The 72,089-nt window shown below is 38.9% G+C and overlaps 1 protein-coding gene across 1 annotated transcript; it reads right to left on the reverse strand.

The window, feature by feature from the left end:
* Positions 1 to 14,348: 14,348 nt before the first annotated feature.
* On the reverse strand, positions 14,349 to 50,928 carry UGCG (UDP-glucose ceramide glucosyltransferase). The gene is made up of 9 exons (XM_032635513.1): positions 50,388 to 50,928; positions 31,834 to 31,975; positions 24,998 to 25,100; positions 23,952 to 24,053; positions 21,978 to 22,090; positions 20,340 to 20,518; positions 18,157 to 18,243; positions 17,466 to 17,655; positions 14,349 to 16,986 (listed from the first exon to the last, which is right to left on the reverse strand). Exons 1-9 carry the CDS (start codon positions 50,483 to 50,485, stop codon positions 16,816 to 16,818), a joined length of 1,185 nt encoding a protein of 394 aa, XP_032491404.1. The 5' UTR covers positions 50,486 to 50,928; the 3' UTR covers positions 14,349 to 16,815.
* Between the last annotated feature and the right edge of the window lie 21,161 nt (positions 50,929 to 72,089).

The following is a 72,089-nucleotide window of genomic DNA, read 5'->3' on the forward strand; positions in this document are numbered from 1 at the left end:
GTAGTTGTGGCACACAGGCTTAGTTTCTCTGAGGCATGTGGGATCTTCCTGGACCAGGGATCAAACCTGTGTCCCCTGCATTGGCAGGCGGATTCTTAACCACTGGACCACCAGAGAAGCGCCTAGGCACAAATGTATCTTACCCAAAGTATCTAAAGCATCTGCTACATCCTGGCCTCCAAGCCTTATTTAGTTTGATGTCATCAACAGAATGAGCCGACATCACGTCCTGTGAAATAGGGAGAAAGTCAAGCATGGACTAAATCACGGCACAGATGCAGAGTTGACATAATCCCAAGGCAAAACAGTGGAGGTGGACGGCTCTGCCTGCCAGGTGAAAGCAAATTGCAACTAATGCTTTCTTCTTATTTGAATGAACAGAACAGGTACTGCATCCATAGTTGCATACCAGGTGTTAGGAACTGTGCTGATTTACTCCAGCAAAGAGACCACATCTGAAACAGCACACACAATCTGAGTCACTACCTAATTAAGCCTTTAAAAATCCTCTGCAACCAGCAAGGGAACTATACTCAATATTTTGTAATAACCTATAAGGGAAAAGAATCCGAAAAAACCAGATGTATATGTATGTATCACTGAATCACTTTGCTGTGCACCTAAAACTAACACAACTTTGTAAATCAACTATACTTCAATTTTTAAAAAATCACAATAAAAAAATAATCCTCTGTATTTCTTCGAGATCTATCTGACAACTGCATAGACAACAGATATGTTAAAAAGGGATATGAAAGGAACCATAACCCCTGCAAGTCTCAGCTCCTTTCTAGTTTGACTGCACATGCATTTCTGAGAATCTTCCAGGAATGAGACTTTTTTTGGGCTTGTTCTCACGGTGGGGAGGGGAAGCTCTAAAGCTGTGCTGTCCAATACCATAGCTACTAACCACATGAGCACTTGAAATGTGGTGAGTCTGTAATGAAATGTTCCGTAAGTGCAAAATATGCACCCTGTTTTGAAGACTTAGTACAAAAATAAGTACATTAATAAGTTATATATGGATTATATGTTGAAATGATAGTATTTTGGATGTATCAGGTGAAATAAAATGTCCTATTAAACTTAATTTTACCTGTTTCTTCTTCTCTTTTAAAAATATGGCCACTAGAAAATTTAAAATTAGATTTGTGGCTCACATTATATTTCTATGGGGCAGTACTGCTTGAAGGCTTCATTTGCTTTTCTTACTGTAATAGCCCTCTTGACAGAGGTTAGGAAACAAATCTGGAAACTATGCCAATGGCTGAATTTATTTATTCCAGCTATATGGTCACCATAAGATGAGTTTGGGGTCTCAAAGGGCCCATTGTGAGGCAGATTAAAATTAAAGCATTTATAATCTGATCGCCGTAAGGCTGCCACTGACTGGTAATCCATAGTGGCATTCTAGTTTCCCATTATTTCAAAGCCAAAGGTTGGGATATTTTCTTTCCCTAAGTGTACATTTACCCTGATCAATAGTTGTCTTTTGGAGAAGAGGAGGAGGAAGAGGCACATACAAACCTGTTAAGTTATCAGAGTCCTTTGTCAGGGGTATGCAACCTTCCTTTCATTTAAGGGGCTCAGAGTTTCTGAAATAAGTCAGGCCTGGGAATTGAATGAGGAAGTGGGATTCTCTATTGCAGCAGCCCAAGTAAGGTCTCTTTCCACCAGACTGGTTTGTTTTTGGTGGAGGGGTGGCGGGTGGAGGAGTGGTTCCTAAATCAAGTAAAACCTTGTGGTTGGCTGCCTATGTTTCACTTCTGGATCTTCTGTTTAGTTAATTGGCTACAGTCAAAGAGTCAGACCAATCAGATTACCACAGTAGCACCTTTGCCAATTACGATAATTACACACACCATGCCTCGGAGTGTTAAGTCTGATGTTTGGCCTTGCTTAAGTGTCCTGCCCTCATCCTATTACCATTGTCGGAATCAAGGAGACAATTTCAGCACAGCTAGTTCCTCCCATCTGCATCCTTGGCCTACATGTGCTTTTCAAAGTTTCTAGGTCTTCTGAACCAAAGTATTTTTCAATGGTTTGGTGATATGAGTACAGGGGGCTTGCATCCACGGATATAGAGGGCCGATTGTACTATGCCATTTTATATAAGGGATTTGAGCATCTGCAGATTTTGGTACCCACAGGGCCTGGGGAGGTGGGGGTGGGGGCGTCTTGGAAGCCATCCCCCCTTGGATACTGAGGGATGACTGTATATTCTTTTTTTTTTTTTTTTTTTTTTTTGCGGTACGCCGGCCTCTCACTGTTGTGTCCTCTCCCGTTGCAGAGCACAGGCTCCAGACGCGCAGGCCCAGCGGCCACGGCTCACGGGCCCAGCCGCTCCGCGGCATGTGGGATCCTCCCGGACCGGGGCACGTCCCCTGCATCGGCAGGCGGACTCTCAACCATTGCGCCACCAGGGAAACCCTGACTATGTATTCTTGATCTTTATTGCGAGGAGGGCTGAATCACCCATGGTAAATCCATTCCCAGATTCCTGTCTTCCTAAGTCTTTTTATTCATCCCTCTTTATTATATCCAGGAATTTCTGACTTCTTGGCTTTATTTGGTGTTGTCCATCTTTGAGTCAGTTTGAAGTCTGCCAACTGAGGAAAAACAGTTAGACTCACTCCAGCTGCTGGAGCTACCATTTTCATCCAACAATCTCTGGAAAAAATATCAGATCGAAAAATGTAACCTAATCTTTGTTTATGTCTCTCTTTCCTTGGCCAAGCCCTTAATCTCACATACATTCTCCAGGGTTTTGCTGATAAATTAGGAAAGACTTAAAGTCTTTTTATATCTTAGCCTTATTCCGGGTTCTGGGTCCCTGGGCACAGGCTAGGCTATAATTCTCATTGTAAGTCTGGAGACAATCAGAGATGGTAAAAGGATGGGGCATGGAGAGAACTGGCTCCCTTTTGCAAGGTAAATCCCTATAGCAAGATCTCTGTGGGCTCCCAGACAGGAGAGGAGGAGGAGGAGGAGGGGAAAGGGGAGGGGGAGGGGGAGGGGGAGGGGAGGGAAGGGGGAAGGGAGAGCAAGGGGCAGATAGTTGGGGGAAGGAGGAGCTGGACCTGCAGCCAAGAGAGGCTCAGTGGGGATTTGGGATACTCTGAGTCACATGAATTCCCCAGGTCAATTCTTGGCACCTACTTCTTTCTAGTCACTGCCATAACTTTTGCCCTAGACCTGATGAAGCTCTGAATTTAACGGAGGTTTGAATTTAACGTGCTGTAAAATCAAACTTTGAATATTAGGAAGCAGCAGGGAATGCCAAGTTGGTCATCATATTCAAGAGTGAGTAGGAGACTGGATGGGGAGATATAGCCAGTAGCACTTACAGCCAGTCATACGCAGAACCAATTGGAGAATGATGTCCGGGAGAGCTCAGGTAAAGGTGGGAAGTCAGATGAAATGGCTGTGATCCTGACATGGACTTGTCTTGGATGTCAGCCTCCTGGGACCTTTGGAGCGGGGGTTCAGACCCTCATAAAGGCAGACTTAGGGTTGGTATGACACAAAGATGGATTCTCATTGTAGAAACTAGGCAGCTTACAAGTGGTACATTCCCATCTGACCTGTACAAAAGGAAAAAAACAAAAGTTTCCACCCACACTTAAGTCACAGGGGTAGATAGGATTTCTGTAAATAAACAGAATTCCTCACTGGGATTAGAGCAACAACTTTCCTGCTGGCTTCTCTACCTTCAAGTTCATTCTCTCTACAGGCTCATTCATCTCCACACAGCAGCCAGGGATATCTTTCTTTCTTTTTGATGCGGACCATTTTTAAAGCCTTTATTGAATTTGTTAAAACATTGCTTCTGTTCTACGTTTTGGCTTTTTGGCTGCAAGGCATGTGGAATCCTAGCTCCCCAGCCACGGATCAAACCCACACCTCCTGGGGTGGAGAAGGAGAAGGAGAAGTCTTAACCACTGGACCGCCAGGGAAGTCCCAGGGATATCTTTCTAACACACAAAACCTTTAATGGCTCTACTCTGCCTTCAGGATAAAGCCCAAACTCTTTAACTAGGCTCTCAAGGCTCCACAGGCTGCATCCTTGCCGACCTCTCCATCCTCATCTCATTGTCCCCACCTCCATCCTTACCCCTATTCTCAACCCTACAGCTTTTCACCGAAAGCTGACACTGAACTTCTTACAGGACTCTGGAGCAGATGGGGAGAAATGTTCTTTAAAAATGCACAGCCTTCTAATGAGGGTGGATGCTGTCAACAGAAAAACCGTAATCACAAATTTTCTGCTAGGCCTTTTCATCACTAAAGGAGAAATTGTTCCTTTTGCTCAGCTGAGCATCTTGATGGATTTTGGATGTGCACAGGTGAGCCTGGAGCTAAGTCTGAAATCTGTAGTTAATTTGGCCTGTGTGAAGAGTGAGATGAATATGGGCAGGGAGAAAAAAAAAGACGAGGCGCTGAGAAGGTAAAGAAAGGAGACAGCTAGGTTAGAGAGAGAGAGAGAGAGAGAGATACTACTGCTAGTAAGAAATCCTCGGTGAAAGAACAAAGGACTTTTTGGACTTCCCTGGTGGCTCAACAATGAAGAATCCGTCTGCCAATGCAGGGGACACGGGGTCAAGCCCTGGTCCGGGAAGATCCCACATGCTGTGGGGCAACTAAGCCCATGCGCCACAACTACTGAGCCTGCGCTCTAGAGCCTGCGAGCCACAACTACTGAAGCCCACTCACTTAGAGCCCGTGCTCTGCAACAAGAGAAGCCACAGCAATGAGAAGCCTGCACACCACAAGGAAGAGTAACCCCAACTCGCTGTAACTAGAGAAAGCCCGTGCACAGCAAGGAAGACCCAACGCAGCCAAAAATAAAGAAATAAGAAAAGAACAAAGGACTTTTCGTGTCTAAGAGGCAAGTTCAAGTTGTTTTTTTGTGCACTACACCCCCTCCTTCAAGACTCACAAGCCTAAATAAAACTTTGAACTATTTTTACTTCTCCATTTTCTTCTTTCTCATCCCTACTCCTAGGTTTTGAGAGAAAAGAATTTTAGCTAAGGCTATTGAAATTTCCCCTAGAGTAGGTCTTATGTTATTCAAAAATTCTTATTATTTCATGTCACACTAGCACTGCCCATTTAGATTATGACTAATACAAGGTTCATTAATCACCACCATTTTCCTGTATTTTTTGTCATCTTCCACGCAGAGGTTTTTGTTTGCGGTTATTTTCTTGAGAACTTTCTTGACAAATTTCCTCAGAGTACAGGGGTGTAGATTTTCCAAGGCACTGTGTGTTAAAAAATGCCTTCTTTTTGCTCTCATATAATGATTTGACTGGATATAAGATCTTCAGATCATAATCCATTTTCCCCCCAAATATCCTATAGATATCATAGCTTTGTCTCTCAAGAGCCTCCAGTATTGCTGATGGCCTCTCTTTTTTGTCAATAACTTGTTCTTTCTGGCTGATGAGGGTTAAATTAATCCTTGAAGCTCAGAACATTCACCGAGATACTTCTTTGTGTGAGTGTGTCTTTTCATTAAACCCACCTGGGACCAGGGGAGTCCGTTAAATGTAAATAATCAAGTCTTTCTTTAGTTTTCTTCTATCTTCTCCTTTCTCCTTCTGGAACTCCTATTATTAGACTACTAAGTCTCTGCCTAATTGGTCCTCTATGTGTTGTATTTGTGCATTTTTCTTAGTAGTCAGTATGCTTTGTTTTCTTTTGCTTTGGGTTATTGGGACAACCCCCTACACCCACCCCAAATACTAATTTAGTTTTCAGAAACTATCATTCTCTTTCATTTCTGCACTGAATTTCTCAATTTAGAAATCGTGCTCCTTAGTTGCATAATTTCATTTTTTATGCTCTAATTCTGTCTTCTTAAAAGTTCTCATTATGGTTTTTCCCTCATTATGTTTTAATTGAATTTCGCTTCTGTGTCTCCCATGAATTCTGCCTCTATTGCCCACGTCTTCTGGCCATTCAGTTTGGGCTCTTCCCTAAAAATGACATGTTCCCTTTGTTTGTAGTCCATTTGCCTGATCATTTGGCAACTCGGCTGCTGGAATCCCTCAAGCAGAGTGGACTGATTGCCACTGTAACGTGGGCCAGCAGTACTGGGACTTTCCAGTTTAGGATTTAGGTTGTGGGGAGAGGTCATTGTTCTCAGATGTAAGAAAGCTAAACCTCCTTTCTAGCGCTCCTGGTATCAGTGGAATCACCTCCGTTTTCCCCAGAGATGGTTACTGCAAGGAAGAGGAGGTAAGGCAGCCAGATCTGGATCCTCACCCCTAGGTGTCAAACAATAAGCTCTTAGCTGTGTCTGGACTCTTCATTTGATGCCTGACTTGTCCTAGATGGGAGGGACTGAGATGAGGAGTGACTGCACAGGTTGTCATTTTCCCAGAATTCCCTAAGGATGGGCAAGGGCAGCACTTCTGGCCCAAATCAGTGGGACTCTGAAGGCCAGAGACTGCTTCCTACATTCCCTTGGCAGCTCTGGTTCAACCTCATTAGATACAGCAATGGTACTCCTCCACCACATTTTTCCCCCTGGGCTGGTCCATGAAAACAAAGTAAAAATTTTAAATTCCGGTTACACTGGTGATAAGTTCAAAATCGCAGTTTCTCAGAATCAGGGACATAGAGAATAGACTGGTGGTTGCCAAGGGGGAGGGTGTGGGAGATGGATGAATTGGGAGTTTGGGATTAGCATATGCAAACTGGTATATATAGAATGGATAAACAACGAGGTCCTACTGTATAGCACAGGGAACTATATTCAATATCCTTTGATTAAACCATAATGGAAAAGAATATGAAAAAATGTGTATATATGTATAACTGAGTAAGTTTGCTATACAGCAGTAATTAACACAGCATTGTAAATCAACTATACTTTAATCTTTTAAAAAGACAAAAAAATACTGCAGTTTCTAAGGAAAAGATGTTTTTTGTGGTATGCGGGCCTCTCACTATTGTGGCCTTTCCCGTTGCAGAGCACAGGCTCTGGACGTGCAGGCTCAGCGGCCATGGCTCACAGGCCCAGCCGCTCCGCGGCATGTGGGATCTTCCCAGACCCGGGCACGAACCTGCGTCCCCTGTAACGGCAGGTGGACTGTCAACCACTACGCCACCAGGAAAGCCCAGGAAAAGATGTTTGAATGGAAAACTTTGTTAACTTTTCAACTAGTTTTCCTTTGTTTATATCTCTTTCGTTACCAGACCCCTTGTTTGCCAATCAACATCTGCTGTTTCGAATGGCCCACCTTGCAGACTCCTGGCAACCTCTGCGGACTACCCTCCTACTGGGCCACAGTCTGGTTCCGGATCACAATTCCAACATGTGGAGGGGAAGGTTTCTTCCCACACTGCCCAGCAATGCTCGGGACACCAGCTAGGTGTCCAAAAATTCAACTCAATTCTGATACTATCTACCTGGAGATAGCATCAGATCCCACAGGTTAAGGACTCAGTCCTATAATACTGCCCAGCCCCCTCTTCAGACACCAATTGTAAGTCCAGGTTGTCACCTGTGCCTCTGACCTACTGGCTATAGATGGGAGGCTCTCACGACCCCCTCCTTGGGTTCAGTTAATTTGCTAGAACAGCTCTTAGAACTCAGAGAAACATTTTACTTACTCGATTACTAGCTTATTAGAAAAGGATGTAACTCAGGAACAGGCAGATGGAAGAGACGCATAGGGCAAGGTATGGGGAAGGGGTGTGGAGCTTCCATGCCCTCTCCAGGCCTGCCATTCTCTCCAGATCTCCATGTGTTCATCCACCAGGAAGGTCTTCGAACTCTGTCCTTTCGGATTTTTATAGAGGCTTCAATACAAAGACACGATTGATTACGTCATTGTCTATTGGTAATTGATTCAACCTCCAGCCCCTCTCCCAACCCCGGATGTCGGGGTGGGAGGGGTGGAGCTAAAAGTGCCAACCCTCTAATCACAGGGTTGGTTCTCCTGGCAACCAGTCCCCATCTTAGATGTGGTCCAAAAGTCACCTCATTCACATAACAAAAGACACCTTCGTGGCTCTCATCCCTTAGGGAATGTTAAGGGTTTTTAGGAGCTTTGTGCCAGGAGTAGGGATGAAGACCAAATATATGTTTCTTATCATAAACCACATATCACAGCCACTTCACCTAGAGATCGACGAAATGAGGTCCTAAGAGCAGAGTCTCAACCTTCCTCTGCCCAAGGCCACCACCCTCCACTGCTCCACTGTCCTTGACTTCCATAAAGTGCATCCCCCAGTGATAGACCTCCACTGAAATATTCCTCAAAGTGTGCTGGAAGGTGCCCGCATCAGAATCTCAGGAGAGCTTATACAGGCTGAGAGTTCTCAACTTCATCTCAGGGGAGTAGGGCCCTGTGGTTGGCATTTTAAATAATTTTTATTCATACTACAGTCTGGGAACCATGGAAGCTATAAAGCCTTGTGGAAGAAAATTCCCTTTCAGATGGCCAGTTCTAGTCCCCCACACTCACTGCTCTGAGTGCCCCAAGTCAGCAAACACCTGGGAAACTGCCTCTGAATTATACAAAACCAGTTGTCCATTAAAAGAATGATAGCTGGGAACATTCCAGCTGGGTAAAATTCCTTGAGTGTTGCCCACGTCGTGGGTGCAACTCATTCCACAGAGCATGTGCAATGCCCTGCCGTAAACGCCAGGTTCTCTCAGCCTTGGGATTTCATGGATATTCTCGCAGGAATGCAGGCTTGTGTCCTGAAGTCTTGTAACTGCCTGCCATGCCTTGCAGCTCAGTCCATTGGTGCTAACATTCTGGACAGTATTATATGGGCTACACTAGCACTATTTATAATAATTCAAATTAATCAGATTGATTTTCTCCTTGAATGCTAGAATATTCACTCTGAACCATCAAGGGCTGAGGGTCAGTTGTCCTAGAAAAGCTCATGCAACCCTCTCCATTAGATTGTGAACAATTCTCTTCCTCGAGCCTTGAAGGAAAGAAGAGCTACTTTGTCGACTGGGTAGCGAAACTTTCGTTTTTACTTAGCGACCACAGCCTAACACTGGAGATGCTTATGATACTAACACAAAGTTTTTATTGCGAATGTGCCTCTGCATATGTATTATCTCCTTTAATTCTCAGATCAACCTGAAAAGGAGGTAACTCTGGTGTCCACCGAGGCACAGAGAGGTACAGGGAGCAAGTGGTGATGCCAACAAGTGGATGCAAGCAGTCTGGCTCCACAGTCTGCATTCCTAACTGTTGTGTGATTAGCTATAGGCATAAGATTCATGATCAAAGCATACTTATCCTTATTTGTTCATTAATTCCTTCAATATAATGGACTTTGGTGTCAGGTCGTAACCTGGGTGCTTGGGACACAAAGTCGGATATTACTGACCCTCCTTGCTGTGACATTCCCAATCGAATGATGAAGACAAACAACTGAAAGGTCAATTAAAATAATGAGCGTTAAGTGAGGGGTGAGGTTATGGAGTCACAGACGCAGGGTGGGGGAGGGGGGGCGGTACCTAACCCATAGTTAGATAAGTCATGGAGGAGTTGGCTTCTGAGTCCCAAGGTCAGGGTGGGGGGTTAGTTAGAGGAGCTGCGGGACCCTGATGAGGAAGCAGAGCAGAACAAAGGCCCAGAGCAGGAAAGGGCAGATGTCAGGGAAGCTACAGGAAGTTTACTACCAGGAGAGTTTATATGAATGGGCTAGGCAAGTGGCAAGGGACAAGACTGGAGGGATTGGCAGGGACCTAACTTAAATGTCCTCTGCGTGAGAAAAACTTGAGCTTTATCCTGAAGCTCACACCAAGCCATTCAAGCTTTTTAAGAGGAAGAGTAACTAGGTCAGTCAGCTTTTCTTCATATTAAAAGGATACTGTTGTCACAGGAGGGATGATGGCCTTGCCTGCCACTCAGCTCTCAGATCACAGAGGCCCAAGTTCAATTGGCACAGGGGCCGCAAACCTCCTGGACAACAGCATATTTGGCCAGAAATAGTTTGTAAAGAATTATGAAAATGCTATGTACATCTCTATGGTGTAATTGACTAAAACTGACTTCTAAAAAAATGTAGAAAGTATGAACTGACTATTATCAATAAAATAAACGGAAAATGTTATTGAAGTGCCAGGCCCCTAAAGTTTTAAGGATAAATTCTTTCAAGCTTGCAAGGAACAGATAATTCCTAGATAAATAAATTTTTTTTCTAGAGCATAGATTAAAAAAGAAAAATAAAAAGGCCAAATGACTTTGTAGTTAGCGTAAACTCACTCTACAGCCTAGAAAATATTTCATAAAATACTAGCAAATAAAGTTCAGAAATGTATTGGAAAAACAGTACCCAAAAGCTTTTTTTTTTTTAATTTTTTTTGCAGTACGCGGGCCTCTCACTGTTGTGGCCTCTCCCGTTGCGGAGCACAGGCTCCGGATGCGCAGGCTCGGCGGCCATGGCTCACATCCAAAAGCTTTAAGTAAGCCTTATTTCAGAAATGTAAATATATGTAGACTCTGAAAATAATGTTACTTCAGAACTGAAAAGGGTTCTGTGCTAAAAGAGGGAGGGAAATAACATTTGGGAAAACTGATCTTTGATCTGGACACCTGCGTGGGCCATCTAGTTGCACAAATGTTAATCAATTATTTCCATGCCTACCCCATCTTGCCTTGGGGAAATATCCAAAAGGCAAAGATTTTAGCCGTGTGTTCTGGTTGGCAATGTAAATTGTTTCATATGGTTAAAAAGAAAAGAGGTGTGTAATAAGCGATAGGAAAGCCTTAAGACTCTCAGGTAAATAAGGTTAAGAAGTGGAAGAAATTTCAGTGGCTAAAAATCATACATAAAGAATACTCAATCATAACCAGTCACTTAAAAATCTATAAATTAGACGATGAGGTACAATATTTTCATCTGTCAAGTTTAAAAAGATTTAGAAAATGGCAATCCCGAGTTCCAGCAAGGATGCCAAGTAACGAGCATTTACACACAACCTCTCTTGAAACATTTCGACAATACGTGTCAGCACACTGGAAGGAAAGAATACATTAACAGTGACTTTTATTTTTTCTTTATTTAAACAATTGAGATATAATTCCCTTACCGTAAGATTTGCCTTTTAAAATGTACAATTCAGAGGCGCTGTTTTGTTTGTTTTGTTGTTGTGCAACAATCACCACCATCTAATTGCAAAACACTTCCATCATTCCAAAAAGAAACCCTGAATCTGTTAGGAGTCCTCTTTCCTCCCATCCTCCAGCCTCTGGCAACGACTAATCTACTTCCTGTCCCCATGGATTTGCCTGCTCTGGACATTGCATACAAATGGAATCATACAGTATGTAGCCTTTTGTATCTGACTTCTTTTACTTAGCATGATGTTTCCAAGGTTGTGTTGCGGCATGTATCAATACTTCACTGTTGTAATTTCCAAATATCTGTGCCCATAGCTTTCATTTCTTCCTCACATGCTCCTTAAATCCCAATAATCTGATTTCTGCTCCTTCCACTCTACTGAACAGCCATGTTTTTTGTTTTTGGGTTTTTTGTGGCCATGCCACACAGCTTGCAGGACCTTAGTTCCCCAACCAGGGATTGAACCCAGGCCCTCAGTACTGAAATCATGGAGTCCTAACCACCGGACTGCCAGGGAATTCCCAGAGCAGCCATTCTTAAAGCTTTTTTTGGCACAATGGTTACTCTCAGGGTCAGGAGCGATTTCTGGCTCTATCTGAACATCCCACCCTTTTCTCTTTCCCTGAAGAGAGTATAATGTAAAACAAGACAGACCAACCATAAAGAAGCTATGTTCTCACATGCTGACACTTCACCTATCATTATGCGACGATTCACGATGGCCTGAAATCCAGCAACATTGGTGCCCCTGCAGGAAGTATGTCTGCTCCTGAACTCACCAGCCATCATTCCTTTTCGTCCATGACCCCCCTGGACCATTTCCTTCTTGAAACCTCTCTAAGGCACCCGTGGCACTCCTTTCACTACTTCTTTGAAAGGGGAGAGGAGCTAACCATCACTTTATATGCATTAGCTCCCCATTTCCACATGGTTAATAAACGTAGGCTCAGAAAGATTAACTGCCCTAAATCCCATAGCTACCAGAAGGCTGTCTGACTCCACATTGGCAGCCTCTTTCCCTGGATGCTTTTCTCCCATTGTATGTCTAAATAGGTCCCCAAGATTCTCGTCCATTGACGCTCTATCTTTGGTTATCACATTCGTTGTCTTCAACCATCACGTCTATGGAAAGGACTCCCAAGTCTCCACTTCCAAGCCTACTCTTTTCTGTGCTCCAGAGCAGCCTGTCAATGGTCTGCATAATTCTCTAATATCCTGCCTATGTTCCTTCCACTGGCCTGGTGTTGGTCAGCCATGAGGGAAGATGACAGAGGTTCCAGGGCTGATGACAAGGGTAAGAAAACAGTGGAAACAAGGTGGCAATGAGAGGTGTGGAGGCAGCAGCGGGGGCAGAACAGATACTTCCAGTCCTGGTATAAAGAAATGATATCCTTAAATTGTTTAATTACAAGTCCATGCTGTTAGCACAGATGTCTTAATGATGAATCGACTAAACAGCAAAGCACATGACACTACCCACAGTCTCTGCCAATCTCTCCCAGGACAGGTCAGGGGTCGTGTAAAGTGTTTAGCATATTTTGGTTCTTAGGCAAGTAGCTGCTTAGGAAACTGTTAAAGTTATACATTTTTGTTTTTAGAAAATGTGGAGATAGTGATTGTAAGGTATCTTGCATATATTAGGTTTTTTGTTTTTTGTGTTTTTTTTGCAGTACGCGGGCCCCTCACTGTTATGGCCTCTCCCGTTGCGGAGCACAGGCTCTGGACGGGCAGGCTCAGCGGCCATGGCTCACGGGCCCAGCCGCTCCGCGGCACGTGGGATCTTCCCGGACCGGGGCATGAACCCGCATCCCCTGCATCGGCAGGCGAACTCTCAACCACTGCGCCACCAGGGAAGCCCCCAGATATTAGTATTTTTAAGGCAAATTAATCAAATGCATTCCTTGCAGCTCTGCAGGGATAACTGCTCACCATTTTGCAATGTTTGTTTCCTTTCCAACAAAAAGAAGTTGGTGTAGTCATAAACTGTAACTTGAAATGAATAAATAATCCAAACACTATATCCTACTAAACATGAGAAGGAAATGTCTTAACTATTTTCATGAACATTAAGTCTTGTGGTATGTACTAATCTTATCTATCTTATCTATCTTATCTTATCTTAAATAATATATGTAAAGCATTTACCTTAAACTAGCTTTATAATTATTCTTGTTTGGCAGGTTTGAATCTGGTTCTCTAAAACAATGTAAGAGTTGGAATATAGATGGTTATTGAAATTATGGATTTAAAAAAAATTTTTAAGGTTTATATACTGAGTTTTAAAGCTGTCGTAGGCAGAATTTTAAACAACAGGATCTAGTGGAGTGACTGATGATGCTGGGACCTGAGAGATGCAGGGGCTACTCCCAGCTCAGCCGACAACTGTCCACCTACCTTCTGTGACCACAGCTTTCACAGTGGCTGTCTCAGCTTTTTACTCTAAAATAAGGGCAAGGGCTTTTCAAAGTTTGCCTAGCTATAAAACTCTAAAAGACTTACACCAACTTTTCGTTGATCGTTTCTTAAACGTTAGTGTTAGAAGCATACTTTACAAACCAGGAGGAGTGAGCTTGTTTACTGGGTCAAGGTGCTAGGAGTGGGGCCCCTGGCAGGCCACAGCCAAACCCCTTCTAGAGTCTTTCTCCCCTGGGACGGGCTCTCAAGAGCATTCTTCTCTCACGGGCTGGTGGTAAAACAGGCCTGGGGGTGCCTCTGAGCTTGGGAGGAGCCTGACCCTGGACAGTGTGTGGGATGACACGTAGTCTGTTTCTCTGTTAGATGTCCAGCAGCAAAGCCATTCCTTTCTTTTCCTTGGATCTGCCTTTCCTCGCCATTGGGGTGGTAAGATCTCAAAGGCTGAGTTCAGGTTGTAAGCGCAGGAGAGAGGGGACTAAAGGACTACTCAGTCTTTTCTAAATGTTATAATGGGCCACAGCTTCTCAAATCTGCTTGTACAGAGCAAAGAGCAGTGCTAAGGCTCCACCCAGAATAATTAAACCAGACTCTGCAGGCAGGGCCCAGGCATCTGTATTTTTTTTTAAGTTCTACTGGTGATTCTAACATGCAACCGATACAGAAAAGCCTGACTTTTAAGTAATACATCTCACCTGTAGCACGGGTAGAGGGAAGATTTCAAAATCAACACTAAAGAATTCTTCAAATAATTCTGCTGTGAATGGTGGAACATGTTAGATTATTTATAAAAATATAAAAGACAAGAAACAAAAATACATTATTGCTAATGTTTTGATTGTATTCAAATTTTTATTTTTTGAACAAAAAACTTAAGACAATGATTTTAAATAATAAACATGGTATATTCTAGACACTTGGTGCTTTTTTTTTAGACAGTCTATTAAATTTGGACTCCTACAGTTCTGCTGTGATGCCTTCTTCATCATTATAATAACATTTATATTATTTCTTGCCATTTTATCATTGCTCTAAACTTGCTAAACAAAGAGTCACTCTGTCTGGTTAAGTGAAGCTTCACTGGAAGGAAATACTCCACTACCACATTAAAAACACACATATACAGAACAGTCATTTTTTATATTTACAAACACAAGAAGTCTGTCCAGCCATTTGGGTTTTGTTACACTGCCCATACCGAGATCAGCAAAAAGCTAAGGAATAAGCAAGATTTCACTTCAGCAGTGCAAAGGATGGCATCAACCAAACTTCGTTAAACAAACCAACAAATTACAAACACGGTCAGCAAAATTCAGCTTGCATGATACTGACTTAAAAAAATAAACAGAGTGGGTCACAACTAGACTGGTTTTCGCTATGCAACTTTCCTCAGGGAACAATACTACCCCCGTTTCACGTAGAAAGGAATATGCATCAAAGCCTTTGTTCAAGAAGAAAATGCCCTTCAAACAAATTCATCATAAGGCAAAAAAAAAAAAAAAAAGAAAACGGAAAAACTGAATGAAACAGTTTGGCCCAGAGAAAGCTTGTATATACTGTGTACACTCAGTATACACACATTTACAGATACACTGCAATTTAAACCATGTATATACTCATTAGACAATTAAATGAAATTGGCTCAGTGAAAAAGTGTCCATTTTTTATAAATATGTAGTTATTGCTAATATGTGACACATTATGCTTTGACATGGAAATTGCAGTAACTTAAGAGTTTGAAGCTGCCATATTGCCAGTGTCAGCCCTGCAGCAGGCATTCATATGGACAACATGCCATCCAATCCTGAAGAAAGAGCAAAACGTCCACTACAAAAAAAAAAAAAGAAAGAAAAATGAAAGGCTTATGCACTGTCCCTTACATTTCTGCCTATTCCTTTTTTTTCTTTTAAACAAAAACAAGTCCAGCTCACCACAAGTTAAGCACAACCTGACAAGCGAGTTTAGCGGCATCCTGGGGAGAGAAGAGTGAAATACAGCATGCCTTTACAACCAGAACTGCTCTAGTCTATTTTGTCATACAAACTGGAATACAAAAATCCAACTTAAATAAGACTAGACTAACAGTAATAGTAAATTAAAAAACAAAACAAAACAAAACACACACACACATACACACACACATAGACTTAGTTGGATACTGATTAATTTTAAGAGTAAAACTCATCCTGTCCCCTCTCAATACTCTACTGCGATTTGTTTATTGATGGCTAGAATATTTATTTACTTAAAAAAGATATTAAATACCTGTATCATGAAATTACATTCTTTTTTAACAATAAGACAGACCGTGTAAGAAAATAGCTCATGTGTGAAATGTGTCTGAAATGCATTTTTCCTCACAACTATCAAAACATCCATTCACACTAAAACAACCCCCCCACCCCACCCCCTGCAAAAAGTTAAGGAAAGATGGGATGGGTCAGGTGAGGAGCAGGGAAGGAAAGACTTACCAGCACAGTGATTAACAATGGTTCAAGACAGAACCAACAAGAGTTGGTCAAAAAGATGCCTTCAAGACATGGCTACAATTAAAAACCAAACTCAACCACTTTTGGTTCGTTGCGGTGAGACGGAAAAAATATTTCTCACAGATTCATATAAATACTAGACTCCAGCTCTTTTGTTATTATTATTTTTAAAGTTTTTCCATTTGTTTTTGCAAGGCCTAGCTACCATATTACAGTTTATATTTCCTCTGCAACGACTACAAGAGGTAGGCATAAAGCATGAAAAAGTTTCTCAGTTAGTACCTCACTGCAGGCAGTTCACTGCATTAAATCTTTCACTTTAGACATGAAAAGGGATTGCACCTTCTGGTCTTTTCGAGCCCCCCAAACAAAGCTGTTTCCATCCCATACATATTCTAAATGAGTGTACTCACCAATAAGAAACTTTCTCTACTGAAGGATACTGTCATAGTGTTTGTTGCAGAACATTCATATATATATATATAGATAGATTTATTTATTTATGTATTTTTAAAAAGTAAACAAACAAACAACAACAAAAACCGAACCCAGGTTCCTAGAACCAATTCTCTTGATTCTCTACTTCCACAAAATAAAGTATAACCATTTGGCCAAGACTACAGATGTGTTTTTTTTTTTCTTTTCTTTCCTTTTCACAGATGCAAGTGCCATGCAAAATAAATTAGAGAACAGATACCAAAACATACATGTGATAAAACTACTGAAGGTAGATTTTTTAAAAGCATTTATATAAACATAATTTATAATCCTCTTTTTTTCCTTATGTACAGTCACAAAGCTGTAGTTAGACATCTAGGATTTCCTCGGCTGTGCCTCCACAGCGTAGTCTGTAGCGACCAGTTCTCCAGCTTATCGTTGGGTCCCATAATGCCGACAAAAAAATGTATATTGTCATGGATTCACGGATGAACCAAGCTACAGCATAATCAAGTTTTGAAAAACACAGTGTGCCACCCTAGGAATTAAAAAAATAAATTATGTACTGTCAGACTAAAGACACAGTTTAAAAAATGAAATTCTTCAATTTCACTCTTTTAAATACACTATATAGAGTCAAGTCTGCTTCTTAAGATAATTCAACTGTCATGCTATATTGGTTAAGGAAATGTTAATTAGGAAGAAAAGCAGCATTAAAATTAACTGCTATCCTAACATATTCTTAGTTTGAAGACTTGTTGATTTGCTTAACATCATTCTTTTCTTTTTTTTTTTTTTGGAGCCTTAATAAAAGTGATTGTATAACCAGCTGAAAGTTGAAAATCAAGTTCCATTTTGTGTCCACGTTCCACTAAGGAAAGTAATGCTTAAACCTGATTTTAACCTTCACTGGGAGGCTGAAGAATGCCTCAGATAGATTTTCTTCAACTTCTTCTAAATCAAAAGTGTTTTAGTTCCACCAAATGATTGCCAACTTTCCCAAGCCTATCCACATACCTGGACACCCCTGAGTTGAATGTAGTCAAATATAAACCATGCCAGGCAATGACACATGAAAAATACCATAATATCCCATCTGAATACATGGTGGGCTGCCCATCCAATAATTAAACTGGCAACAAAGCATTCTGAAATTGGCTCACAGATTATTGTTGCAGGAAGCATGTTAATTCGCAATTTGGTCCACCTTAAACAAACAAACAAAAAGGGATTTTCTTTAAACAACAGCCTGGTTACAAGACTAATCAATTTTTCTCAAAATGATCAGCATTTTATCCTGTTATATAAAAGCCTTTTATATAAACTTTAAAGAGTATTTAATGAATCTCTTTTCTATTTTTATTTAGTATCTCAAAGAAAAAAAGTCTATCAATTCATTTGTATGGCCTATACTCTGATGAATAAAGATCATAAAATTCAAAGGGTAGAAAGTTAGAAAATAGAGATTGGCAGAAAAAATTCAAAGTCTCAACATCTCTTTTTTGAATGCTTTCAGTGTTACAAAGGAAAGAAAATATATTTAGACGTTAAATTTATTTTAATAAGGAAGTTAACTCTCTTTTCTGGAAATAAACAAAATCTGACTTTTAGTTTTTTTGTTAAAACCAAGTTAAAACCATGTAAAAATTACTCTCCCTTCCCCTTTTCTTTTAATAAAGTATAAAAAGAAGAAATCCAGCTGATTTACCTGATCATTCTGGATTGAAACTGAGAAATTGAATACGAGCCAGAGTTTTGCATTGCAACTTGAGTGGACATTGCAAACCTCCAACCTCTGAAAATTAAGACAATTATAAAATGAGCTATGATGATGAACACATGCAAGCATGACTGATTATGCATTTATTCATCCCTATAAAGAGTAACACACACACACACACATACACACTAGAATATTACTAAGTCATAAAAAAAGAATGAAATCCTGTTATTTGCATCAATGTGCATGGACCTAGAGGGTATTATGCTCAGTGAAATAAGTGAGACAGAGAAAGACAAACAGTCTGTTATCACTTTTATGTGGAATCTAAAAACTAAAACAAATGAATGACTAAACAAAAAAGAAAAGACTCACAGACTTAGAGAACTAGTGGTTACCAGTGGGGAGATGGAAGGAGCAAGGGGTAAGATAGGGGAAGAGGATGAAGAGATAGAAACGACCTTGTATAAAATAGGCAACGAGGATATTATTGCACAGCACAGGGAAATACAGTCATTATTTTGCTATAACTTTAAATGGAGTATAATTTATAAAAATACTGAATCACTATGTTGTATACCTAAAACTACATAATACTGTAAATCAACTATATTTTAATTAAAAAAAAAAGTGAGCAACTGTCAGTGTTCAGGGTGAGCCTCGTCCCAGGATAGCACCCTACATAGGGTATATCATACTTGTACACATTTTAGTCACTACAGAGGCCCATGATAGTACCACCTAAGAAATGGAAAGAACAACCCCTCAGTTCACAGTTTAATAAACTTAAAATTCAGACATTCTGAAAGTACTAAATAGAGTGGGTCCTGTATTTAATAGTTTAGTCTCTGAACACTATTAATTAAAAAAAGGGGGGGGGCAGGGAGTGGAAAACAAAAGTGGTATTCTGTATCTCATGAGAAACGCTATGAAACCATGGACCACGTTAACACCATCAGGAGAGAAGTTTAAAAACATACTTCAATTTTCAAGATCACATCTTTAGTAAATTATCAGACAAGGAAATGACCCCCTTTAAAAAAGCCAATGAGTGTCACTGTGTGATAGAGAAATGTTATTAAGCCAATCATTAGGTGGCTTCTTAGCAAGGTATGAAATAATCTACTGCGAAATTTCAAAATTTGAAATCATATTATTTTAATTTTCACCTACTGGCTTATGACTGCACTGACATTTTTAATTCTTCTAAAACACATATAAATTTACATCCATAATAATGAAAATTAATAATCTCAGAGAAGCTTCAATTTAATAACTTCAAACCATGCAGTTTTTTTTTTTTAGGGTTTAAATGTATTTATTTTTAAATTGAAGTATAGTATAACATTAATTTACAATGTTGTGTTACTTTCAAGTGTACAGCAAGGTGATTCAGTGTGTATGTATCTGTATGCTGCTATACAGTAGGTCCTTGTTGTTTACCTGTTTTATATAGTGCATATATGTTAACCCCAAACTCCTGAGTTATCTCCCCCACCCCTCCTATCCTCGTTGGTAAACATAAGTTTGGTTTCTATGTCTGTGAATTTATTTCTGTTTTGTAAATAAGTTCATTTGTATTGTTTTTTTAGATTCCATCTATAAGTGATATTATATGATATTTGTCTTTCTCTGTCTGACTTCACTTAATATAATCTCTAGGTCCATCCATGTTGCTGCAAATGACATTATTTCATTGTTTTTTATGACTGAGTAATATTCCATTGTATATTCAGACCACATCTTCTTTATCTATTCATCTGTTGATGTGCATTTATGTTGCTTCCATGTCTTGGCTATTGCAAATAGTGCTGCTATGAACACTGGGGTGCATGTATCTTCAAATTAGTGTTTTCTCCAGATATATACCCAGGAGTGGGATTACAGGATCATATGGTAACTCTATTTTTAGTTTTTTTAAGGAAACTCCATACTGCTCTAGAAACCACATTAATTTGAAGAATGTAGAGAAATTAGAACATTTATTTGCTTCATTAGTACATAACTGAATAATTAATAGGAATTACATTCTAAAAGTATTAAACTATTCTGTACTCACTAGCAAAAAATAAAATAAAATAGCTCTTAATCCATGGGTTTAACAAACAGAGGAGACCAACAGAAGTTAGGAACCAAAAATGTAACAGCCTAATTTAATTTAGTTTTCTTACCGGTCAGCTATTGCTTTGGCCATAAAGTAATCTTCAGCAATGTACTGAGCAAAAGCTATAAGCCCTCCTGCTTGATCTAACACATCCTTTCTCATTAAGCAAGACATTCCCGTCACACATTTGAAACCAGTGACATTGGCAGAGATATAGGACCTTGGATGAGAGGTTCCAAAATACACCTGCCAAAACAAAGCCAAAAACATATGTATACAATTAGAATTTTATGTTAAAAGTATGATGTTTATAAATTCTTTTTCCTAATGAATTTCAGTATGATTGGGTGAATATTCTATTATTCTTACATAAATTACCTGAATAAAAAGTGGTACAAAGTAATATTTACATATAGCAAGCAGTCAATAATTTCTTATTTGATTGACTACACTTGTTATTATCACCATTACAAAGAAGTATTTACTTCTAGGAGGGAAAAGTACATTTTATTCTCAAATAAATACTGTCTTCTCTAAAACTCCAATATTTAAAGATTTACTGAAGTAAAACTTAATTTGGATTTGAATCAGACAGGTAAAAAGTATCACTCACTTCATATAAAATATTAATATTTAATGTGTTGTTTTCAGAATGTTCATGTAGATATACACACATCTACATATACAGGTATACGTACGTACATGTATATGTATGCATGTGGCTACACACATGCGCACATTCATACACACAATATTTATAGGTACATCAACCAATAGAACAATCCTATTTCTTAATTCCTTTTCTTGTGTCCTTTTATATAGCTAGCTATTTCCTGCCGGAGTTACTGAGCTTCCCAACTTCCCCATTTTTCAATGTATTTTTCATAAATAGGGTGGATACTAATATTCTGTCTTCCATTTTACTGCCCTTTTCCTAGATGTGCTTTGAAGTCATGAGAAATGCAAACTACTAAATTAACGGTAGAATTAAATGGTCATCACCCAACTTATCAGATATAAAACCTATTTATTATTTACATCTTAGATATGCTGCCTTTTGTAATTAGTCATCTCTCTGTATCCTAGGGGAATTGGTTCCAGGAGCCCTGTATCAAAATCCACCGATGCTATGTGCGTATTATCTACACCTGTCAGATTACTTCTAATACCTAATACAATATAAATGCTATGTAAAGAGTTGTAAATACAATGTAAATGCAAAGTAAAGAGTTGTAAATACAATGTAAATACTATGTAAAGAGTTGTAAATACAATGTAAATGCTATGTAAACAGTTGCTGGTGCAAGGCAAATTCACACTTTGCTTTTTGTAACTTTCTGGAATTTTTTTTTCCGAATATTTTCGACTTATGGTTGGTTGAAGCCACAGATGTAGAACCCATAGACTTAACACAGTTAACTTCAGGTAGCTCATCCCAACTCTCAGCATAGTCTCAAGCTTCTGGGAGATTAGGGATCTGATAACAAGAATATTATTTAATACATTTTTATGCGGGCCTCCCACTGCTGTGGCATCTCCCACCGCGGAGCACAGGCCCAATGGCCCACAGGCCAAGCCGCTCCGCGGCATGTGGGATCCTCCTGGACCGGGGCACGAACCCATGTCCCCTGCCTTGGCAGGTGGACTCCCAACCACTGCGCCACCAGGGAAGCCCAAGAATATTATTTATAACCATTGCACCTACCTGTTCTAGTGTGGCAGCAAAGCCCTGTCTGTCTGCTACATAGGGCAGCCCGTGAACCAGGCCTACTTTCTCTGTCATTTGGTTAACCATGTCCGTGAGTGTGTCTGGAATCACTAGGATGCAAAAGAAAAAAAGGTGCAGAGGGAGAGAGGAAAAAATTTCCTTTTAGTAAAATGCCCACTAATGTAAAATATAATTTATGAGTTATTAAATTCTTAAATGTTTTTCTTTGTATGTGGGTCTAATAAAATGAATCTCAATCACTCTTCTGAGTAGAATACAAAATTTCAAAGAGGTTAACTTATGGTAGTGAATTTATTCTGGACACTTGCAGGTTGGTACATACCTAATATGTAGCAGGGGCAGGATATACCTTGAAAACTTTAACAGTCCGTTTCTGAAACTCCCAACTGGAATAACGGACAATATGTCCTAGTACAAAAGGTACAGGAGCAGAGGTCAAAGGGGCTCAGTGTTCACTATGACTCCTCCATTCCAACCATAGGGAATGAGCCTCCTCTTTCTGGGGGTATGAAATATTCTCTCTCAAAACTGCTAATTGGAACTGAATGAGAATATACTTGAGAGATTGATACACTGAAAACATAGCAAATATATGATAGTAAATAATTTAAGATAGCAAATGTGAAAAATGAATGTAATCTCTGACCATGAATTGATAGATTTGTAATGATCTAATTAAGTAGGAGTGCCACACTATTAATTTTCAAATTTGCACATTTCAAGCTGATAAAATTTAAATCATTTCCCCATTTTTAAATAGCAAAAATATATCATTTTATATGACTTCATCTTTATTTCCTTCAAGTATTTAAGAACTAAATCTACTGTATAAAAGTGTATTTGGACCTTAAATACAGGTAGTCTGTGTAGTGGTTCTCAACTGCTGCTCTGTAGGGGACATTTGGCAATGTCCAGAGACAGTTCTGGCTGTCACAACCAACAGCGGCTACTACTGCATCTAGTGGGTAGGGGCCAGGGATGCTGCTAACCACCCTGCAGGACAGCCCTGACAACAAAGAATTACCCAGCCCAAAAGTGTTGAGGTTGAAAAACCTGAGGTAATTAGAATATAATAGAATATTACAGAATACCAAAATTATTATAAGTATAAATGTTTAGAAATGCAAAAATACAAATTATAATGTCAATATATTGATATTGACATTATAATTTCAATATAATTGAAAACATTATTATTGAAATAATTCCTGATAAAATCAGCTAGGTAAAAAGCCATGAATGTATTCTAATAAATGTATGTAATTCTAGTAAAATATGCATCTATTAATTTCTGTCCCTTTGCATGAGACAGTACATTGCGCATGACACAAACAGATTAAAGTAAAAGATGTCACATGAATAAGGGAAAACTTACACCTAGAAAAAGCTCATAGACTATATAACGGACCATGACTATTTTTTTTTTTTTTTTGGCTGCATTGGGTCTTTGTTGCGGCACGTGGGCTTTTCTCTAGTTGCAGCGAGCGGGGGCTACTCCTTGTTGAGGTGTGCAGGCCTCTTACTGTGGTGGCTTCTCCTGTTGCAGAGCATGGGCTCTAGGTGCGCGGGCTTCAGTAGTTGTGGCGCACGGGCTTCGCTGCTTCGCGGCACGTGGGATCTTCCCAGACCAGGGCTGGAACCCGTGTCCCCTGCACTGGCAGGCGGATTCTTAACCACTGCGCCATCAGGGAAGTCCCGACTATTTTTTTTTTTTTAATAGTTGGAATTTTCTCTTCAAAATGAAAACATTTTCATACACGTAACATTCTAGGTTAGTATAAAAAACATCAAAATCTTAGTAAGTATAACTTGACATATTACCACGAAATAATGATAAAATGAATTACTTTATTAGGCAAACAAATAGGATTGATAAATGTATTCTCAGACTGCTCTTGGCATTTTATCATTGAATGAATAGTTCTGCAAAATAAATAAGAAAAACCTCACCTCTTATTCCACTATCACAAATCCATATAAGATCATACTTTGCAACTTCATATCCTGGCATTAAATTGTTAATTTTAGGATTAATGCCAACCTTTTTGCCACCTAAAAATTTTAAAGTACAGCAGTGAACAATTCATGCAATATTGGAAATATTTTCTATTATACATATACATAGTAGAGAGAAGTAAAAAGTACTTGCAGATTTAATAATTTAAACAAACATACTTTAACATTATGTTTCTTCTGAGACACAGATGTAGAGAACAAACGTATGGACACCAAGGGGGGAAAGTGGCATGGGGTGGTGGTGGACACTGGTGGTGGGATGAATTGGGAGATTGGGATTGACATGTATACACTAATATGGATAACTAATAAGAATCTGCTGTATAAAAAAATAAATAAAATAAAATTCAAAAAAAAAAAGAAAATAGGTGAAACCATCATACTTAAAAAAAAGCCAAAAAACCCATTATGTTTCTTATTATTCATAATATATTTAGAAAAAAATTGTTCATTCTCAAAAAGAAAATTACATCATTCATCTTTGAAAATTCATTAGTTTCAGTTTTCTAATTCTTAAGTGCTTGCATTAATAGCAAACATTAATCAATATTTAATAGCAAATATACCTCTAATTAGTCTTTAGAATAAGCCTGTAGGCTTTTGGAAAAATATTCTTTTTGCAATATTACAAAAATGAATTCTATCCCTCATTCCCAACTATAATCAATGAGATAAAGAAAAGGCCATAGATTGAAAATATTAAAGAAACAAAAATAACAGGCTCATGTCTGACTGACGAGTAAAACATAGTTTGGGGTAATTCTGTTAATCCCAGATATGAAAAAAAAACTTTGTCTTTATAACTTAAGTCTTCTCAAAAGGACAGAAACACCTTTCACTGTATCTAACAAACATGCATAAAGCAAACATGCTAATAACTTAATGGGTGTCTAGCACCCTAATCTATAGTTTAATGCAAAGAAGATTACTGATATTTAATATATTAAAGCAAAAAGACTATTGTAGAATTTGTTACTTACCTATAAACAATCTAGCATCAACATTTGGATATTTTCCAAGAAGCTTCTTACACACATCAATGGCTGGATCATCATGATCTTGGACACAGAGGAGTACTTCATACTAGTCAAAGAAAACATTTTACGTAAATTAACCTCTTTTCCAAAGATAACCACTTATTATTAGCATTTACTGATGGACCAAAAAGCATTAAGAAAAACAAGCAATTGTACACACAAAGTTTAAAAGTTAAGAGAGTATTCATAATGGATGCAGACACTTAAAGGATTATCAAGTGTTGCTTTAACCGAGAGCAGCTTCTCCAGAAGCAAGCCAAAGAGAGAATGAAGAGATTGGCAGGGCCCACAGCTGAAGTCTTGCCACTGCCAGATAGGCATGGCCTAATAATTCAACTGGATTCCAAGCTTCTCCATGGCCTTCATCACTGAAGATTTACTAGATGCTCACAGGGTGCCTAGCAGTGTGAAAACAACACAGAAAGCAGCCAAAATGAACACACCCTTCGTTCTCTAGAAGCTTTGTCTCTGAACTTAATATCATTTCATCAAGGTGCTAAAAATTACATATTGAATACCACTACGATAAATTTAAAGAGGTTTCCCAAACTCTTCACAAGGACAAAGTGAGATTAGATTTTTTGTTGTATAATAATTTTCTGAAGTAGAATAGAATCTGATTTGATTAAAAATGTATCCTGAAAAGCACACTTAGCCTTTTAACTATGAAAACACCCAGGATTTTATTTTGCCCAGACCCATGTTTACTCTTCTTTTTTTTTTTAAATTAATTTATTTTATTTTTTTGGCTGCATTGGGTCTTTGTTGCTGTGCGCGGGCTTTCTCCAGTTGTGGCAGGCTGGGGCTACTCTTTGTTGCGGTGCGCGGGCTTCTCACTGCGGTGGCTTCTCTTGTTGTGGAGCACAGGCTCTAGGCCTACGGGCTTCAGTAGTTGTGGCGCTCGGGCTTAGTTGCTCCACGGCATGTGGGATCTTCCCAGACCAGGGCTCGAACCTGAGTCCCCTGCATTGTCAGGCGGATTCTTAACCACTGCGCCACTGGGGAAGCCCTATGATGTTTACTCTCTGATAGTACACTAAGGAAGACATTTCTTAGCACTTGGCTGGCTGTGTCAAAATTACCCTCGGACAGTTTGTTTAAAAAGAGGATACTGGGCCCCACTCTTAAACTTCTGAATCAGAGCATCTGAGGGGATTCTGACACGTAACCAAGTTTATAAAATCTTGAGCTCTAAGATACCATTTAGTAAACTACTCAATTTTTTAAAAGTGTTTGCTTTCACACATAAAGATGCTACTCTATTATTCTGTGGGCTATGTATTCTAAGCAGTAATTTTTTTCAATAGTGGTGATAAATTTATGCTGACTCAACAGCAAATTTCCTACCAAACCTTCTTTCTAAGACAGATTGAACATTTTTAAGCAAAGGAGGAAGGTTAATCGTGTCCATGAGAAAATAACAAAGCTATGTGTTCTAAAAAATACAAAAAGTTGAGGACACAATTTTTTAGGTGTCTAACATACAGGGGCTAAAGCTAAGGTAATGGGAAGGCCTGTTTGGTTTACATCCATTGATAAGCATACACAAGTAAAAAGTGTGTACAGTGCCTTGAGCACAGTAATTACTGTTCACCTAATATATTGATATATTATGTCAGCAAAAAGTGGCAGCACAGAATTTAGTGGTCAAGCACATAAGGACCAGGACTAAGGTAAATAAAGAAAGTTTAGCTAACAAGGTAAGATTTTTTTTTTCAAATGAAAAAAAAAGTTTTCTCAATAATTAAATAGAGACCTGGATGGACCTGAGAGTCGGTCATACAGAATGAAGTAAGCCAGAAAGAGAAAAACAAATATCGTTTATTAACGCATATATGTGGACTCTGGAAAAATGGTACAGATGAACCTATTTGCAGGGCAGGAACAGAGATGCAGACATAGAGAAGGGACGTGTGGACACAAGGTTGGGGGAGGATGAATTGGGAGATTGGGATTGATATATATACACTACCATGTGTAAAACAGATAGCTTGTGGGAAGCTGCTGTATAGCGCAGGGAGCTCAGCTTGGTGCTCTGTGAGTGGGATGGGTGGGATTGTGGCGGGGGTGGTGGTGGTGGTGGTGGTAGGAGGGAGGTCCAAGAGAGAGGGGATATATGTATACATATAGCTGATTCAGTTTGTTGTAAAGCAACTATACCCCAATTAAAAAAAAATAATAAAGGGGAAAAGCAATGTATACTTTCCTCATACTTTCTACCTATAGTTATTACATATTCTATCCAATATCTACCTCTCATGATGACTGACCAAAATCGCCACCTTAGAGGTACTGAAATGATTAAGCAACTTTACAGCCAGTGGTCTCCAGAGATCAGATAAAAATCTGAGAATGGGATGGGCACCATTCCTGCCACACCCTGAAACTTCTTCAAGGGTTGACTCTTAAGTCCCATAAAAAGTCAGCCATCCTCTCTACCAAAATGTTTGCTTGAGCCAACAAGAGGCAGACCTTAACGATGAAGATTAGAAAGGTTAAGTGACTTTCCAAAGGGTGTAAGTAACAGTGAGCTTTCCTACTATAGTGATTGCTCAGTCAGGCTTGCTCTAAAGAGTTCATTGTTTTTCCAAACATAGCGTAGTTTTATGCTTTTATGATTTATACTGTTTTACAGGTGTAAGTAAATATAGTGAAAGAATATGTTTATAAGTAATACAATTCCATAAAATATTATTAAAAATCTACTCTTGGCTTTTTCCTCAGCAAGAGAAAACTGTAATATATAGTACTAGACATCTACTCAATGGGAAGAAAAAGGCTATACTAGGTTGTAGCAAAAACTTTTTCAGAAGTATATGGTGTTAGTATAAGTAAGGGAGGCATAGTTTACCTTTATCCAAATGCAAGATTTAAAGTTTTTGTTTTTATTGATTACACCTCTTAAACTTAATTTCAAATGAAGAACAAATACCTCCTGATTAGCCACAGCGCAGATGAAATTCAATTCACTTTATCTAAAAAATGTTCAGACTCTTATTAAAGATATAACTTTCCCTTAGATGTGTCTGATATTAAAAATTATACCAAATTGGAGGTAGTATTCCAAGTGTTTTCTAAAGTATTAGATTTTAACCAGGAATCTTCATTTTTCAGCTAGAATCTCTATGTTTGATCAACATTTAATTTGCTAGGAATTCCTGTACTTAAATAGTTAAATCACTCTGACTACACTGCAATTGGTAAAACATAAGATATTAAGTTGATTAAAAGTTGTTGTTTTTTTTTTTGCGGTACGCGGGCCTCTCACTGTTGTGGCCTCTCCCGTTGCGGAGCACAGGCTCCGGACGCGCAGGCTCAGCGGCCATGGCTCACGGGCCCGGCCGCTCCGCGGCGTGTGGGATCTTCCCGGACCGGGTCACGAACCCGCATCCCCTGCATCGGCAGGCGGACTCTCAACCACTGTGCCACCAGGGAAGCCCTAGGGTAAATTTTGAGTGAAAGATAGATGCTTCCTTTGAGTGAAAGGAAGATGTTTTGTAAGAAAACTGCTCTGAATTCAAAGTTTTGATAAGTTATATCAAAAACTTACTTTCAAGAACTAGGTAGTTTACATGATTTTTCAAATTTATTTGGTAAAACACTAATCTTTCAGACGTAGTAGTTTTATTACATGTATTGTGCCGATCTTTCAATAATTGAACCTATTTTCAATCTTTTTAAATTCTTTATTGTCATCAGTGACAATAAAGAATCCAAGTATGGCACTGGACTTAAAACGTTTTAAACCCATTCTATATTTGCAAAAAAGAAAAGAAAATCACAATTACCATAACCTCACTCTGTTAATACCTCTGATCATTCATTTAAAAATTCTTCATATGGCCAGAATTTACTAAAGTAAAGCCATCAAGACACTTTAGATGCAGATTACTGAATCCTCCTACTATGGCTGAATTTCTGCCTAAATGCCTTCTTCTATGCTGATGCCAAATGAGTACTCGATTTTGTGAAAAATGAATTGTATTCATTTTTTTTATTCTTATATTTTTTCCAAGAATTTTTTTTCCCCAAGGAATAAGTATCAATATAAGGTGGATTTACAAGATATTTAAAGCATAGATGTCTTTCAGGGCACTTAGTATAATAACAGTCTCACCAAAATTTAAACCTAGAAATTCAGACCAAGTGTCAGTAATAAATCTTCTTGCACATGTCCAAAATTAAATGAAATTTTAGAATTTCAGTATGTTATATACATATTTCCAAATGGCCTATAAGGTTCCAAATCAAATAACAGAGGAAAGAGTTACATCCAGAACAAAAACGTTTCCATACTTTTATAAAACAATGTTCACATTTGACAAATGGAGAATATTAAAGTGTGCTGGGTCTGGCAGTTACACAAATGTTCATTTCATGACTATATGCCTCCTTGATGACACAAACAACTCGTGTTCACACTCAGATTTGTGCGATTTCAGTGGTTTAACTTCAGTCTCCTGTAGAATTGCCATTGCTTTTGGTCTTTTAAAAAGCAAATATAGTGCGGTGAGATCAACGTTTCCTTTTAGATTGCAGGTACTCTGCACTTTTGCTCTGCTTTCTAAATGTTCTTTTTCCACAGCTAACAATTCTTTTGTAATTAGAAAATAAAATTATGAACTAAAAAAGAATGAAAACAATCCCTTGCATATAATGTTATTCATTTTTGTAATGTGTCAAAACAGCTTCCTCCTCAACCAAATAAATGTCTTAATGACATAACTTAAGCGGAAAAAGAACTTAAGTGGAAAGAGAACTAAGTGAAAAACTAGAGCTCTGGAGATAATTCCAAACTGTATAAAAAAAAACTTCATTCAGAAGAAGAAATCAATTATTGATTCATCCCAAATGTTCATAGTTAATGGATACATATGTTCCTGGGGTTATTTTAAGAAACTCTTTAAACCCACACTAACTTCCAAAACCATTTTAAATTCCATGAGTATTATCTCACAAGAGCAGCAACATAAAAATTCCATAACTAAGTTTTAAGAGTGGTTGAATAGGGAAAGGGGAAAGGGTTGGATGATGGTTAAAAAACTGAAATTTGTGAGATTAAGTTTCACAAGGATAAATGCATATGGTTCCACACTATGCTCTGAAATTTATTCATAATCAATGAAAATATTCTTTCATTCACAAAAATAAATTCTCCTTTACATTCACTTATATAAGGTGAGGCTTGAAAAACTTCCATTTTTCTTATTGCAAAGCTTATTTGACAATTAATTTTGTTTCTCATCCTTCCTGAATTATCAAAGGCCACTTTTTTGCATTTTTAGTTTGAAAAAAAAATCAAGTACCAATCTTCTTAGTTTTTCTAATTACATATTTAATTTACTGAAGATAATGCATGCATATGATTCAGATCTCTAAAATTATTACATATATATACACACACAAAGTAGAAGAAATACATAATTTTCTGCTACAAATTAGCTTCAAATGCCTAGACTCCAAAACTCCACAAGCAATAATATAGCAACACTAAAAAATAACTGAATGATACTCATGTCTACACACTGAATAAGAGCTAAATTAAGGCTACCATGGCTGTGTCTTCTTCTTCTTAAAAGAAACGAAATAACAGCGTGAAAACCAGTCACCATGAGAGCGTGGTGTGTAGATGTCATCTTCTTTCTCACTACTTGGGCAACATTGTTCTAAAGAAATAGGAAGGAAAGAGTCTCCGACTAGCAAAAACTATGGAAAAACCGAGGCAATGATGGTAAAAACTGAGGAAAGTGAGTGGAGACCACAGAGGGAAAATTAAATTGGACTGAAAATCAAGCAGGTAGAAATTTAGACATATTTTCACAAGTAATCTACCACTGCTAGAACATGCTTTCAAAAGCAGCGGCTCAAATAGGCAATTGAAAAAGTTGCCATAAAACTAAATACAAAAATTAAGGAATATTAAGTTTTCCTAAGAAACTAAAGGGAAGAAATAAAAAGAATACTCCCATCTCAAGAAAACTGAAGTCTCCAAGGAAGGAAGTACACTGAGTTTATAGATAAATAGATTATATAGATAAAAGATATAAGCAATACAATTAGGTATTAAACCCCAGAAAAATCAAGAAATCAAAAATTATGTGTTTTTTTTTAAACATCTTTATTGGAGTTTAATTGCTTTACAATGGTGGGTTAGTTTCTGCTGTATAACAAAGTGAATCAGTTATACATCTACATATGTCCCCATATCTCTTCCCTCTTGCATCTCCCTCCCTCCCACCTTCCCTATCCCACCCCTCTAGGTGGTCACAAAGCACCGAGCTGATCTCCCTGTGAAAAATCCGGTACTGATGAAGCTCCACCTTACCACTAATTCTAACCCCAAAAGTCAGATTCTCAAGGGGATTTATCATTAGTTCTAGCTGTCCTGCATCCCATTTCTGACCACTGAATATTGCTTTCTCACTTTCACTGTGACTCTCATGGAACAAGATTTTCATACTCAAACTACCGGGCACTTAACACTGTCTGCATTCCAGGAGCTTTATTCAGGGATTTCTAATTCAGGTTGACATACAGGTAGTTAGAAAAGGAATTTATACCCCTTCCTCAACCCCCCATTTCTGTCCTGTGATGACAACCACAACAACTACTACTACTACTACTATTACTACTACTACTAGAGCATAAATATGATGAAGCCAACACCATCATGCATTTTTAATACCTTCACCTGATACAGTGTCAAAATTTCTAAGTGTTTATTATAAGAAAAAAAAGTATGGTCTAGCCCATTCCTATGAGTACAACACTGTACTCACCTTGGGATAATCCAATTCAAAGAATGTTTCCAAGTTGTTGATTAGGTTAGGATCTATTCCTTTCAGTGGTTTCAGAAGAGACACCCCTGGGAGCTTGCTATATGGCTGTTTGTCTGTTGCCTTCTTGTTTAGGTGTAATCGGCTAAAAAGCAAATGATACATATATTAACGTACATTTCTGGAGGCTATATTAGGGCCAAATCTATATAAAGTATGTATCAAGCTACCAATAAATTACTGAATTTCTTTTTAATTGGCATCTTTCGAAAGGGATATCTGAAAATGAAAGAAAGTAGAACCAGGTAAGCTTCCAGTTGAGGAAAACCAGAACTAAACAGAGTGAATGTTCCAGCGAAGGCTGAAGCTTAAGACTGCTGTTTACTGCTGTACTCTCAGAACCCAGAACAGTGCTAGGCCTGGAGCAGGCATTCAATAAATACCAGCTGAAGAAACAAATGGCAGTGTTAGCCCACACATTAACTGCCCTTCCTCCCAAATCGCCATCAAGGTGGCCAAAGAACTATAAACATAGCAGGGAAAAAAAAAAAAAAACAACCTTATTTGCACCAGAAAAATATGGAAGAGGAACCAGAAAAATTTGAGAAATTTCTATAACAAACAGTCCACACAACCACTGATTGAAAGAACTACCAAGTCAGCCTGCCTGGCAAGCAAGAAAATGGGATATCTATCAGAACTCCCAATGCTCACCATCTCAGAATGGCAGGGATGGAATAGAGGGAAATTGAAGGTAAGAAAAAAAATCTCAATGATGACAGAAATGCCTATTACGGACACTAGAAGATATACCAGTGCCACCAAATCACAGATAAGTTGGCCAAGGTTCTCAGCGCTGCTCCATCCCATGGGGAATAAGCTCCTAATGGGGGAAGCCATGCCAATTAGAGAAGAGAGAACGTGCTCCAGTCCATGTCAGGTTGTCAGGATAAAGAGAGGAGATGCCCTTCAGCAGAGTGCTGAAGTTTCTAAAGCAAGTCACCAGAGGCGTCTTCCCTCCTTCTCATTAGCAAGTCTCCAAGCACTCAAGAGTAATTAGAGGCTGGGACAATCACAGGGCCAACCGCAGGATATTTTAAGACACAATTCTTCCACATTTTAACATCTCTGAAATCAATGGCATCTTATAGTTGCTGGCAGCCAGATGGCGGCCCGGACTTAATAGCATGAAAACCAACCGTTCTAGAAGATCAAGAAAATGCCAGTATCAATGCATAGTGAAATATACTATTCATCTATGAATGATTTCTGGAAGTACACCAGTACCATCATCCACAGAAGTTAGCCACAGGCTCACTCCCCTAATTAAGGCAGGGGTGTGCTGCAGCAAACATCTCATGTTTCAGATAAGGCCATAAGCAGGGGTCTCCAACCCCCCCACCCCCCCACCCCGTCCGAGGCCCGTTAGGAACCAGGAGGCACAGCAGGAGGTGAGCAATGGGCAAGTAAAGCTTCATCTGCGGCTTCCCATCGCTCGCATTACCGCCTGAACCATTCCCTCCCCCACCCACGATCCATGGAATAATTGTCTTCCACCCGTTCCTGATGCCAAAAAGGTTGGGGACAGCTGCCAGAATCCATCTTTACGGAAAGAAAAGCAGGCTACTACCTACAATGGAAAAAAATTTAAACCAACAAAAAATTTAAAGAACAGTGTGGTCTCAGTTTTTCATCCATAACATCAAACGCCAGAAAATAATGAGTACCATCTACAGCAGTGCTGTTCAGTGTGGCAGTGGTCCACAAGTTGCTTTTTACTGGCCAATGATGAAAGAAATGGAGAGCAAGCACTTAGAAACTTTTACAGCAGTTTGACATTGCCATGCCATCCAAGCATATGGTCAGTCATTTATTTTCACTGTAGTTTACTAAAGTATCAATCCATGACAGATTGGAAAACTTCTAAAGAACTGATCCTTTGCCACAGATAGTTTGGAAAATATTGATCTACAGAGTTCATCTAGAGGGCTGGAAAGAGGTAAAACCATGATCTAAAATTTATATAACCGCAAATATGACAACTATTCCATTTCTAACAGAATAGTAGACTAGATGGCTGGAGAAATCCACCCAGTACAGAACATCTAGATTGCCAGAAGGAAAAGTTTATGTTATATATTTAATTGGTTGAAACAGTTATGTATCCACATGGTTCAAATCACTAAAAATATTAAGAGGTTCATATAAAAAAGTCCCCCTGTCACTCCTGTCCCACATCTGTCTTGTTGCCATCACCACCTCCCCAGCATTATTAGTTTCTTACTTTCCAGAGATTTAAAAAAATGCATATTCAAGCCAAAACATACACACACAAAATTCTTACATAATATTCATAATTTTCTCTCCTCCTTCTTAATACAAGCACACCAAAAGCATGATTTTAAATATATGACTAAACTGTTAGAAATAAAAGGAAAGTGTCCCAAGTCAGAAATGAGGAGAAACCCCTGAGTGAGTAGTGCTGGAGACAATACTTGCACTGGGACCATCTGTTGGTCCCTAGCGACCTAGAAATGGTGACAAGCCTGAGACAGGAATGATAGTAAATCTGTCTGAAGAACCTTGAATAAATGTGGAATCTCTTACAGGCAAAGTAGAAAACTTCTGGACCACAGAGGGAAGATGGGGATGCTGCCTATCTTGGATTCAGTCCAAAGCAAAATGGAACAAAAGCAAAAAGGCTCCCTGGAGAACACCTAACCACGTGGGTTTGGAACCCAGAACGCAAACTATAGGTGTTGCTTGAAAAACACCTAAGAGATGGAACAAGAGAGACCATCATATGTGACCACAAATATATGAAAAGAACTACACAACGTCTAGAAATGAAAATGGTGGTCACTGACATCAGAAACTCAACAGACAGGTCATAGAGAAGTTGCATACACACAGTTCAAAAGACAACTGGAGAACTGGAATCTAGATCTGAAGAAATTATCCAGAATGCAGCACAGAGAGCATGAGAGGCAATGACATTGAAATCATGAAAGGGTTTGAGACATGGAGGCTAGAATAAGAAGTCAAAATCACAGTAATTTTTATCTACTGGTCCCATTGTATGCTCATTAAGTGCTATTAAACTGTAACAAAACATGCATGTGAGGTGATGACCAATTATGGAAAAACCTAGCCCACTAACACACTGCATTTGGCGAGGCTTTAGATGAAAAACAATGTTAATTTAAACTGTGCTAAACAGTGTAGCGTTGATCCTGTTTTTCCCTTCTTCCCTTTGTCTTCATTAAGACATTTTACTTTAAATGCTAATATAGATATACCTCCTATCCTTTCATATCAAGAATGCAGCATTTTATCAAAGATAGGCTGACCTGCCAAACAACAATGAAGCCCTCTCCAGGTTTACAGTGAAGCGAATTGATGATAAGTACTATATCTGAAATTTCTACTCAAAATCATTATAAGCGCAACTATATCCCAGGACCTTTAAAAAAATTCTCATTTGTGCCTCCTCCCAATATCTGTCTACCTATGTATCTAGTCCTCTCCCTCCCTTCCCCCCACCACCTCTCTAACATACAAACACACACACAATTTTCCCTCCACACCCTAAGGGGTCATCTTGTAGTTTGCCCCCTAGCATACAAGTATCCTACTTTGGAGAGTATTGTTTTGACTTATGTAATACAACTGACATAGCCCCTTGCTACAAATTACTTGAAATGCTTATCAAAACAAAAAAAAATATCCGGGGCTTCCCTGGTGGCGCAGTGGTTGAGAGTCCGCCTGCCGATGCAGGGGACACGGGTTCGTGCCCCGGTCCGGGAAGATCCCACATACCGCGAAGCGGCTGGGCTGGTGAGCCATGGCCGCTGAGCCTGTGCTCCGCAACGGGAGAGGCCACAGCAGTGAGAGGCCCGCGTACCGCAAAAAAAAAAAAAAAAAAAAAAAAGAACACCCATTAAGTCAACACGCGCACGCACACACACACACACACACACACACAATCACATAGCACTCTGCTGTGCACACAGTGGTGCTCCATAACTACTCGCCGTCCCCTTACTGAGCAAATCTATTTTGAGCCCAAATGTACACTAGGCATTAACCTATGCACTGGTGATACCATGATAAACAGACGGACTCCATACTGTCAAGGAGCTGTGGTTTAACGGGGGAGGTGCCCACATACAGAAGCTCTTCTCCTTTTAAAACTCCTAGAGAGGCCAACAGAGCCATGCTCTAGAGAAAGAATACCTACCTGAACTCTGTCTGCCACACAGAAATGATGCCGATGGGTACCTTGGCCATGGCCAGTGTGTTGTAAACTAATTTGTAGTTTTCAAATTATGAACAACAGCCCATTTGCCTGGAGTCTCAGAAGTGGCTTGAATGGTGGAGTCCCCCAGTGGGCCTGTTTCATGAGTGTCTCTGACAGGGTCTTGCAAGGTTTCCTGGTTTCAAAGCAGCTTTTATTTAAGTATCTCAGGTCAGGGTTTCTGCATTACCCAGGTGGCATGAACATGAGCTTACTGCCCTGACACCTTGTACAGGATTTCCCGTGGGTGCCCGTTTCCAACCCTACCTTGATCAGGTAACTTGCTTTCTTGCAGGATCCTGGGTACAGCACTTTCTCCGTTTCAGCTGTTATACTGGGAATCCACTTCTACTTTCCCATCGTGCATTTGGCTTGAAGCCTTGACCTTTTTGTAGGGGAGCCAGGGAGTACTTTTTCTTGATACGTAACCCATATAGTAAAGTCACATGTAAGTACACAGCTCAGTGAATTTTCTCAGAGTGAAATACTCATGGAACCAGTACCCAGCTCAAGAAACAGAGTCTTACCAGAACCCCAGAAGCTCATGAATGTGCCCTTCTACTAACTACCCTCTCCTCAAGGTAACCACATCCTGACTTCAAACACCACAGACTAATTCTGCTGGTTTTAAAATGTATCTAAATGGGACCCCGTAGGACATACTCTTTTGTGTCTGGCTTCTTTTACTTTACACCATGTTTGTGACCGTCATACTTGTTGGTACCGTTATAGTTCATTCAGTCTCACAACTGCATAGTATTCCTTGTATTAATATACCACACTTTATCTACTTCCTGTTGATGGACTTCTGGGTTGTTTCCAGCTTCGGGTTATCACAAATAGTCTGCGACTTTGTCTCTGACTTTACAGAAGTATAAAACCCCCTGGCTTCCCCTCTCTCACACCTCAGGACTTCAACTTTTGGACAATATGAAGAAGCAGGAACTGGATTTACTCTCCCACCTGAAACAAACTAACAAAAAAAGCAGACAAAAAATAGGAAATTTTTTTTTTTTTTTTTTTTTTTGGAAATGTTTTTTAAGATACTGAATATCAGGTAGAGAAGTGATTCCTAAGACATGAAAAACGAATGAGGCGAGTCCTCCAATTGCCTCAGCTTACTGTTCTGAGACAATTTCCAGGCCAGAAGACTCCTGTTTTTTTTTTAAACGTTTAGTATACAAAATGCCCACAGGCAGAAATCACAACTTACTGGACCATTCCAGAGCCTCAGAATCTGCATTTTTACAAACATCTCAAATGATTCTGATGCAGGCTAGCGGTGAACCACACTTGAAGACACACTACAGTAGGCTGTCAAGTCTCTAGGGTCCAACACAATAGCATGTTCACAAGTTTAAAAAATGTTAAATAAATGAAGAGTAAAAAATGGTTGGCTAAATAGAGCTGGAAGGTATGGTTAGTCTAGAGATGAAAACATGGGAGTCACCCACAGTTTGGTAAGTACATAAGCTCTCCCAGGTGGAGCATGCCATTAGCAGGTGGCCACAAATCAATATACTAATATTACAGAACCAGTAATGCATGAGGGAGACCAAGAGTGAGTGACCAGGACAGTAGAAAGAGAGCCAGGAAGAAAGTGAAGTCACAGAAGGGTTTATTTGGCTGGGCTGTTTTCTTTTTGAAAGGGTTCAAGAAAGAAAAACATTGAATGCTGTCGAGAGCACAAGATAAGAACTGAAATGTCCACTGGATTGAAAAGTCCACAGAACTGAAATGTCCACTAGAATGTGTGAACACTGGTGACCTCAGAGTACTCTGGGCAAGGGGCAGGTAGATAAAAATGGTTAAGAAGCAAATGAATGAGAGGTGAGCTGCGATAACAGTGAATAAACACTAGTTTCTCCTGCAACCTGACAGTGAAAAAGAGCCAAAGAGTAACTAGATGGAGAAGCGTTTTTCAGTTTAATTTTTAATTATTTTTAGTTTTTAATCCTTGAGTATATACGGTCAGGGGAAAGAGCTAGTCAAAAGGTAAATAGAGAAAAAATAAAAATAATTAATGGCATGATAGGATCCACAGTGCGAAGTAGGAGTGAAGGTAATGTGACAAGAATGAAGGTAAAATGGTGAAGATTTAGAAGAGGTGCTGCCGGTCATGGGTGTCAGAGCTATAAACAGAAACAAAGTATTGCCAGATACCAGCGTAGGCTTAGCTGAGATTTGAGACCATGAATGTGTAGTAGTACCAATCCACGTGGCTGCGTGATTACCTCTGCAAGATTCTGAAAGTTGAGAAGCTGTAAATTATGAGATGGATACAGGATAACAGGGCAGACTGATGATATGAGGGAAGGGGCAAGATAACGAAGTGATGAATTGTAATGGAGAATTAAGTGAAACCAAGAGGTAAGCGGGTAGAGGCCACACCTGTGGATAAATTGCCTAGAGCAGCTGTTCTCAGCCTTGACTGTACATGAAAATCACCTAGGGAGTTTTTTTTTTTGAAAATTCCTGATGCCCAGACCAAATAAATCTGAATCTCCTGAATTGAGACCCAGGTAGCAGCATGCTTTTTTTTTTTTTTAAAAAAAAAAAAAAAAAAAACCTTCCCAGTGACTCCAAAATGCAAAGTTGAGACCCACGGACCTAGGAAGGCTAGATTACTGTAAGAACAGAAGAGGGCTGAGATGGAAACTCTCAGAAAGGTCAGCAGTTATGGGATGGACGGAAAACAAGGAGCCTGTAATGAGCCATACAAGTGGCACGAGAATGGGGAAGGGTTGTAGAAGAGAGAAAGTAGGGGCTCTCTCCCTAGCGATCTAAATGTTGCCAGTTATCAGAAACTTAAGATTCATAGTAACTGGAGAAATTCCCATACAGATTACCGTATCCGTATGGACTACTTCTGGGGTTATTTTTAGGTTATCACTGGCAGTGTATATAGCATACTGGTTTAAGAGCCAGGGCTGGAGGGCAACTGTCTGGATTTCTGTACCAGCTTCACAGCTAACTAGCTGTGTATCCTTGGGCAAGGTACTTGTTTATCTCAAGTTGCTGTTGTTGTTGTTGTTGTTTAAAGTGTGAATAACAGTACCTACCTCATAAAGTATTGATAGTTGTTAGATGAGATGAAGCCACAAAGTAAACATTCAGTGATAGCTATCACTGGTAATTTTTTTCAAAAACTGCTAATTTTAAGGACATTTTCCACTAAATGTAACTTCTCTGAATTACCAGTTCTGATAAGAGATTTAGAGATATCAAACATTGATGCGACATATAAACAAAAAGGAAGGACTGGAAATTCACAGATTTAAAGATTATTTCATATATATTTGAAGATTAGGGGGCTTCCCTGGTGGCGCAGTGGTTGAGAGTCTGCCTGCCGATGCAGGGGACACGGGTTCGTGCCCCAGTCCGGGAGGATTCCCACATGCCATGGAGCGGCTGGGCCCGTGAGCCATGGCCCCTGAGCCTGAGCGTCGGGAGCCTGTGCTCCGCAATGGGAGAGGCCACACAATGAGGGGCCCGCGTACCGCGGAAAAAAAAAAAAAAAGATTAGACCATTATGTTGGTTTTCTTTTTTTTCTTTTTAACATCTTTATTGGAGTATAATTGCTTTACAATGTCGTTAGTTTCTGCCGTATAACAAAGTGAATCAGCTATACATATACATATATCCCCATATCCCCTTCCTCTCGCGTCTCCCTCTCACCCTCCCTATCCCACCCCTCTAGGTGGTCACAAAGCTTGGTTTTCTTTTTAAACATAAAGTCAACTCTTATGTATTAAGGAAGATTAAAGGGGGAAAAGGGAATCATCAAAAGTCTCAAATCATGGTTAAAACAGAATAAGTCAAAATATGGGATAAAACATTTAATGTAAAGTTTAAATTATATCCAGTATTTAAGCTAAAATTGTATTCAAGGTTTAAATTACACTCAAAATTTAGGAACCAATTTAAAGTTCTATAGGCGTCATCCAAAAGTATAAAAACAATGCAAGTATGAGAGTGAGACGCATTAAATGTCACAAATTATTATTGCCCAAAAATGACCTGTTACTGTTTTATTAGGTGAGCTCTCCTTTAAGACTTAAATGGGTTCTCAGTCGGGCAGAGGTGCTGCATAGTCCTGGCTTCTCGAAATCCCTCCATCCTCAGAGCCTGGCTCAAAGTGTTGGATTCTGTAGCCACATGAATCCCCCCCTTCCCTTGGCTCTGCTGGAGGGAGAGACTGTCACCCTCAGAGCTGAGAGGCAGAGGCAAGATAATTGCCACAATGCTGCACGTATAACGTACAAAGCAACTACTGGTTACTATGTAATTCAATCAATACCACCGTCTCTCCTGAAGATATTTTCAGGCATTCCAAAGTGGACAGTATTCTGTTTTGTTGACCATTAAATCACCACACCTAACACAGTCCCCAAAGCAAAGACTACAAGGCAGCCTTCCTCCCGGGGGTCCAGGCCTGAGAGAAAGCCCCTCCCCGCAGCCCCTAATACCCGGCAAGCTCTCAGTCAGTGGCAGCATGTCCAGGTACCAGGACCAGCAGATCCACAGTCTGGGATTTTAATACTTTTCTTAGTTCTCTTGAAACAGAATCTCCCCATCTAACATGCATGTCCATTTGATTTTCAGAAATTTGATTTTATTACATTTTCAGGAACACATTAGGTAAAAGAGGAATGAACCTCTTATATACTAGCCAATGGTTTTGATTGGCTTCATTTTTGAAGAATAAAATGATCCTGAAACTAAGGGAGCAACTGGGGAAGACAAGAAAGCGGGGTAAATTTTCAATACGTCTCATTTTCCCAAGGAATTATTTCTAAATTACACTTGAAGTTGAGAGCTGGAATCAAAAGAAAAAAAGAAAATCGAATTCATGTAATTAAGGCATGTCACTGTCAAAGACAGGGAGGGGCAGATGCTCACAGCAAGCTGCCGCAGGGCTGTACCCGCCAGCTGCAAGGACAGGGAACAGAAGGGTAGGTACCATCTGAGGCACTTTCTCAGAGGAAGAGTCACTTCAGTCTAAAAGGTCACGAGAGATGAATCACGAGCAAGAAAGACAGGCCTTCAGGGTCCTGCTTTCCGTTGCGAGCTAGAAGGACATCTATTCAAGGAACACTTCAAAGAACTCCAAGGGATGCTAAGGAGTATTCCGGAATATTCTGCTGGGCTTTATGGCTGCTTTGGCCTGATGAATCTTCATGGCCTCTCTGCCTAAGGGTTTTCAACTTGTGAGCTGATAGGATGGCCTTGTTTTTCCTCGTTGATTTTTATTTCCTAACATCTCAGTCTCTAAAATTCTTACTGTCCTTTCCGTCATTTTAGTTGTTTTATCTTTCATATCTTTTAGTCTCCCCTCTGCCCCTACTCAACAGTTTATTTAATGGTTTGCACCATTTTAAAATGACTGACGGTACAGTTTTGTATTCGAATTCAGTTTTGGGCGGCAGGGGGGCCTGGAATGAAGGGAAACTTCTGGGAGAGGGCTGGCTGTGCTCGTCCCCTTCTGTCAGCCCCTTGCAGCAACCTTAAGACAGTGCTACACATCCCAAAAGTGAGGCACAAGAATCTCCCTAGAAGCTTCTAAGGGAGAAGATGGATTCCTTGAGGGCAAAGTTCACCTTGCTCAACAGTCCCAGACTGTGCTGTGCAACTCAGCTGAACCAACTTCTCTGACATTAGGAATTTTCTCCTCTGCTCCATGCCATCAAGGTTGTTAACGTTTCATGTAAAATTAAGTCGATTGCTTGATCAGCAGATCCCCTACTTCATATAGTCCATGCCAGCAATTCCCAATGATAAAAGCCTTCTGTTGTTGTTGTTAGCTATGATTGTGCCCTGGAAGGCTGTTACTCTGTTTAATAATCAGTATGTGTCATGACTAATGTTACTTCCATATCGCATTTATCTTGTCAAAAATGGTACTGCAGCAAAATGGGCTTCATCGGCAACACAAAGCATACCTGGTGCAACATTAACTTTGTAGACACAAGATTCCCCAGAGGACACAGAACCACCAATAGTGAGTTAGCTTTATAGGAAAACACAAACTATTTCCAAGGGACAACGGACTTGTACACTACAAAACACAAAAGATTCCATCACCATAAAAAACAAAGAGGAGATCTTTATTAATTTTGCTCCCCCTCCCTCCCCAAAAAAACTCCACTCACTCACCCTTTGGTGACAAGAGTCAGCCCTAGTGTATGGGAAATAAATAGATCAAGGTATTTTGCTAACAGCAACTAATGGCTTTGCAATTTCCCAAAGGGCAGATCTAAGTGTAAAGATTATGATGGCACGACAGGTATTCCCTTTGGAAAACCGTGGGGGGAAGATTCAAATCTAACAAATAATTTGTGGGTTATTACGTTATTGATACGGCCCTGTTTCTATTTGAACCACGATTAGTTAGAAATAGTGCGATAAAGATTCCATTTGGTCCAATTAATTTCATTAAAGACCATGGCCACTGAATGCATCCCAAATTCTGTCCATCTACCTCAAATCACAATGGCCAAATGACACTAAGTTAATGAGTGAGCAAGAATCCCACCATTACTACTGGAAAAAATTCAAAGATCATTCATTCGACATGCAATAATTGAGTGCCAAGTAGCACTGAAGATACAATAGTAATACACCTCCTTAAGGCAAGGATATACAATGGAGAAAAGACAGTCTCTTCAATAAGTGGTGCTGGGAAAACTGGACAGCTACATGTAAAAGAATGAAATTAGAACACTCCCTAACACCATACACAAAAGTAAACTCAAAATGGAGTAAAGACCTAAATGTAAGACTGGACACTATAAAACTCTTAGAGGAAAACATAGGCAGAACACTCTGACATAAATCACAGCAAGATCTTTTTTGACCCACCTTGTAGAGTAATAGAAATAAAAACAAATGGAACCTAATGAAACTTAAAAGCTTTTGCACAGCAAAGAAAACTATAATCAAGAAGAAAAGACAACCCTCAGAGTGGGAGAAAATATTTGCAAAAGAATCTACGGACAGTGGATTAATCTCCAAATATATAAACAGCTCATGCAGGTCAATATTAAAAACACAAACAACCCAATCAAAAAATGGGCAGAAGACCTAAATAGACATTTCTCCAAAGAAGACATACAGATGGCCAAGAAGCACATGAAAAGCTGCTCAACATCACTAATTATTAGAGAAATGCAAATCAAAACTACAATGAGGTATCACCTCACACCGGTTAGAATGGGCATCATCAGAAAATCTGCAAATAAATGCTGGAGAGGGTGTGGAGAAAAGGGTGCCCTCTTGCACTCTTGGTGGGAATGTAAATTGATACAGCAGCTATGGAGAACAGTATGGAGGCCCCTTAAAAAACTAAAAATAGAATTACCATATGACCCAGCAATCCCACTACTGGGCATATACCCAGACAAAACCATAATTCAAAAAGACACATGCTGCGACTTCCCTGGTGGTACAGTGGTTAAGAATCTGCCTGCCAATGTAGGCGACACGGGTTCGAGCCTTGGACAGGAAGATCCTACATGCTGCAGAGCAACTAAGCCCTTGCACCACGACTACTGAGCCTGTGCTCTAGAGCCCGCGTGCCACAACTACTGAAGCCTGCGCACCTAGAGCCCATGCTCTGCAACAAGAGAAGCCACCGCAATGAGAAGCCCGTGCACCGCAACAAAGAGTAGCCCCCGCTCACCACAACTAGAGAAAGCCTGCACACAGCAACAAAGACCCAACTCAGCCAAAAATAAATTAATTAATATAAAAAAAAAAAAAGACACATGCACCCCAATGTTCACTGCAGCACTATTTACAATAGCCAGGTCATGGAAGCAACCTAAATGCCCATCAACAGACAAATGGATAAAGAAGATGTGGTACATATATACAATGGAATATTACTCAGCCATAAAAAGGAATGAAATTGGGTCATTTGTAGAGACGTGGATGGATCTAGAGACTGTCATACAGAGTGAAGTAAGTCAGAAAGAGAAAAATATCGTATATTAACGCATATATGTGGAATGTAGAAAAATGGTGCAGATGAACCGGTTTGCAAGGCAGAAATAGAGACACAGATGTAGAGAACAAACATAGATACCAAGGGGGGAGAGTGAGGGCAGGTGGTGGTGGTGGTGGGATGAATTGGGAGATTGGGATTGACATATATACACTAATGTGTATAAAATAGATAACTAATAAGAATATGCTGTATAAAAAATAAATAAACATGTAAAAAAAAAAAAAAGACACCTCCTTACCCTCAAAAGCTTATAATCTAAGTGGGGAAAGAGACAACGGAACACCTATTTATTTAGATGGGTAAATTCAAGATACTGTGGAAGGACATAGAGGGGGTGCCAATTCCAATAAAGAGCTAAAGTCGACAATGACTTGAATGAGTAGGAGTTAGTAAAACAAAAAGGAAGGAGGGAGAGAAGGGGAAGAAAAGGAAGGAAAGAGAGTTCTAAAGAAAATGACATTGCATATTCAAGGAAGGCCAGTAATTCAGTGTTGCTGGAGAAACAGGCACAGGGGATGGCTCAGCTCCTACAGAACTATACATGTCTTGTTAAGGAATTTGAATTTTAACCTGAAGGCAAGTGGGGAACCATGGTAAGATTTTAAGCACATGATCCAAGATTACTGCACCAGAAAGATTAGGTTACAATAAGAAAAATAAAGTAGATAAGGAGCAAAGCTGTAGGTAAAGATACCAGAGAGTAGAGAGAGTTCAATAATCTAGGGCAGAGATAACGTGCACTGAACTAATAATGCAGGTAGGAAAAGGGAGGAATGATGAATCAAGAGAGTCATCACTAAATATTAAAACTGAATTACAGTTTCCTTTTTGCTTTTTAAAGCTATCACAATATAGTCCAATTCCGTATCTACCCCAGGCTCAGGTTCAAGGGGCTCAATTGCCTTATTCGTGCACCCAAAAGTGGTTCTGGTAGCAATGACCCTGACTGATCAACATCTGTCCAAAGTCCAAGTGCATCCTCAGGAATAAACCCAGAAAATAAGCTCTCAATTTACATTCTACTAAGGCTCAGAACATCAACGTATTAATGAACTTAAGGCAAAAAAAAAAAATCATATTATCTAAAAATAATATTTGAAATGCTAAAATTCACATTAAAAACACAATTACTTTCTAACAGGAAGTTTATCACAGTTATCCTGATACAGTGAGTATTTAAACTCCATTCAAACGCTGTGCAGCAGGTATAAAAGTTGTTATATTAGAAAAATTAGGAAAGGCAGAATTAACTTGAGAAAAAGTCTTCAGGAAAAGGACCTCTGCTTTAGTAGAGGGCAGTTAATATTTATGGATACAAGAAGTATTTCCACCATACCCTGGCACCTCCAGTCAATTAATAGAAAAGATAAAGCCTATCACTAAACATTAGGATACCATGTGTAGAGGGGAAAAAATGATAAATCCAAGGAGGGAGAGCGATGGGGGAGTGAGACGAGAAAAAAGCAAGGTGTCTTGCTTAGATACTCTTATCTAGCAGTATGGCTCCTAACGGCTAAACAGGGAAGAAAACAGCAGCCCCCAAGCTATCAAACCACACTAGCTCTCAAAAAAGGAAAAAAATCCATAAAGATCACTTAACCAACTCCGCCTACAGAGGATATAATCATTAGTGTTTTTGTTGTTGTTGTGTTTTGTTTTGTTTTAGGAAAAATAATCTTCAAAATAAGAGCCCTGAATTTCAAATGCTCTAATCTGAATGTTATCTTTAACATTATAGGGGAACTCCCTGGTGGTCCAGCGGTTAGGAGTCGTCGCTTTCACTACCACGGGCCTGGGGTTCAGTCCCTGGTCAGGGAACTAAGATCCCGCAAGCCATGGGGGGGCGAGGGGGAGACATTATAGGCAAAATCCCACAAATGTCTGCCATCTAAAATATGTTATGAAATGACTAGGCATCAGTCGATACTAAATCTGGAAAGGAGCAAAGCAGTAGGTAGAGATACCAGTGAGCAGAAAATATTGAAAATAATGGTTCTCTAGTTTATAAATCATCTCAATTTTTTAAATTGTAGGCATATAGGAATTGTAAGATATTTATGAAATTGGAGCAAAAAATTTCATTGAACAGTTGTTCATTGTATTAATCACATTCAGCTCCATTTTTAAAATACAGTCCAATACTTAGCTCTTTATCTCATTTTAAGAAGTTACAAATACAAAAGAACATTGAATCTAAATTAACTAGATACCATTACACACTGTATTCAATTTTTTAAAAATAATCACTGGTTTTAAAAAAGAATGTTTTATCGTTTTTCTCAGCAATTTTACTACAGTGTTTGTATTACTTAAACATTTGTAAACATTAGTAGCTCACAGATTATGCTCCTTAATCTGATGACCAGATATGGAGCCATATAAGGTTTTGAAAATAGGCTCCAATTCCACCAGTTGCAGGCACAAGGTTTTAGGAGAGGACCAATATATGATTATTTTATTTATACTTTACCTCACTTAAAAAGGATTTGAGAGGACACAGAACACCTGTTCAGAAAATATATTCTTCAATAAAATACAGAATGCTTAGCACAATATTTTAACCAAAATATCATTGCCAATGTTCTTTAACCTTGCTTGTCAAAATGTGGAGATTATCAAATTTGCAATTTTACTAAATACAGAAGAGAGGAGAGGACAAAACCTTAGGGCTCTGCTTGAAAACAACTCATTAAATTGGGAAGTATCTTTACTTAAGTAAGAAAGGAATCAAATCAAACATGTAAATAATTTTGATGGTGGGATGAGATGAAAGGAACTTAATTTTTAAAAAGGCAAGATTTAATTTATACATAAATTAAGCTGTTGATTATTTACTTTATGTTCAGTTATCCATTTCAGAAAGATAGAAGATTCCTACTCATCTGTTATAAACTAATTGCATTTTCTCTATTCTATTTTCACATAACTTTTCTGAATCCTGTTACTGTCAATATAAAAGGTAACTCTATGGGGCATTGGAAGAGAAATACAAAGACTCTACAGTATCTTAACTAAGCTCAAGTTTGTACTAGTCTCAAAAACTATAAGTATTTTAAGTAAAAAAGTATTTAAGAAAATTCTGCAGTTTATCATGAAGCACAAAATAACTTAAAACTATTCTGGAGTTGTCACAGTCTAAGAGTATAAACTTCCCCAGATGGTTATTTGAAGTATTAAGCTACATCATCAGTGTGAAAGAAGTGTGGCTTTATCATTATGTATACATCATAGAGGGAAGGGGATCCATCATGGTCCTATGTTGAAAGAAGTCAACTTTCTTCAAATCAAGCTGTGAATTTAACAATTCCAATTTAAATACAAGATTACTTAGAGTCTGAAAAAAAAAAGGTTCTAAAGTTCATTTTAAAATAAAAGTGTATAAAAAGTTAAAAATTTGCCTAAGAATAAGGAGGGGCTGGCCTCGCCAGTAATATGGTAATAAAGGTAATAATACTTCATTCATTAAAACAGTGGATACTGGTACACTTTGTAAGGGTAAAGTGTAAAAAAAGAATCTAAGAAAACTCAAAATACTAAAAGAAAAACATACTTACTATATAATAGTTGGGGGAAATGGAGAAGATAAAAAATTTTACCAGTCAGGAAAAAAAAAAAAAAAAGACTTGACAACCTAAAACACACAGGTACACACTTTTTCTCCATGTTAAATACATGTACAAAGTTGAAAGACAAAACAAAACAAAAACAAGACAAAACAAAAAAAAAAAACAAGGTGGGCAAAAACTGCAACATATCACAGAAGAACAATCTTCCTATTAAAAAGATTAACACAGCAATACATTGCAGCACAGGTAAAAGACTGAGTATGAAATTTACAACTAAATGTAACTAGTATTAAATATATGAAAAACATTCAATGGAACTAGTAATTAAAGAAATGAAAATAAAAAACAGAAAACAGTAAAAAGCCTGATACTTAGTAAGGGGAAATGCGGACCATCATACAATGTTACAAGGACTATGAATAGCTACAACCTTCCTATAGGGAAATATGTAACAAAGTTTAAAATGTGCACCACTTCTGGCCCAATAATTCCTCTTTCAGAATGTAAACTAAGGAGATCATCTCTCAAAGATGTAAGCATATGAATTCATCACCATGTTGTTTGTAATCTTGACAAATTGAAAATAAACTAAATGCCCATCAATAATAACAATGAATACATATTAGTACCTCATAAACAAAAATGTCATGCATGTATTAAAAATGATGGAGAGATCATAAATTTATTTTTTAAATTATTTATTTATTTTTTGGCTGCGTTGGTCTTTGTTGCAGTGCACGGGCTTCTCACTGAGGTGGCTTGTTGCGGAGCACAGGCTATAGGTGCGTGAGCTTCAGTAGTTGTGGCACGCAGGCTCAGTAGTTGTGGCTCACAGGGTCTAGAGCGCAAGCTCAGTAGTTGTGGCACATGGGCTTAGTTGCTCTACGGCATGTGGGATCTTCCCCAACCAGGGCTCGAATCCATGTCCCCTGCATTGGCAGGCTGATTCTTAACTACTGCGCCACCAGGGAAGTCCCTCATACATTTATTGACATGAGAAAATTACTCAAGATATTTTACATCGACGCTCCATGTGAGCAGGGACCCTGGATATATTGTTCTTCAATCTTATTTCTAGCACCTAGAACAGTGCCTTGTATACACAAAAGAGCTTCCCAGAAAGTATTTATTAAATAGATGAATTTTGAGGCTGGTGAAAGAACAACCATAATATGGTTCCTTTCTCTCTCCCTCCTTACCTCCCTCCCTTCCTTTCCCTCCCCCCACAGAAATATAATTGGAAGGATAGTCACTTAAGGTTGACAGGTAATGGAGTTTTGGTGTGTGTGTTGAACTTTCTTCTTTCTTCCTCTCCGTACTGTCTAAATGCTCTATATAGTAAGCGTGTCTTATTTTTATGATTGGAAAAAGTGACAGAATTGTTTTTTAAGAACTCATATATTTAAAATGAACTCCAGAGTGTTCAGTGCCTACAGCTCACAAACTCCAAAACCTAAGATCAACAGTGTCCAAGAAGCATTTTTCTTTAATCTTCAAAGAAATATCAGTATGCCTTGTACAATGTAGCATCTTTCTCCAGTACCAGGAAATGCCACACTATACTAATAAAATGCAGCATTTCCAAAAGGAAAAAGCACACTTTTTCTGTAGTGAAAAGGAAAAAAAACTATAAGTAATTAATTTCTTAAAGTTCTCCCCTCTCTTCTACTAACATATACCCTATTCTAATGGGTGGTAAAGATCACTATGCACCATCATCTTTTGGGGAGGCTAAAAATCCAGTGAATCCAAGAGTAATGCGCTCTATGCCAATTCTTTCATATCCTCATGAAGGCTTCCTTCATTTTAAAGACATTTGAACAATTGAAATATCAAAAGCAGCTACACATTCTATGTCATATTCATCCATTACCCGGGTTTATTTTATTCATAGTCTTTATCACTATCTGAAATAACCTTATCCGGAATTTTATTATCTGTCTCTCCCTTCTGGAATGTAAGATCTTTGAGGACAGGAATTCTGTCGTGCTCGCCACTGTGTCCCCAGTGAAAGGCAGCTAATGAAAAGGTGGAGGGGGGCACATCTAAACAAGGTAATAAATAAGGAATTGGGAAAAAAAAAAAAAGGAAAGAAAACCACACTGAAATGTACAAGCTGACATGACTCAAGGCTACAACGCCAGCTCTGACATTTGGTGGACATTTTTCAAGGTGGACAGGTGCTTCACACCTATCTAAGGACACAGAGTTCTTCCAGGAAGAAGAAAATCCACAGGGAGGTCTCCAGGTGGCTGTGTGCAGCTCACCGAAGGGTGAAAACGATCATCACCATAATAGAAACGTGGCCCAGGTCGAGGGAAAAAAACCAAAACAAAACACAATACACCATACATCTTGGCCCAGATGAAAAACCACACGAATCCCCAACACAATCAAACCAAGCAAGCAACCTTCCGCCTGACACGTAAAAAGAGCATAGTCTCCTTTCCCCTGGCTGTGCAGTTGCCTGAAGCCCAGCCATCCCCTCACTCGCCACTTTTCTCTTCCAATGAACCCCCCGCCCCAGCTGATGCACAGGGAGAGGGAATGGGAGGAAGAGTCTGAGAATTAGCTTTCTCCACCCTCATCCGATCCCAATCCCCTCCAAAGCGAAATTCCTCCCACCCTCGCCTGTCCCCAGGCCTCGATCCCCGCCACGGGATCCTCCAGCTGCCCCTCACTCACGTGTAGATGATGGCCATGAAATGCATCAGCCACAGCACCAAGAAGAGGACGAACCCGAAGACGGCCATTCCCTCCAGGGCCAGGTCCAGCAGCGCCATCCCCCGGCCTGGCCCGCTCCGGCCGCCGCAGCGGACAGCGCTCCCGAAGAGGACAGGATGGGCGCCCGGCGCGGGGTCGCAGAAGTGGAGAGAAAGGTGGCGAGAGGAAGGGGCGGAGGGGGGTGGGGGCGGAAGGGGCGGGCAGGGCCTGCGCGCCCCCGCCCGCGCGCACTCGTTCGCGCGCTGGCCTGGGCGCGCTCGCGGATGCAGGCGTTGCGGTGGCCGGACGCAGTGGGCAGGGCGGCCGTGGCCACGCGCTCCGGCTCGCCTCTCCACCCCCTCGCGGCCGCCGGTCGGACCCCAAACGCCTGCGCCTCCGCCGCCTCCACCGCCACCGCCTCGCCGCCGCCTAGCCGCCTCCCCGCCGCCTCGCCGCCTCGCCGCCGGGCTCCGGGCAGCGCAGCTCCGTGCCCTCCTGTGCAGCCGCAACTCCGCGTACTAATCGAAACCGCCGGCTTGTGCCCAGACTCCCCGGCGCACCCAGCCCCGCCCCGCCCCGGCCCTCCGGAACCGCGGCCTCCCCCCTCCGCCTCCGAGGGGCGGTGCGCGCCGCTCCTCTCCTCCCACCCTGCCGCCCTCGCGCCGGTGGCGTCACTGTCGTGAGCGCGGCCCTGGGAGACTTCTCCCCAGGACGCAGGCAGGGTTTTCCCGCACCTCCGGGCTCAGGCCTCCGCCCACCTCTCAGTGACCGGCGGAGGCTACCTGGGCGGCCAGCACTGCAGCCCTGGGCCGGCCTCCGTCGGCGGAGCGGGTCCCTGTATCCAACTCGGAGAACACTTTCCCTTTGTCCGGTTCTGGTGTTCCAGGGCGCCCCAGGAAAAGACCTGGGGTTCCAGGCAGACCCCGAGTTGTCTCGCAGTCCAACTTCCAACGCTGGTTTCGCGGCCGCTGCGCCGGGCATTACTCGGAGCGGCTCAGGCCCTCCTCCAAAACACGTTCCTGGGCGCCAGGGTGTCCCATGGCCTTCCTCCCTCGCTGGTTCTAATGCTGTGGAGTCTTGGATCACAACGGACCGAGAGTAAAATAATCTCCTTGTGCTTCGCAGATCTCTAAGCACCTTAGAGGCAGCGTGTAACATATGAAATTCTCAAACTCAGAATGTAAAGAATCAGTTAATACTGAAGTCCTCAAAGACTGCTCCTGCCCAATACTGTAGCCATAGGGGGGTATTGAGCGCTTGAAATGTGGCTGGTAGGAATTGAGATGTATTGCGAATGTAAATCATACAGCTGATATCGAAGACCACCTCATTTATTTTATATTGATTACATGTTGAAACAATATTTTGATATACTGAGTTAAATTATTTCACTGTCTTTGCTGTTGTTTTACTTTTTAAATTTGGTTAGCTACTAGAAAATTTTAAATTACACAGGGGGATAGCACTGCTCTAAAATGGAAAGAAATGGCATTTTGGATAGTAAGGTAATTTAGTGTTTATCTTAATTTTAAATCAGTCCAGGGAGATGGGTTAATCTAGTACTAAATGTTTCTGTTTGTTTCTTCAGCCTAGATGAGTTTATATAGTTTCTCTATTGTTTTATGTTTAGACGATGTTTATTCAAGTGATTTCCTTTTAAATAATCCATGACCTCCCTTGAGAGATTTCAGAATGGAATTCAATTTTGAAAAGAAGTTGTTTATTTTATTATTGTTATTTATTACAGCTAATATTGATCGAATGAGCTACCTCAATCTATAAGTAAATGATAAACTACAATCAGAAAAGAGTTTAAATTAATATCTATACTGAGAACCAATCCTGGATTTGCTATACCCTTTGTTTTACCCTGTTAAAGTCAGTAAGAAAGAACAGGGCTTAGAAAACCAAACTTCCATTGTTGAGAGTTACTGGTTGATAAATTAAAGTTATAGCCCAATAGTATATTAGCATGGAAATAACACTACAAGTGGAAATTTTAAAACATCACTATTTTAGTTAATCAATTCTAAGACATACTTTTTAAGAAACATTTCATTTTAACATTTCTGGAATGGAAATGCATCTCACAGTCAACGGCATCTTACAACTAATTGGTAGATTTGTTTTTCTTAATCATATATAAAATAATACTGCATTCAATTAGTGTACTTTAAGATTTGACGAACTACATCAATTGGTCAATTTAAGCATTTTGTTGTATTCTACATTTCTCCAAATGGTTTTTGGAACCTTACAACAAAGGATTTTATACAGTATGATCAATGACTTGGAAAAGGAGGCCAAAGAAAGTTGAAAGAACCCAATATTCTTAACAGTTAACAGAACTCCTCTGATTGAGTATAATCAGTAGATAATAGATCAGCTATGTCGTACTTGAGCCTAGTTAAACTTGGTCTGTCCAAACCTGGTTGATGAGTTTAAAGTAGCAGCTTTAGAATGTGCAATCCTAACATTCTATAGATATAGAATATTCTATAGATATAGACATCTATATTCTATAGATATAGTATAAGTGTAAATTTTTTCCATGTAGCACAGCAGCATAGGAGTCTAGCAAAGACCCTGTCCACCAATCTCACTTTTGGCAGCTAACATTGTTTTGCTTGTTTGTCTAAAGGGCTCTCCTCAAATTCTACCAAGTTCAGGGCCTCTGACTTTTTCCAGTGGCAATCTAGTAACATTAGTATATATTAGAATTCATACATTTTAAGAAGCAATGTTTTTAGAGGTAAACAAAAGCCAAATTTGACTGTCATTTAATGGCCCTAGATAGTTTAGTTATAAAACCTTAACCAGAAAAGGATGCAAAATGTCTGGTCCAAACCAAGTAGTTGGAACACATTTTCAGTTTGAACCAAATCCAAGCCAAAATAATTGTAGCTGATTCCAACTGAAACTGAAATGAAATTATATTGGTTCTAGTCACATGTCCCAGAAAAGACAAGAGTGGAGGCTGGGAGAACACAGGTACATAAGTTACCTCAGAGAAATGAAACAAACTTTGGCAAGTTGATACTCTGTTACACTGTGCCCCAAATGCCTATATATAAAAGTTAGTTTTACATTTTTTAAAGTTGTAATATTTTCAATAATCAGGATTCTTCTTTTAAAGATGTATTTTATTTTTTAATTAAGTAATTAATATTTGCCGGCATTGGGTCTTCCTTGTGCTGTGCACGGGCTTTCTCTAGTTGCGGCGAGCTGGGGCTACTCTTCATTGCAGTGCGCGGGCTTATTGTGATCAGTGGCTTCTCTTGTTGCAGAGTATGGGCTCTGGGCACACAGGCTTCAGTAGTTGTGGTTCGTGGGCTCAGTAGTTGTGGCTTGTGGTCTCTAGCGTGCAGGCTCAGTAGTTGTGGCACATGGGCTTAGCTGCTCTGTGGCATGTGGAATCTTCCTGGACCAGGGATTGAACCCCCATCCCCTGCGTTGGCAGGCAGATTCTTAACCACTGTGCCACCAGGGAAGTCTAATAATCAGGATTCTTGATTTGGATTGCGTCTAAGAAAAACATCATCTTTAGTGAGATTTCTAGAAAAATCAAGTTTAAAAGGTGACACAAAGCCTATATACAGAAAAAAGACTAAAAGAAATTACACCAGACAATTATGAGTACTTATCTTTGAGGAATGAAAAGGGTTGATTTTTTTAAATCTACCCGTTTATATTGTTGACTTTCTATAATGAGCATTACTGTTTCCATGAAGAAAAATGACCATTTTCTATTTTACAAATGAGTTATCAATGATGAAAAATCTTGTAGAAATTTTTCATAATTTTAAAAAAAATTACAAGTGATACAGTCACTTTGGAAGATAGTTCAGCATTTACTTACAAAACTAAACGTACTCTTACCATACAATCCAGCATCACACTCCTTGCTGTTTAGCCAAATGAATTGAAAACATATCCATACAAAAACCTGCACACGGATGTTTATAGCAGCTTTATTCCTAATTGCCAAAACTTGGAAGCAACCAAGATGTCCTTCTGTAGATGAATGGATAAATCCATTGTCTGGTACATCCAGACAATGGAATATTATTCAATGCTAAGAAGAAATTAATTATCAAGTCATGAAAGACATGGAGGAAACTTAAAGGCATATTCCTAAGTAAAAGAAGCCAATCCGAAAAGGCTACATACTGTATGATTCCAATTATATGACATTCTGGAGAAGGCAAAACTATGGAGACAGTAAAAATATCAGTGGTTGCCAGAAGGGAGAGAGGGAGGGATGAATAGGCAGGTCACAGAGGATTTTTAGGGCAGTAAAACTATTCTGTATGATACTATTCAATATAATGGTAGATACATGTACTATACATTTGTCCAAAACCATAGAACGTACAACATCAAGAGTGAACCCTGGGGCTTCCCTGGTGGCGCAGTGGTTGGGAGTCCGCCTGCCGATGCAGGGGACACGGGTTCGTGCCCCGGTCTGGGAAGATCCCACATGCCGCGGAGTGGCTGGGCCCGTGAACCATGGCCGCTGAGCCTGCGCGTCCGGAGCCTGTGCTCCACAGCGGGAGAGGCCACAACAGTGAGAGGCCCGCGTACTGAAAAAAAAAAACAAAAAACAAAAATCTAAAAGAGTGAACCCTAATGTAAACTGTGGACTTTGGGTGACTGTGATGTGTCAATGTAGGTTCATCAGCTGTAACAAATATACCACTCTGGGGCAGGATGTTGACAGTGGGGGAAGCTGTGCGTATGTTGAGCAGGGAGTATATGAGAACTGTATTTTCTGCTCAGTTTTACTGTGAACCTAAAGCTGCTTTAAAAATAGTCTTTTTTTATTTTTTGCGGTATGCGGGCCTCTCACTGCCGTGGCCTCTCCCGTCGCGAAGCACAGGCTCCGGACGCGCAGGCCCAGCGGCCACGGCTCACGGGCCCAGCCGCTCCACGGCATAAGGGATCCTCCCGTACCGGGGCACGAACCCGCGTCCTTCCCTGCATCGGCAGGCGGACTCCCAACCACTGCGCCACCAGGGAAACCCCAGTCTATTTTAAAAAAAAATAAGTGAGTGCTCCATTTGAAGTACTGGAAATGTTATAAGTGTCTGAATTAGTGAGAGAAAGTAGTTTGTCATCAGATCCCAGGGCTTTCCACCTTCTAGGCACCCAAATATTTGTTGAACAAGTGAATTAGTTTATTTAAACTGATCTACACTGAGAGAAGTCACTAGAAAAATTGTTCAACTTTCTCCTTTGTTTGCAAATATTTTAAATGTTTTTTTTCTCTGTGGAAAACAAATACACATTAACTACTCATAACCCTCCTTCAGATTATAAAATTAGACCACAGAGTTAGAGTGAGTGAAAGTAACTACATATTAGTTCATCTAATCACAACCTGAAGACCTGCTCCAGAGCCCATGCTCTACTTGACAGAGTCAACAGCATCATTTTTATGTCAATATTGGACATACAGTTGACCCTTTAACAACAGGGCTCCACTTATATGCAGATTTTTTTTTCAGTAAATACTACTACAATACTACGTGATCCGAGGCTGGTTGAATGTGGCTACTGTGTTATTTTTAAAAGACAGGTATATTGTAAATTTTCAGCCCTTATAAAAACTTTTTTAAAATGCAAAAAGTGATCCTCCAGAAATTGGGTAAGTTTGAAGTTTCAAAAACAAAGTTAGAATCAATTGATCTGAAATTTGTTGTGCTAATGCCCAAAGAAACAATTTAATTCTTGTCATTTTTTTCCCCTAAGCATGTTTGAAATTAGTAGAAAAATGCCTTATCTACTTATCAGTTCAGGTGCTTAACTTACAGTGGTTTTTTTTTACCCATTAAATGGTAACTTTGTAAAGGCCTTCAGATCCTCAGATACTATATCACTATGAATAGACTTCAAGTGTACAAAGGTTCTAGGCAAATTGTCAGTTCAAGGCCTGATCTTGATGAACCACTGGTATAGTGTGTTTGTATGTATAGGTGTGGTCCAGGGGAGTGCCTAGAGTTTACTAGAGTTCGTTTCATTCTCAGCTGTTTTGCTAGCTCATATCCAAATGACTAATTAAAATGTTTTACCTCATACTCATTTCTTTTCAAATTTCATACTTGATTTTGTTTTAATCCATAGTGTGCTAGGTTGAAGCACTGATGTCATTCCTAACGGAAGCTAAATTCTAAAGATTTCCAAATGTGTCCCATGTAAGTATCAATTATTTTCTTTTTCAAAATGTTTTTGAAATTGCTTTCTTTTTAGATAGATATTCATGACTCAATTCATTTATTAAAGTTTATAATGTCAAAACTTTCACCTAGGCTCTGCGTGTGTGTGTGTGTGTTAACAAACTTCGTAGATTTATTGGAGAATGAGAGAGAGACAGAGACAGAGACTGAGACTGTAATACAGTCCTCCCTTGGTATCAGTGGGTGATTATTTCCAGGACCCCCTCAGACACCAAAATCCACAAATGCTCAAGTCCCTTATATAAAATGACATAGTATTTGCATATAACCTAAGCACTATAGGTATGTATTATATAAGCATATAATCCTGTATACTTGAAATCATCTCTAGATTACTTATAATATCTAATACAATGTAAATGCTATGTAAATAGTTGCCAGGACATGCAGCAAATTCAAGTTTTGCTTTTTGGAACTTTCTAGAATTTTTTTTCAAATATTTTCTCTTCTGGGTTTGAATTCCAGCTGATTGAATCCATGGACTCAGAACCCATGGTTATGGAGGGCCAACTGTATTTACTGAACACAAGAACATAAGTTATGTGCCAGGCAAATTTTAAAATATTAACTTGACTTTCACAAATGTCATGAAATATATAATTGGAAGCCAAAAAGATAAAGTTATGCATCTGATAAGGAGGGAGCTGGAGTTTGGACCCAGGTCTATCAGACTCCAAAGCCAACGCTCCTTATATTAAAATGTACAATATTAAGTTAATTTAAACAATGTATAGTAGATAATCAATCCTCAAAGTTCAGATCACAAAGTAGATTTTGGTTTAGCATTATTTAGTTTGATAACCAATACTCTGTAGAAGGCAATTTCAACATCTGAGACATGGGAAAGTGTATTTAGAATAGACCATATATTTCATGCTAAGATGCACTAAACATCTTACTCTTTACCACATCCTTTACTTCAATTAAGAGGAATTTCACGAAATATACCGTCATTTCAGAACAATTCATCTAAGAGAGTAAACAACAAGTAGAAGAATTTAAAAGATCAGAAAAATGACAATAAAATCTGTTTCTTATTTCATAGTATTAACAACAATATAATTAAATGTGAGTTTAACTTTTACTAAGGAACAAAGGCTGTGGAGATAACCTACATCTTTGGAGTTTAGGATCTCTTCAAAATACTTTCTATCTGAAGAAAGCTTTGTTTGAGGATACACTAGACTATCCGTTAAGCACATACATACATTGTGAATGTCAAACTGGCTGGGTTTGAATTCCAGTTCTACCATTTACCACCTATATGACCTGTGTTGTGAGGACTAAAGTTAACATATATAAAATATTCAGAACAGTTGCAGACATGTGTAAATTTTTTGAAACTTTTATTATTATTCCTTAACAGAGAGCATTCCTTCATTCTAATTTCATCTAGATCACTAACTTATTTTCTCAATTTCTTCCTTTACTCTTTTTACCTATGAAAAATAAAATTAACTATACTTAAAATGATTTTTTTTAAAGCAAATCGGTTTCTCTGTAGCAGAAGCATCAACACTCAATTTTTGCTTATAACACAAACCAGGATATCCTTTAGAGCTCATTTTTTGCTAACATAACTGGTTTATTCAGTCAGAAACAAATGCAATTAGATGATAATTGTATAGAATATGAATAATATCATAAAATAGTAAAGAGCAAACCAAGATACTTTTATTCCATAAGAAAAATAAATTTCAGGCCTTGAAATAAAATATTCTATACAAGCAAAGCATAAGATTTAAAAGGTATTTAGATACACATGGGGTCTTCTGACATGTAAGAAACAATGATATTGAGTGTTAATATTATTTTTGGTAATAAATACCTTAAAAATACTTAGAATGAAATGCATCAGGATATCAGGATTAACAGAAAGCAGTTTTCAGAGTCTAGTTTACATGACATTTTTTTTTTTAGCTCTGAATTGGTTAAAAAAAAAAAAAAAGGAACATCTGCATGAATGAGACCAAACTAACAATGAATTTGTGAAGAAGATGAGCCCTCCACCTAGTCTAATAATTTAATTGTTCAGAAAACATATCAGATTATTTTTAAGGCTTTATTTCATTGTGGGTATAAATTTGAAGCATTATCTTAAATATGAAGAAGCATGAAACAGTTCACTGGACAATTCAGGGTAACAGAAACAACTCTTGGGGGTTTTCTATATTAAGCTCATCCTTAAATTCAATTGCCCATTTTAATTATTTTGAGATAATTTGGGCTTGGGAGTCATCATTAATGGTTAGTTGCTACAACGGAAAATATTGAGCAAAATTAGTTGAACAGACTGTTAAAATGACAAAGCAAACAAATGAATGGCTTTCCTATCCAGTTATTTCTTTTCCTTTATTCCTCAGCAAATATCAAAAGAAACTGTTCCAGGAGCACATTGTTCTCGTGCTTTGGATACAAAGTTAAAAGTGATATAATCCTTTTTCAGGAGACGTTCCCAGTTGGCTATGGAAGATAAACACAAGAACAGATCATTGTAATGCAATGTTATTGAGTACTGATAAAGAGGGATGAGGAGAATTGTGTGGGAGTTGGGAATAACCATTTTAACGACTTTTATTTAGAAAAGTCTAGAAAGACTTCATGGAGAAGTCCTAGGTCCTGAAGAAAGAGTAAGAGTGAGAAGAAACCAGAATGTTTCCTTTGGTTACTTTTTGAATCTAAACAACTGAACAATCTGAGGGAGGATGATGGGAGGTAGCCAGAAAACAGTCCAAATGGACACAACTTGAAAAACAGTTGACCTTAGTTAACTGCTAAATTGATTGATATATGATTGAAAATCCAATTATCTTGAGTGTGACCATATAAATGAAACTGGAACACTTTTCAGAAAGAGAAAGGGCACCATTAACAATCAAGCTAGGAAAACTGGTATAAACTGAGACTGTCGTAGGCAAATTAGCCATATGGTCACACACTACTTAAAGATTATTTAAAGGACGCAGGAGTCCCGCAAGGCTCAATCAGGGCTCTTGCTCCATTTTTCTGAGATAGTCTTGGCTCTCTCCTTCTCTGTGTGTCACTTTTGTCTTCAAGCTGACTTCTCTCATGGTTGGAAGACGGCTGCTAACCTGTACCTCATGGTTTTCCCTTTACATGCAGAAAAAGAGAAAACGTATTAGTTATTCACAACCACCTAACAAAAACCTGGGCTTTCTCCCTTCCCCCGGCCCCCACCCCACCAATTGGAATACCCTTGATGCCACTTGTGTACTGGCTTAAGGTATGGCAAGGAAAACTAGAATGGTCAAATCAGGACCCACTGAAGCTGCTAGTAAGGATAATCACACTCAAACAGCATGGCAGCTATGTAATGGATGAGGAAAATTAGAATTGGAGAGCTAACCATAATACCCACTACACTGAGTTTTCACGAAACAATGGGAAATTTCTAGGAAGTTTTAAATATGGAAGATCCCAGTTAAACTCCTTCAGCTTTTTGTTTTTACTAACAGCTTTACTGAGACGTAGTCATACCATAAAATTCACTCTTTTAAAGTATATAATTCAGTGACTTTTTGTATATTCAGAGTTGTGCAACCATGACCACCTAACTTCAGAACACTTTCATCACTGCAAAAAGAAACCCCATACCCATTATCAGTCATTCCCCATTTCCCCTTCCCCCTAGCTCATTGCAACCACTAATGTAATTCCTGTCTATAGATTTGCCTATCCTGGACATTTAATAAAAATGGAATTATAGAGGGGCAGAGTCAAGGTGGCAGACTAGGAGGATGCAGAATTCATGTCTCTGCACAAATGCACCTACCAGGCACCGGTGGGGGACCACAGACACCTAAGGGGACAGAAGGAACCCCCAGTGACTGGCTTGCAGGATCATGGTTCCAAGGCAGGAGGTTGGGCCTGCGCTCCTGTGGTGAGAGCTCCTAGTCCACTGGACTAACAGAGAACCTCAGACCCCAGGGAATATTAGTCGGAGTGAGGCCTCCCAGAGGTCCTAATGTCAGCACCAAGATTGGGCTCTATCCAACTGCCTGCAAACTCCAGTGCTGGACGTCTCAGGGCAAATAACTAGTAAGACAGGAATACAGCCCCACCCATAAAAGAAAAAGAGAGAAAGAAACAACAAAAAAATATGTTACAGACAAAGGAGCAAGTTAAAAACCTACAAGACCAAATACATGAAGATGAAATAGGCAACCTACTGGAAAAAGAATTCAGGGTATGATAGAAAAGATGAGCCAAAATCTCAGAAACACAATGGAGAAAATTCAAGAAACATTTAACAAGGATCTAGAAAAACTAAAGAGCAAACAAACAGTGATGAACAACACAATAACTGAAATTAAAAATACTCTAGAAGGAATCAACAGCAGAATAACTGAGGCAGAAAGAACGGATAAATGAGCTGGAAGATAAAATGGTGGAAATAACTGCCAGGGAGCAGAATAAAGAAAAAAGAATGAAAAGAATTGAGGACAGTCTCAGAGACCTCTGGGACAACATTAAATGCACCAACATTCAAATTATAGGGGTCCCAGAAGAAGAAGAGAAAAAGAAAGGGTCTGAGAAAACACTTGAAGAGATTATAGTTGAAAACTTCCCCAACATGGGAAAGGAAATAATCAAGTCCAGGAAGTGCAGAGAGTCCCATACAGGATAAATCCAAGGAGAAACATGCTGAGACACATATTAATCAAACTAACAAATATTAAACACACACAAAAATATTAAAAGCATCAACGGAAAAGCAACAAAAAACATACAAGGGAATCCCCATAAGGTTAACAGCTGATCATTCAGCAGAAACTCTGCAAGCCAAAAGGGAGTGGCAGGACATATTTAAAGTGATGAAAGGGAAGAAGCTACAACCAAGATTACCCAGCAAGGATCTCATTCAGATTTGACGAGAAATTAAAACCTTCACAGACAAGCAAAAGTTAAGAGAATTCAGCACCACCAAACCAGCTTTACAACAAATGCTAAAGGAACTTCTCCAGGCAGAGACACAAGGGAAGGAAAAGACCTGCAATAACAAACCCAAAACAATTTAAAAAGTGGTAATAGGAACATACATATTGATAACTACGTTAAATGTAAATGGATTAAATGCTCCAACCAAAACACAGATAGGCTGAATGGATACAAAAACAAAACCCGTCTCGCTACAAGAGACCCACTTCAGACCTAGGGACACATACGGACTGAAAGTGAGGGTATGGAAAAAGATATTCCATGCAAATGGAAATCAGAAGAAAGCTGGAGTAGCAATTCTCATATCAGACAAAATAGACTTTAAAATAAAGACTGTTAAAGGAGACAAAGAAGGACACTACATAATGATCAAGTGATCAATCCAAGAAGATATAACAATGGTAAATATTTATGCACCCAACATAGGAGCACCTCAATACATAAGGCAAATACTAACAGCCATAAAAGGGGAAATCGACAGTAACACAATCATAGTAGGGGACTTTAACACCCCACTTTCACCAATGGACAGATCATCCAAAATGAAAATAAATAAGGAAACACAAGCTTTAAATGACACATTAAACAAGATGGACTTAATTGATATTTATAGGACATTCCATCCAAAAACATCAGAATACACTTTCTTCTCAAGTGCTCATGGAACATTCTCCAGGATAGACCATATCTTGGGTCACAAATCAAGCCTTGGTAAATTTAAGAAAACTGAAATCATATCAAGTATCCTCTCCAACAACAATGCTATGAGACTAGATATCAATTACAGAAAAAAATGTAAAAAATACAAACACATGGAGGCTAAACAATATGCTACTAAATAACTAAGAGGGCACTGAAGAAATCAGAGAGGAAATCAGAAAATACCTAGAAACAAATGACAACACAACGCAAAATGACACGACGACGCAAAACTTACAGGAAGCAGCAAAAGCAGTTCTACGAGGGAAGTTTATAGCAATAAAATCCTACCTCAAGAAACAAGAAACATCTCAAATAAACAACCTAACCTTACACCTAAAGCAATTAGAGAAAGAAGAACAAAAAAACGCCAGAGTTAGCAGAAGGAAAGAAATCATAAAGATCAGATCAGAAATAAATGAAAAAGAAATGAAGGAAACAATAGCAAAGATAAATAAGACTAAAAGCCAGTTCTTTGAGAAGATAAACAAAATTGATAAACCATTAGTTAGACTCATCAAGTAAAAAAGGGAGAAGACTCTAATCAATAGAATTAGAAATGAAAAAGAAGTAACTGACACTGTAGAAATACAAAGGATCACGAGAGATTACTACAAGCAACTATATGCCAATAAAATGGACAACCTGGAAGAAATGGACAAATTCTTAGAAAAGTACAACCTTCCGAGGTTGAACCAGGAAGAAACAGAAAATATGAACAGATGAATAACAAGCACTGAAATTGAAACTGTGATTAAAAATCTTCCAACAAACAAAAGCCCAGGACCAGGCGGCTTCACAGGCGAATTTATCAAACATTTAGAGAAGAGCTAACACCTATCTTTCTCAAACTCTTCCAAAATATAGCAGAGGGAGGAACACTCCCAAATTCCTTCTAAGAGGCCATCATCACCCTGATACCAAAACCAGACAAAGATGTCACAAAAAAAAGAAAAGTACAGGCCAATATCACTGATGAACATAGATATAAAACTCCTCAACAAAATACTAGCAAACAGAATCCAAAAGCACATTAAAAGGATCATACACCATGATCAAGTGGGGATTATCCCAGGAATGGAAGGATTCTTCAATATATGCAAATCAATCAATGTGATAAACCATATTAACAAATTGAAGGAGAAAAACCATGTGATCATCTCAAAAGATGCAGAAAAAGCTTTCGACAAAATTCAACACCCATTTATGATAAAAACTTTCCAGAAAGTAGGCATAGAGGGAACCTACCCCAACATAATAAAGGCCATATATGAGAAACTCACAGCCAACATTGTCTCAATGGTGAAAAATTGAAACCTTTTCCTCTAAGATCAGGTACAAGACAAGGTTGTCCACTCTCACCACTATTATTCAACATAGTTTTGGAAGTTTTAGCCACAGCAATCAGAGAAGAAAAAGAAATAAAAGGAATAAAAATTGGAAAAGAAGAAGTAAAGCTGTCACTGTTTGCAGATGACATGATACTATACGTAGAGAATCCTAAACATGTTACTGGAAAACTACTAGAGCTAATCAATGAATTTGTAAACTAGTAGGATTCAAAATTAATGCACAGAAATCTCTTGCATTCTTATATACTAATGACGAAAAATCTGAAAGAGAAATTAAGGAAACACTCCCATTTACCACTGCAACAAAAAGAATAAGATACCTAGGAATAAACCTACCTAAGGAGACAAAAGACCTGTATGCAGAAAACTATAAGACGCTGATGAAAGAAATTAAAGATGATACAAACAGATGGAGAGATATACCATGGTCTTGGATTGGAAGAATCAACATTGTAAAAATGACGATACTACCCAAAGCAATCTATTGATTCAATGCAATCCCTATCAAACTACCAATGGCATTTTTCACAGAACTAGAACAAAAAATTTCACAATTTGTATGGAAACACAAAAGACCCCGAATAGCCAAAGCAATCTTGAGAAAGAAAAACGGAGCTGGAGGAATCAGGCTCCCGGACTTCAGACCATACTATAAAGCTACAGTAATCAATACAGTATGGTACTGGCACAAAAACAGAAATAGAGATCAATGGAACAGGATAGAAAGCCCAGAGATAAACCCATGCACATGTGGTCACCTTATTTTTGATAAAGGAGGCAAGAATATACAATGGAGAAAAGACAGCCTCTTCAACAAGTGGTGCTGGGAAAACTGGACAGCTACATGTAAAAGAATGAAATTAGAACACTCCCTAACACCATACATAAAAATAAGCTCAAAATGGATTAAAGACCTAAATGTAAGGCCAGACACTATAAAACTCTCAGAGGAAAACATAGGCAGAACGCTCTATGACATAAATCACAGCAAGATCCTTTTTGACCCACATCCTAGAAAAATGGAAACAAAAACAAAAATAAACAAATGGGACCTAGTGAAACTTATAAGTTTTGCACAGCAAAGGAAACCATAAACAAGATGAAAAAAAACCCCACAGAATGGGAGAAAATATTTGCAAACAAAGCAACTGACAAAGGATTAACCTCCAAAATTTACAAGCAGCTTATGCGGCGCAATAGCAAAAAAACAACCCAATCCAAAAACGGGGAGAAGACCTAAATAGACATTTCTCCAAAGAAGATATACAGATTGCCAACAAACACATGAAAGGATGCTCAACATTGCTAATCATTAGAGAAATGCACATCAAAACTACAATGAGGTATCACCTCACACAGGTCAGAATGGCCATCATCAAAAAATCTACAAACAATAAATGCTGAAGAGGGTGTGGAGAAAAGGGAACCCTCTTGCACTGTTGGTGGGAATGTAAATTGATACAGACACTATGGAGAACAGTATGGATGTTCCTTAAAAAACCAAAAATAGAACTACCATATGACCCAGCAATCCCACTACTGGGCATATACCCTGAGAAAACGATAATGCAAAAAGAGTCATGTACCACAATGTTCATTGCAGCTCTATTTACAATAGCCAGGACATTGAAGCAACCTAAGTGTCCATCGACTGATGAATGGATAAAGAAGATGTGGCACATATATACAATGGAATATTACTCAGCCATAAAAAGAAACGAAACTGAGTTATTTGTAGTGAGGTGGATGGACCTAGAGACTGTCATACAGAGTGAAGTAAGTCAGAAAGAGAAAAATAAATACTGTAGGCTATCACATATATATGGAATGTAAAAAAAAAAAGAATAAAGACGCAGACGTAGAGAATGGACTTGAGGACACAGGGAGTGGGAAGGGTAAGCTGGGACGAAGTGAGAGAGTAGCATTGACATATATACACTACCAAATGTAAAATAGATAGCTAGTGGGAAGCAGCCGCATAGCTCAGGGAGATCAGCTCGGTGTTTTGTGACCACCAAGGGGGTGGGATAGGAGAGTGGGAGGGAGACACAGAGGGAGGAGATATGGTGATATATGTATATGTATAGCTGATTCATTTTGTTATACAGCAGAAACTAACACACCATTGTAAAGCAATTATGCTCCAATCAAGATGTTAAAAATGTTTAAATATGTATGTGTATATATATATATATATATATATATATGTTAAAATATTTATTTTATTTATTTGGCTGCGTCAGGTCTTAGTTGCTCACACAAGATCTCCATTGCAGCATGCGGGATCTTTTTGTTGTGGTGTGTGGACTTCTCTAGTTGCAGCGTGTGGGCTTCTCTCTAGTTGTGGTGCATGGGCTCAGTAGTTGCAGCACGTGGGCTCTGTAGTTGTGGTGCTTGGGCTCTAGAGTACACAGGCTCAGTAGTTGCGGCGTGCAGGCCTAGTTGCCCTGCAGCATGTGGGATATTAGTTCCCCAACCAGGGATCAAACCTACGTCCCCTGCATTGGAAGGCAGATTCTAACCACTGGACCACCAGGGAAGTCCCTGCTTATTTATATTTTGAAATAATTGATTTGGATCTTTTCCTTTTGTGGATGTACATATGAAATTTTACCAGCCAAAATACTATTTCAAAGATAAACAAATCTCAGTTCCTTATAAGCAGAAGTTAAAAGAAAGTCATCTTGAGAGTGTCTGAAGGTCATTCTGAAGCATATAAACTTTTTAAAGGGCTACCAGATATAGTTATGCTCAAGGTGGTCCAGTATTAATGTCATTAATATTAATCCTCCATAGACAGTAAAAACTAATTGTGATTTTTAAAAGGAGCTCCAACTCAGTTGTACTAAAATATCTTTATGCTGGTTCAATGTCAGCTTTGTGATCACTTTTGAGCCCTGAAATGGAAAGGTCTAAAGAAATGTGCTGCTTCAATTGGAGCTTATTACCAAGTCCCTAGAGCTGCTGATATTTTTTATCATTCAAGTAGTTTTCGGTGTTATAATAATAATTACAACCTTTGGGTCCCACACAGTGTATTTCCAAGGAGTGCAGTAAAGGGGAACCAGTATTTATCTCTAGCATATCACTGATTCTCTGTTACTAGCTCCTTTGTTTCTGAAGTCCCCAGCAAACTTGTTTCATTCTGACAGTGTGTGAATAACAAAGCCTGTTCCAAAATTATAAGTGATGATTTGAAATTAAGTTGCTTCTCACTGGAACAAGTCTACCTAGTATGTTCTGTGGCAGGCTATGCTCTGGAGAGGAGAAATGAAAGAGAGAACATCCTGCAGGGTAAAAGGATGTGCTCCTCTGAAAGGGGAACTGAATGACACAGTGACCATCCAGGCTACACATATTAAACCTGGTTACGTATATGCGTATGCCACCTGGTTTTCACTTACAATAAAAAAAAAAGAAGACATGTAGAGTATATTGCTTGCTTAGACATTGACTAAATTAACAAAAACCAAAACTTACTATACCCCCCAACCAAAGAAGGAATATTTGTATACTCATGAGAAAGAATTACATCATGTGATCATACATAGAATATATGACCTTTAAACCCGTGAAATTATTTTTATCATTATAGCAGCAGCATGACTCATAAAGTTACATGTTTCTCTTTTTGTTTCTTTTTTATTGTTTAGGTCTCAGCTTAAATATTACCTCTTCAGTGAGGTCTGCTTAGACCATCAAGTCTAAAGTCACTTGGTTTTAATTTTCTGTCAAGTATTTATTATATCTGATTTTTTAAACTTATCACTTTACCTCTATACTTTTGGCCTCCCCCACTTTAGAATGAAAGCACTATTTCGTGAATGCAGGAACCTTGTCTGTCTACTGCTACAGCCTCAACACCTAAAATTAAGCTCCACATGCCATAAATATTTATTGACTAGAAGAATGAATTAATGGATATGCATGGCTGAGTTGCTTTGCTGTGCACCTGAACCTATCACAACATTGTTAATAGGCTATACTCCAATATAAAATAAAAAGTTAATAAAAACAAACAATAAATAAAAGTAATCAGTTAACCTTAAAAAACAAAAGAATGAATTAATAAATGAGCATTGAAAAATTAGCAAACTTCCCATTTTATTATGTAAACCTAACACAATCTTCACACCAAAACCAGAATTAGCACATACAGAAAGAATACTGGCCGGAACAAATTTATTAATGAAAATAGGTGTGAAAATTCTAAATAAAACACTAGAATAACAAATAAAACTGCAAATTAATAGAATTTAATGCCACCATGACCAAGTAGGGTTTCTCTCAAGGTTTTGGTATTGTTTTTACTTTAAAAAAGTATTATCAAAGTAAACAAAGATGTGATTTAATTCTTCATAATAGGATAGAAGCATAGAAAATTAAAAGTGAATGTCTCTTATAAATTCTTACTCCCAAATCTCATTCCACTTTCTATATTTGCTCCATTACCCCTACCCCTCGACTTCCCAACTTCAGCCAGATACACTGATATTGCTAAGGTTAATAACATTTTATCCCTTTCATTTATCATAAATAATACTTCTCTGCTCTGTGGCAAAAGGGAAGATTGGTTCAACACAAAATCAGAGTGCTAGACAGTGGTCAGATCATTCAGGGCATAAATAACTTTTAGTCTAAGTTTTAATATAGATCTGAAAGTTCTAGTCAATGTTGCAAGATGAAAAATAGATATAAAAGGTATAACTCTGAAAAAGGATCAGAGAAATTTAAAATTATTTGTTAAAACTACATGTGAAGGTACAAATCACATACTTTGTAGTTCAATCGTATTTATTTTATCGAAATCTTCTAACCTTATTTATTTTCTGTTTACTTAATGTTACCAACTGGTAGTGTTGTGTGAAAATTCCTGATACACTTTTTGTTTCTTTCCATTTCATTTTGTATTTCTAATAGTCTTTATTTACGCATTTTGTACAGTTACATAGAACATGAAGTTCTAATGATCCCATTTGAATACAAAAATATATCTTGCATTTATTATTTAACAATGGAGATATTTTTGTCTCATTTACTTCAATTTTTAATCTACTACATAGTGTTCTAGTATACGAGTAACTCATACTTTATTTTAACCAGTCACCCATCAATCAAGGGCATATACTGGACCTTTGTCCTTGCTGTTCTGTTTGCCTGAAATGTTGTACTCTCAGTTATCTGCGTGATTGACTGACTTCCTTCAGATTTCTGGTCAAATGCCATTTTACTAAGGATGCATTTTCTGGCTACTGCCCACTAAGGTAGTGTGCATGTGCACACATATGTAAGCACACACATACACACACACTGTTACTCTTTAGTTCCTTTTTCAAACATACATATACATACAGTAGAAACACTTTTATCCAATGAAGTCAAGACTATCAGTGGTGGTTTAATCAAAAAAGTAATAAAATAGGAAATAATAAAAAATTATATATTTTTGAACATATTTTAACAATTTAATTTTAACAAAATCTTTTCTCTGGGTGTGAGTTTATTTATTAGCATTTCATGTTGCTTTTCTTAAATAAACTACATACAAAGTGCATTTTCCATGCTTTTCATTTAAAGCAAGACTGTAATTTTTTAAACTTTATGCCGCAGTAAATGAAGTGAAGACTTAAACAATTTTGAAGCAATCTCATCACAAAATCCTTCTTGATATTTGTTTTCCCCCAATGATTTTTAGTTGTTTCTCCCACAGCTAATTTGATAGCTTTTTTTTTTAAAAGAAGTCAACTTTATCAAGTCTTTCCAAAGCATTCACATAAGTGATGGCCTCTTTTGCACTCAGTTTTTAATTAGTTTATATAACATTTAGTTTAATTACTTAAATATATTAATACCCACAATTGGCATAAAAAGGCTTAAAATAAATACAACTGACTTTGGTAAGCATGAAACTCACCTGGTAGAAGCCATCATGTGGATGCCATAGGTATTCACTGTGTGTTTTACAAGAAGAGTGAAGAGTGTTGGTTAATCTTATGAGTCAGTTAAGTGGCTATTTGGTTAAGAAAGCATCTATTTTGAGTGGAGGTATGTGTTTATGTGTGTATGTGTTAGTATATGCAGAGAAACTTTCTGGTTGAAAATTCAAGAAATTGCTAACAATAGTTGCCTCTGAGGAGGGTGACTGCAGTAAGATTTGGGAGAGGGAATGACATCTCATTGTACTGTTTGAATTTTTTGCCACATGCCTATATTACTTTTCTCATTAAAAATACTTTTAGAAATGATCTGTGTTTATCACATTTCAGACTACTGTTTTTGCTTGTTAGGCATTCCTTCTACCTCTTCTGGCAAGAGACCCTGAATCTCCTGCCTCTGGCCCAGGTGAGGCAAATCAGAGTCCCATCCCCTATGGACAGTGATTGGTAGAGGGAAGAGCACATGACCAAGGCCAATAATGACTAGGCTAATCAGGTTCTTCCTGGTGTTTTTTTCTTAACTGAAGCATCTTTCTGGTGAAGAAGCTATAAGAAGAGAGTTCTGTTCCCACTTAGGAGGTAGAAAGCCTCAAAAGACCATTACTCCCATTCTAGCTGCACAGAAAAGCCAGATAATAGACAAAATCTTAATTTTTTTGAGTCTATCACAGAGCTCAAGTCATAAGGCAATGTGAATTCCAAAGAGTGACAAGCTACTCCAAAGAGAGATGGAACCCACAAACTCTCTCACCTGTGGAAGATCATGGGAGAAGAAGGTTACCAAAATAAAAACAGGTAAGAAGAAACTGTCTAAAATGTTAACAAATTCTTGAGGGCCAAGTGTGATCTAGTATCATTTTGAAATGACTAGAATCCCCAGACACAAGAAAAGTTTGCACTCACTAGCAAACTCTATTACTTGGCCTCCACTGGGTACTCACAAGAAAGACTGGGGGCAGGATAGGAAAGTTGTGAGAGGCTCCCCACAGGAGGTACAGGCATGAAGAAAGTGATCAGCTGCTACTGGGGGTCAGGCACAAAATCCCACCCAATTTCCCAGACCCTTCCTCAAAGGAAACAAAAGCCTTAAGCCACTGGGCAGGGACAGCAAAATTTCACTCCCAGAGCCAGGCAAAATTCTGTGGCCTGTGGGATAGGAATAGAAGCAAAACCAGTCTAGCACCAAGTAACAAGTAATATCCATCTACTACTGGTAGCAGGGGGCAAGAGTGTGGCGAGAGACGCCATCTGTGGCACAAGTATACAGGAATTGCTGAAAGCTGAGAGTGAAGCAAGAAAACAGATACATTTTCTAGGACGCCAGGCTCTACTATAAGCATAAGGTAACAGCAACCAACTGCTGGAGGAATAAGAAGACTGTGGAGCAGTGAAGGTAATGAAACAACAAAACCCAAACAGCTCAATTCGTGACTAGGTTGACTAAACTCTTACAATATTAGTCTGACAAAAGAAGAGGTATACTCATTTCTGGGCATAAATACTATTAACTCAGTCTCTTCTGCCTTGCTATACACATTATCTAGCATTCAATAATTTTAAAAAATGATGAGTTATACAAAGATCAAGCAATAAACAACCTATTGCCCAGAGATAAAGCTAATTAACAGAAACAAACAGAGATAACCCAGATGTTGAAACTATCAGATAGGGAGTTTAAAACATCTATGATTAATATTTAAAGGATCTAGTAAAAAAAAAAAAAAGGTGAACAACATGCATAAACAGATGGTAAATTTCATTAGGGAGATAGAAACTATAAAAACCAGTCAACTGGATATGCTAAGGAAAAAACATGAAAGGAATGAAGAATTCCTTCAATTGTCTTGGTGGCAGATTGGATATAGCTAAGGAAAGAATCAGTGAATTAGGTCAGTAGAATTGTCCAAACTGAAACATCTTGAGAAAAAAAAATAAAGAGAAAAGAGCATCCAGAGTTGCGGTATCAAACAGCCTGATAAATGTATAACTGGAGTGACAGAAGAAGAGAGCAAAGCAGAAGAAATACTTGTTGAGTTAATGGCCAAGAATTTTTCAAAATTAATGAAAGACAACAAGACATAGATCCAAGAAGCCCAGAAAACCACAAGCAGGATTAAAACAAAACAAACAAATCTTCCCAGACACCTCAGAGTCAAACTTCTGAGAATAAGAAGTTAAAGAGGAAATCTTGAAGGCAGTCAGAAGGAAAAAATTACATGCAGAGAGTCAAAGATAAGCATTATAACAATTTTTAATGAAAAAAGAATTACAGCATACTTAGAATTTCAGCCCAGAATTTCATGCCTCATGAAAATATCTTTCAAAAATAAAAAAAGGCAAACTGAAGATTATTTTCAGAAAAACAAAAACTGAAACAATTTATTGTCAGAAGTCCTGAACATTAAGGAATGCAGGTAATTTATTTGGGAGATGATCCCAGGGAGCAAGAGGGAGGGAGAGGTAGAGTGAGACAGAGCAGGCTTATGTGGATAGCAGGGTACA

This window comes from Phocoena sinus, chromosome 6 (assembly GCF_008692025.1).
Source record: "Phocoena sinus isolate mPhoSin1 chromosome 6, mPhoSin1.pri, whole genome shotgun sequence".
In the NCBI taxonomy this organism is placed as follows: Eukaryota; Metazoa; Chordata; class Mammalia; order Artiodactyla; family Phocoenidae; genus Phocoena; species Phocoena sinus.

What these genes read in the sequence shown, in the direction of transcription:
- UGCG (XM_032635513.1), bottom strand. Translation starts at nt 50,485, where the DNA reads ATGGCGCTGCTGGACCTGGCCCTGGAGGGAATGGCCGTCTTCGGGTTC. An exon ending in TTGTGATAGTGGAATAAGAG is followed by an intron (nt 22,091 to 23,951) that starts GTGAGGTTTTTC and finishes TTTGCATCCTAG; the next exon opens with TGATTCCAGACACACTCACG. An exon ending in GCCAAAGCAATAGCTGACCG is followed by an intron (nt 18,244 to 20,339) that starts GTAAGAAAACTA and finishes CTTAATTTTCAG; the next exon opens with AGGTTGGAGGTTTGCAATGT.